The 63,946-nt window shown below is 51.4% G+C and overlaps 1 protein-coding gene across 3 annotated transcripts; it reads left to right on the top strand.

Annotated features, from left to right (window-relative positions):
- Positions 1–27,217: 27,217 nt before the first annotated feature.
- TMEM9 (transmembrane protein 9) lies at positions 27,218–46,823 on the top strand. 3 transcript variants are annotated; one of them, XM_081791905.1, is made up of 6 exons: positions 27,218–27,266; positions 27,764–27,865; positions 28,961–29,052; positions 34,531–34,639; positions 36,958–37,089; positions 45,783–46,823. In XM_081791905.1, the coding sequence occupies exons 2-6, from the start codon at positions 27,800–27,802 to the stop codon at positions 45,933–45,935; spliced, it is 552 nt and encodes a 183-aa protein (XP_081648031.1). In that variant the 5' UTR covers positions 27,218–27,266; positions 27,764–27,799; the 3' UTR covers positions 45,936–46,823. The 3 variants fall into 3 exon arrangements, with proteins under 3 accessions (XP_081648031.1, XP_060500045.1, XP_060500046.1); XM_060644062.3 differs by having other exon boundaries at positions 27,764–27,874; XM_060644063.3 differs by lacking the exon at positions 27,218–27,266 and adding an exon at positions 27,273–27,350 and having other exon boundaries at positions 27,764–27,874.
- The last annotated feature ends 17,123 nt before the right edge of the window (positions 46,824–63,946 follow it).

Below are 63,946 nucleotides of genomic sequence, written 5' to 3'. Positions count from 1 at the left end.
AGCCCCACCCGATGACGGGCAATGCAGGACGGGTTTGCAGGTGGCAAACTGATTGGGGAGAAGACGCCCTCCTGGCATCTCTCCAGAGAACTCTCATGGCATCCAGGCCATGTGCCCCTAACAACCACAGGCCTCACAGCAAGAGGCTTTATGCTGGTAGAAGAGGGGACACGGAGGGCAGGAGACCCCACCTGGGCACTCCTCTGGAATCCTGACCCAGCTCTCTGTCAGATTGCTACCCTGAGCAGAGCTCAACTCCCCTTTCTCAGGTAGAGAAACTGAGTCCAGAAGGCAGTGGGGAGCTGGGAAAGCAGCAGCAAAGCAGTCTGGAAGAGGAGCCAGCCACCTTGAGCTGGGACATGAGGCAGACTAGGGTAGGGGGAGCTGGGAGCCTCAAGTCCTGGAACTGCCCATGGAAGCCCCACAGGGCAACCTGACTCAGACTCTTGTATTAGAAGCAGGCTCCATCAGGGCTAGGCCCTAGTGGAACCTCCATGCTGTGCAAGGATTCTGCTTGTACCAAATCTAAGCTCCTCGTGGCGTTCAAGGCCTTTCCACCAACCAGCGCCCTTCCCAGCTGACCTCCTGGCTTATTCTCTCCAACTCAGACACGCTGGCCCTTGTCCTTCAATTCATTCTCCCCCACACCCCAACCCCATCTAGAATGATGACTTTCTTGCCCTCCTGTGACACCCATATTAAGTGACATGTCCGTGTGACCACATTAATTCACCTCAGCTTTTATGTCTCAGGCCTGTCCTGGGGATACGTTCTGTCTCCGAGTCCCTGGAATTTCCTAAATGCCAGAGTGTGTCTTTCCTTTCCCCACACCCACTGTGTCCCAGGACAGGGCTCTGCTCCCGGCAGCTTTATCACAGGGCAGTGTCTCCTGAACCTGTAGCCTCAGGGGTTAGGAGACGGTCAGAAGCTCTCTCTTCATGGTCCCCGTCCCACCCTGCAAAGAAACATTCCCTTTAAGCAGAAAAGAGTTCTGGCTAAACCTGAGTTTAGCACACCCTTGAAGGAGCCTTTAGGCAGGTCAAATTCCTTGACAGGGCAGGAAAGAGCCCTTCAGTAAAACTCCCACCTACCCTGAAGGCTTCATACCCAGGGAGGTTGTAAAGTGCTTTTTGTGCCTTGCAGTGGAGTTTGGTCTTTTTTTGGGAGTGGATGAGGAGCCATGAGGTTTTTAGGCAGAGAAATAATAGATTTGTCTTTTCGAAAGAGCTTTTGGGTATTGTTTCTTGGTTAGATTGGAGTGGGAAAAAATTCAAAGCCGGAACCTATCTACCCCCTCCCCCCTTAGACTGATATTTTTGAGAGTAGGGCTGTGTCTCCAACATCAGACCAGGGGCTTCCAAGGTCAGGGACAGGGAATTCCAATCCCTGCACCTAAGCCTGGATACATACCCAGGGAAAGCTCAGTCTTGTGAACTGGTTTGCAAAAGGTGGAAATCGAGGCCCAGATGAGGTATGACTTGTCCCTAGGAACCTCCACTCCCACTGGCCAGCTGAGATGAGTACCATGGGGATGAGACCCTATGACGCAACCCCCCGGCCTCAGGTTCCAAGGGTAGTATGGCTCCTTCCCTGACATCAGCTGGCCTTTCTCTGGCATCAACTTTCCGAGTTCCCAGCAGCCTGACCACATGCAGCTGGTGGTAAAGTTCAGGCTGAAACCCCATCCCTGACCAGTGGCTTGGCCCTGGGGTACCATGCCAAAACACCACTGGCAGGGGCCTGGCCGAGGGCTGGGCAGGGAGCGAGGCTGGGGCCTGCGGGGCACTTCAAGTCCTTGTGAGATCCAGCCATGGGGAAGGAAGGTACCTGTCAGTCTCCTGCTTAAGAAAGCCTGAGGTCAGGACCTCCCCTGGGGACTGGAAAGGAGACCAGTCCTGCCCTCAGGGGGCTTGCTCTCTGATGGGGAGACAGCCCTTGCCTTCTACACATGGTGGCAGAGGAACAGCCCCAATCCTCAGAGACTCTCGTCTGATTGGGGAGACGTAATCTCCACCGTCAGGGTCACCAATAAATGGTGTCTGTCATTGTGGTTGGCTCTGACAGTTCTCCATGACAGAGATGGAAACTAGCGCATTTGAAGCATCCACAATGGGCGACTGAGCTAGGCACTTGGAATCATTATGTCGTTTAATTGTCTCATTTCCTCTTACAGTTTCCACTGTGGCTTGCAGACAGGTGTTTGTGCACGCTGTTGCCTCTGCCTGGCTGGCTCTTGTCACTGGTTGGAACTCCTTCTCTGATGATCCAATGCAAAGTAGCTAGAATTTATTGATACAGAACTGATCCAATCCATGCCTTTGTTTGTTGGCTGTCTCCCCAGTTTGAAATAGAAACCCCATGAGAGAGATTCTGTTTTGTTTACTGAGTTGAGAACAGTGCTTGGCATTCATTTGTTGAATGAAGGGCTCCCAGCCAGAAAATCTACAAATTATTTACCTGACTCTAACTGGGGGGAGTGACAAGCAAGCCCCCACCACTATTTGATTTTAGGTGGGCCCGTTTGGAGACCCCAGTGTAACTGAGATGATTAAAAGACAGGAAGAAGATACCTCTCACAGCTCTGTGTAATGGAACTGGAAGATGGGGAAGGGAGAGGTCCCAACAAAAGGCAACAATGAGACTCAAAACAGGGATGGGACTCATTGGGAATTACACAGCCATTTAGGTGCAGGTTGTGAGAAGCATGGTTGATCATAGCCTCAAAGTTAGGGGCTGACAGATGAGGGTCAGGATGTAGGATTAACAGAGTGACAGGCCCTTGACTCAACCCTAACCACAGCATTACCAAACTCTTACAGTCATCCAAGCCATCCTCCTGAGCAATTCTGGACAGAGATGGAGAATCAGCTAATGTTTAAAGACACAAAGGAGCCACAGTGAAAACTAACTCCTCTTTATTGGCTTTGGTTCAGAAAGATCAGGGGCTCACCTGCCCAATCAGAATTTGAGATGCGAAGTGTTAAAACTCAAATAATTAAATATTCTCAAAGAGTAGAACAGCAACAGGAAATAACCATTGAGTAGAGGAGGACGTTAGCCCCTATAAAGTAAGATCGAGAATCCATAGCTTATGTGTCTCCATGCAGTGTGGCAAAGCCAACCCTGTGAGATCTTATTGTTTGAGATAAACATCAACTCTTTGACCTCCTCCAAATGTTTTCCCCACAATTGATCCCCACCCATTTAATTCCTCAAACACGGCTCCAAATGAAAGTTTTATTTCTTTTTCCAAAGATTAAATTCAATGTTCCAGGAGGTATGAGCTGCTGTCAGAGGCCAGTGAATGATGGAGTAACCAGGTGGACTTGAAGACCTTCACCAAGGGCCTTGACTTAGTGGCAGACCCCATCCTTGGCTCTTACACCTATGGACACCTTTAATTCCACAATTAAATTATCCCCATTTTACAGAGAGGGGACCTGAGACATTGAGAGGTGAAGTAAGTTTAGGTCACAGAGTGAGCCTTAACTGAGAGCTGGGAATAGAGCTGGGAATAGAGCCAGGCAGACAAACCTCTGTGTCCCTCAAAACTTGGGCTTCTCCATTTATAAAACAAGAGAGGTTCAGGTCTGCTTGACTGCAACCCTGTCCGATACCACTCTGGAAGTTCCTCCTCGAGAACCGGAAAAGACAAAAAGAAAGAAAGAGAGGGCAGGAGAGAGGGAGGGAGGAAGACAGAGAAGACAGAGAAAGAAAGCACTCCCATCCCCCTCAAAAAAGAAACATAGAAAAAGATAATTCCGCCACAGGAATTCTATTAGTTCCAGTCACAAGGAAAGGTGACAAACCCCTTTGGTTTGTTTAGCTCAGCGACACATTTTCGTGCTGTTCCTTCCAAAAGCCCAGCCTGCATCAAGAGACTGCGGGACCCCCACCTATGTTCCCACTTTCCTTTTCCTAAAGCTCTCATGCCTCCCACCCTCCCTGCAGTTAATTCTGGGAAATGCCCTGGACAGTTCCTGGGCTCCATTATAGACTATATCCCAGGGGGCCACCTGTCAGCCTAGGTTGTTAGATGTTTGCTCTTGGGAGATTGACAGGAGGCGGCTGGATCTCATTAATGCCCAGGACAGAAGAGGGATTTACTGCCTGGTGGCTGACTTGTGCCCCTGGAGGAACTCAATCAGGAACCACTTGACAGAGTGCCAGCATGATGGCTACATAGAACCAGGAACCTGAAGATCCCAGGTCCCTACTTGGTCTAGTCCTGTGTCCATGCTGGAGACGGTAACACCAGTGTTCATCTCTATTCTGGAGAAAGTTCTCCAGGACCCTCTTGCCCATTTCATCTCTTTGCCTGGTTCTGATCTGACCCACATGAAGGAGATAATGGTGCCCTGAACCTCTTGGTTCTCTCCAGGGTTACAATGTCTGATGGGCTTTCCTCTGTTCCCCCACAATGATTCCACTGACTATACAGTGAAGGATTTCACTGGCTTCTCCTGAAACTTGCCCCCAGGACCTCTCTGAAGGAGGCTCTGAAGCAGAAGATGTGATTTCAGACTTCCTGGATGCCACCCTCAGCTTTATTTACAAAAATCATGGGGATCGGGGTGCCTGGGTGGCTCAGTCGGTTAAGCGGCCGACTTCGGCTCAGGTCACGATCTCGCGGTCCGTGAGTTCGAGCCCCGCGTCGGGCTCTGTGCTGACAGCTCAGAGCCCGGAGCCTGTTTCAGATTCTGTGTCTCCCTCTCTCTCTGACCCTCCCCTGTTCATGCTCTGTCTCTCTCTGTCTCAAAAATAAATAAAACGTTAAAAAAAAAATCATGGGGATAAAAAATTACCTTTACATTGAGGGTAGCATGAGAATTTAAGGAAGAAAACTTTTCATTTCCTGGCCGACTTTCTGAGATCAGTTTGAAATGACCTTAGGCTTAAAGGATCAAGATCACAGCTCCCTAGAAATGAAAATCAAGGGAAATTTTGTATGGTGGAAGTCACTTGAGTTGCCAATGATATTATTTCCTGGTCTACACTGGTGGACACTTATGATCTTCTAGAAGAAGTGGTAGGGGGTCTATCCTGGATTTGCAATTATGCAGGTAACTGCAGATATAATTTGCAAAGATAGTCACATTTCTTAATCATGTGACTCTAGCCTCATCTTAAACTTATTGAGCATCTGTCTCCTTGTTTGTAGAAAGGGGATGATGATATTCTTAGTGGAGGGGGCATGGACTCTTGAATCAGACAAACCCAGGTTTAAATACCACTTTTGCTATCCGGAGGCTTTCAGCCTGGAGGGCTTGAGCAGAGGAAAAGTGGGAGGAAATATGTCACAGAGGCAAGGGGTCAGCAATCACACTGGGCCACTGGCCGTGATAATGACTTGCCTTTTACTCTAAGATGGCTGTTCTCAGCAGAGGGATCACAAGATTTGGCTTATGTGATGAAAGGACCACTCTGGCTGCAGGGTTGGAAATAGACTACAGGGAAACAAGAGTGGAAGAGGGAGAGCAGACAAGCAGCACCTGCAATAATCTAGTGATAGATGAAGATGCCTTGGGGCATCTTATAGCAGTGGGGCTATGGGCAGTGGTCAGATTCTAGATGCATCTGCAGGTAGAAATGGCAGGATCTGCTGACTTGTCATCGTTTATCATTATATATTTGAGCAAGTATTTTTAAGCCTTTGTTCCACTAGACTGAAAGCTCTATGGAGCACGAATCACGGGTGTATTTTATTCCTTGATGGATTTCCCATGCTGAGCCCAGTTCAGCAGTATTTGAGGGAGGAATGGAGGAAACCCGGGTATCTTCTTGATAACCTGTGCCTGTTGTGCCCCTGAGCAGGTGACCTCTTGCCCACACTCCCTTCTCTTGCCAGAAGTCCTCTGATGCCACAGCGAAAGGGCAGGGTGGGCTGGGACGGAGGCTGGAGTTGCACCAGCGGAGGATATGGTGCGGGCAGCGGGAAGGGACGGGGGGAGAAGGATGCACTCATCCAGAAGCCTGAAGAATCAGAAGGCCAAAGAGAGGGAGCTGCGATGGGAGAATGAGTCAGGGGGAAGGAGGAGAGAGACGGACCTTTCTAGTAGAGTTGCATGGCCACACACGTGCTCCCCTGAGATCAGTCCACCAGCGCATGGGGTCACGGGCATGGTGGGGATGGACTTCACAGCAGGAACCCCGCAGCTGTGGAACTGGGGGTTGTGCTCCTTCCTGGGCACCAAGGTCAAAGGTCTGCCCCTTCGGTAGCCCGGTGGCTCTGGGGCAGGGTAGAGGTGGTTGCAGGTGGATGGAGATTCCGAGGGGCAAAGGTGAGGGAGGAGGAAGGGGCATGCAGAGGCACAAAGAGAACCACGGAGGGAGCCAAGGCGGGAATCTGAAGGAATCCAGAGGTACAGCACTGCCCCTCTTCTGCCTGACATGCCATACCGTCTTTTAAATTAGCGATCCTTCCGCATGGTGCCAGGGTCATTACTTCTGATCGCTGTCCTCCGGGGCCGTTCACAGGAGCTCACGGGCTCACTCTCACCTCAGTGTTCACACGCAGCTCGCCCTGGTACCTGCAGCACACACATGCCACGTGACTTGCTTCTTCCACCGCCCTAACCACAGAAGAATCTATACGTCGGAGTGGCCGAAGTGCGCGCATGTGTGCGCGTGCACACCCACCCACAGACACACCCACATCCATACACACACAAGTACCAGGACAACAGGCGCCAGGCAACATAGTCTTACTATCTCTATGTCTGTCCCTGAGATACAAAGCCTTTCTGGCCTCCTCATTTTTCTCTAGGTCTGATCTAGAGAGGGAAAATTTTCATGGTACTGTAATTTTATCCTAAAGCCTCTGCCTCCAAGGACTTTATTCTAGTCCTTCCATTCAAAGGTCCCCTCTGCCGCCTCTGAGCCTTGTTTCTAGGTCACTTAATCTGCCCTGAACCTGTATCTCTGCCTTTCTGTCAAGCATTGTTCAAAGCTTGTTGAAGGCCGTTCTCTGCCAGAAACCTTCCCTGCCCTCCTTTCTCTCCTGCCCTCCCCTGCCATCTGCTGCCATTCCAGCATCACACAGATGCAAGGAAGTTTGCCAAGGACTGAGCCCGTGTGTCTTTTTTACACCCCCTTCTCTCCCTCCGCATATTTGCACACAATCTCTGTGAACTCCCCAAGGAGAGGATGATGTCTGCTTCTCCCTCTGGTTACCCTTGTACCACCCGATCCTGGGTTCTGCCCAGGAATTACTCAGCCTTGGGTGTTCTGCCAGGAGATGGGATCCTTAAAGCAGAGACCTGAGCAGGCTAAGCATATCACATGTTCGCAAGTGACTGCATGGGGCATGGGGGCGGGGGTGCAGGGTAGAGGGGGCAGGATGGTAAGAGGGTGGCTCCTTCAGGACTGTAGGTGCTGGGGTTAAGCTCCCCACCCAGCCAGGCCAATCTCAGCACTTGAAACAGATCTTTCCTATTGAACGACCTACAGGCGGTTGCCCTTGACTGGTTGGAGAAAATTTAGCACCTCTCAGCTCTAGTATTTAATGAGCTGCCCAGGCTGTTAATTGCTTTGTCAGCTTTCCTGCCAGAGGCGCTCTCTGGTGAGGAGAGAAGGTGAGAAGAACCTGGAACAACCTGGAATAGGGAGGGCAGGTGTCCCGTGGCAAGGAGCTGGGGACTCAAAGGGAATCTGGGCAAATCAAATCTAACGCCGCCCCCCCCCCCCCCCCAGGTATGAGAGCAGAGGCAAAGGGCCAAAATAGAAAGAGAATGAGATATTGGTTTGCAATCTATTTTTAATATCCCGTCAACATGCCTTGCTTGTAAGCAAGGCCTACTAAGCTGCCAGGCAGGCTCATTCCAGTTGCCCCCCAACAATACCTCAGAAGTTATCCCATCGAAGGCACAAAACCCTGAAACGAAGAGACGTAGCAGCTCCCGAGGCACAGGCCTGGCAGGGCCCAAGGGCTGGGACTGTGGCCATTCACAGCTAGCTCTAAAGCAAAGGGTGAAAGATCAGAACAGGTTTTCCAAAAAGTTGGGGGGAGATGAGCATTGAGATGAGAAAACCATCAGGTTGGAAACCGCCCTCTCTGCCTCCTCTCCCCAGTGCTCCTGTCTGACTCCCCCACCACATGGAGCTGCAGCGGAGTGAGTCTGGCTGGGCACCCACCGGCCTGGCGCCTGCACCACCCTGCACAGCCACAAACCCTCCACGGCCACAACGGGAGGAGTGGGGGCGGTGGGAAGGAAGGGTGGGCTGCAATTTGGATTCAAATTCTCATTGACTTTCTGACCTGATTTCCTTTAGCCTGTGTCCCGGTTTCCCTGGCTTTCCAACACCCATCTCTGTCTCTTCCCTCCATTTGGGGGGAAATTGGGAAGGCTGGAATGGTGATATCTGGCAAGTTCTTGTTCTTTGGGAGACAGTTGCTGTGCCCCAGGGGTATTATCAGAACCCTAGACTGCAAGCCTGGCCCATGTTGCCCCGGCTGGTCAGGAGGGGAGGGGTTGCGGTTAATTTTCAGCGGTGTGACTGTCTTAATCGCTGTTATAATTGGAGTTTTCTGAAGACAGTGCGAGCTCAGAAACTCCCCTTTCAAAAGAAAACCCCTCAAACTGCTCCAGAGGTAAATATTCACTCTCTCAAGGGTTCCTTCACTCATTCACCCCTCCCCCCACAAACACGGCACCTTCCTATTGGAAGTCCCCCTTCCAGACAGAGTCCAGGAAAATATTCCTCCTATCACTTCCCTCCCCAAACGAAGGTCTCTTAAGATATCTGCCTCTGTTCAAACAACTCTTGGAACATGTGATGCACATGTGTTTGGCCTTAATTAACGGAAACAGGTGCTGAAGGGGAAAGGCTGGTTCTATGACCACGGGAATGGACCTTTGCTCCCTCAAACCTCTCGGGAAGTTTATAGAGAACGTGATGGACACACGTATTCCCACAAGAGTTAAGGGAGAGCTCTGCCCAGTGACAGGTGAGATAAATTCATCCCTTTGATACATATTTAATTGATCAGCTACTGTATAAACATTTATCGAGCAGCAGGTCTTATGCCAAGTGCTGGGATCCCTGCCTTCACAGAGTTTTCGGTCTAACCCCCTTCTAGCAGAGGATTCAGGCAAGCAAGCGGTTACAACGAAGCACAATAAAGCTACAGTAGGGGACTGCTGGGGTTTAACAGGAGCACATGTGGCAGGCCCAGCCCAGACGAGGGAGACAGGAGCAATCTGAGGAGGCTTCCTAAGGAAGCAGACAGGATGGGCAAGGTAAGTGAAGAAGATGGAGGAAGAGTGTTCCGGGTAGAGAGAACAGCACGTGTAGTGGCATATAGAGGTGGAAAAGAGAGGGGTGCCCGGGAGGAAGCGAAATGATTCTGTCACATCTGGGATGATTCCTCGCAAGGCTCGTCCCCATCAAGGTCGTCCCAAAGGTCCCAGACAGGAAGCATGTCACCAGCCGTACTCAGCTCAATGAGGATGTGCTTTGGGTGTTCTCCTAAGTGCATCGGCCTTGGGCTGCTATGGCTCCAGCCGCAGAATACATGGGTGTTAGTCAATGAAAAGGCCTGTGGAGACTGCCCCCTTAGGAAGAAAGCTGTCTCTGCACAGGTGCTAGAGAAGGACTGAATACAGTGGTCAAAAAGCCTGGGGAACTCCTCACTCTTAAGACAGCATCCCAGTGCCCCATTCTAGGCTGCTTCGAAGACAGCAATCCTGACCCTCAGTCAGTGCTCTCCCTGGGCCTCTGTCCACTTATGACCTCTGGGGGGGGGGGGGGGTGGGAGAGGTAGGCATCCCTGCTTGTGTAGGTCCAGGGTGGGAAGTATGACATAGAACCTGCCCGCTGCTGCCTTTTATCAGGGATCAACAAACTACAGCCGATGGCCTGTTTTTGTAAATAAAGTTTTATGGAAACAGCCAGACTTACTACTCATTTACTTGTCCTCTCGAGGTACTTTGGCGTGACGACAGCACAATCGAGTAGCTGCAATGGAACTTGTGCGGCCTGAATAAAATATTCACTGCCTGGCCCTTTGCAGACCCCTGGCCTAGATGAATGGAATACTTTAAATCTGTGTGTGTACCTGCAACATTTCTGGAGGCCTGCCCCCAGAAATTCCATCTCAGCAAATGCCCTGGCCTCAGGGCAGTACAAAGAACATGAAGAATTTCCTCCCGTGGAGATTTTTGAGAAGAGCTCTCAGGTGGGCATGGAGGAGGGAATATCCTGCAGAGAAGCAGGAAGTACACTTCTTAACCTTCTAGCCCTTTCTGCGAGCTGAGGCTGGATGACAGAGGGATAGCTTTGAGGGTCTGACAAAAAATTAATGAAAACAGCAGCTGCGAGAGAAGGGGGGATGGCAGCCAGAAGGGCTGGGTCACAGGGAGGCCAGGGCAGCCAGAGGGGCAGGAAGAGGGCTCCACACTCAGCCCTTGTGACTAGTGAAATAGAGAGGCCTGTCAAGTGATGCTGTTTTCTGATGGCTGCCTCATCAGCATCCCTAATCCTGCAGGGGTTTGCACACTCCTCTCCTGGTCCCACAGCGACAGCTGAACTCAATCAGGAGCCCCAGACCAGCCTGTTGGACCGGACAGAAAGAGAAGCAAGTGAAGTCCAGAAGGGAAGAATTCTCCAGGGAGAGTTTGAGTCTCCTTGTCTGCAAGGGCCTTCAGAGGTCATCTCGCTCTCCCCCCTTCTCCAGAGCGGGCTGCACACAGCAGGCTGGAGGGGCAGTCTTGCAGGTGGGTGACATCTGAGTCTGACAACCACACTCCTAGAAGGTTCTTCCCAGGCCCATCCTTTCTAGGTGGTTAAGAGCATAGACCCTGGAGCCCAATAGCCTGGGTGTGAAAGCCAGCTCGGCCACTCCCTTGCTCTGTGACATTGGTCATATAATTTAATCTCTCAGCACCTCTGTTTCCACACTTGCAAAATGGGCATAAAATAATATCTGCTTCACGGGGTTGTTGGGAGTTCTAAGTGAGGTAATATTTGAATAATATGTAAAAGAGTGCCTGGCATAGGGTAAGTTCAAAATACACAGCAGCTCCTAGACTCAATCAAGTTATTAAATCTTTTCCCTCACTTATATTCACTTGCTCTTGTAGGCTCAAGCATTAAAATAAGTAGTTGGCAAAAGACAACAGATACTTCCTCTGATTCAGACCTCGAGGGGCCTAATAGTATGTTGGGTCCTGTTGATTCAGTGTTTGGCTCCAGGGCACAATCTAAAACTGGGATAGAACATTCCAGAACACGATAGCTGGCCTTCCTACCTCCCCAGCGCTGAGCACCTAGAACTCTGTTAGGAAGCCTGCTGAGAAGGCTAGTCCATCAGAATTCTGGCCCTGAGTAAACCCAAAAGGGTCCAGAGTCTTTAGTTAGAGATGTTATGGATGTCCAAGACTCAGAGCGGTGTGGGCCCCATGAGAGGCCACAGAAAAAGAAGCAAGCTCTGCGACATGAAGCTAACATCTTGAGCCCACTGCCCCCTTGCAAGGAAAACGCTGTCCCTGAGCTACCTACCCAGTGGCAGCTTCTATCACCCTGGAGACGAATCACAGCAGGTTTCTGCCACCCAGATGACAGTTGAAACCACCATAACTTCTCCCTCCCTCCCTCCTGATGCTTTGGGGCCAGTCCTCCCAAACACCAGACTCTTTAAAAGTACTCAGTAAGTGCCTGATGTGTGCCAGACACTGTGTTAGGCATTTTACTCAAGTTCAGACATTTGGGGAACTTGCTGGAAAGAGTGAGTCACCAATCATATGTGCCCATGGCGCCATGTTGGGAGCACTTACTCCACTGCCTCCTTCTTGGGACAGATTTCTGGGTCTTGGGGGTAACTGAAGAAGGCCCTTCCCGGTGTACTCCTGCCTGCCCCGCCCAAGGATGGTGAGCCATCCCTGTCCCAGGCGGAGCCAGCTGCAGTTGGCTGTGATTAATGGCCTCTATTAACAGCAAGCTGTAAACTGATCGAGTGCACGGTGTCTGTGAACATCTCACCCCTGCTGAATTCCACACCAGAGACTACTCTTTAACCCCTGGAACCTCCTGCCTCCCCCAGTTTGAGAGACATAGGATCAGAAAATGGCTCGGGGGGGGGGGGGCAGTTCAAAATGCTTTGGAATCAGGAAGCAACCCTAGGAAATGCTTTGGAATCAGGAAGCTAACCCTTTGGGGGAAAGGTCCAAACCCTAAAACCTGAAGGTAGGGGGAGGCAAGACTGATGTCCGGGTTAGGGGAGCCAGTTTCAACAAGCCACAAAGAAATTCCAGAGCTGACTCTGGCCAACACCTGGGTGACCTTGGGCAAGCCACTTCCCCTTGTCCGGACCTCAGTTTCTTTATCTGTAAAATGAGGGGGCCACCTGCTCTCATCAGCCAATTGAACAACACCGGCTGTGATCACAGGAACGTTTACAGAAGTCACAGGTCAGGCTTTCCCCTCATTCCTTCATTCCCTGAGAGAATTCCTGCACATAAGCAGTCCCTCCCACACCATTGCCCCCCACTCACCTCTGACCCTCATCTGACCTAGCCATTAGGTTGATTTCCTTCAAGTCAATTACAGACTTTTTAAAAGAAAACAAAAGATCAAATTGGCTTTCCTTGGTGAGCAAACACACATGCCAGTGACATTCATAGACTTCCATCCCATTTTAACTTTCAAACACTCTTTGGATTCTCTTTTTTGTTCTTAAAAGGGGGTAAGATATGCCAGGTTTAGTTTAACCCATTGAACAGGTACGAACACTGAGGTCCAGGGAGATGCTGTGGTTCAGAGTGAGTGGCAACTCAGGGATCAGAGTCAGGGCCCCTGGTCCCTCCCTGGGAAGCTCTGCCCCCAAAGGCCCCTGAGAACACGAGCTGAAAGCCTCTAAAACCACCAGTCCTTCCAGCTATGAGTGCAATTTGAGGTACAGGTACTTAATCTCTGCCGTCTGAAGTGATTATGTGTAAAAACTGCGGATTAGTGTCTCCCGTGCTGCTGTGTCTCCTGGGATCCGCTGGACCGAGCCTCCCCACCCGCCGCCACCCGCGTCCCCCGCCCCAGGAGGCTGGGGAGGACGCAGAGCGGTCACCTCGGGGCTGCTGGCGCCGTGAGCCCAGTAGCCAGCACACCCCCTGCTGTGGTCCAGGCTCACTTTCTCTGACCTTAGCCTCGTGCTTCTAGCTCGCCGCCTGGTCGCGGCACCCGAGTCTGGAGCCCCAGACGTCCCCCACGGGATTTGTGTCAAGTCCTCCCACCCGCACCTCCTCGAGAAAGGGAGGGGACGCCCCCACCACTTGATTTCTTCCTGAAACCTTCTCGGCTCAGGCCGTCTGGGAAAGGCCCGAGCGGAGCGAGTGAGCAGAGCGAGTGAGCGGCAGGCTGGAGGGCGGTTGCCCCAGGGATTTGTCACATTTCTTTCCCGGGGTTAATTACCTAGCGGAGGGAATCTGAGCTGTGCCTGTCTCGGGTACAACAAGCCTTGTCGCCGGTGGGGGGATCTCAATCTTTCTCAGGTGACAGCTGCTGGCCGAGATAGAAATGTCCTCATCCTGGGGGCGTCACCTCCTCCAGAGGGCTGCAAAGGCCCAGGACCGGCTAGACCAGGGTGGGGTGATCAGCGGTTGGACAGCTGGAGCGTGAGGTCACTTGTGGGTGGGGCTAGGGCGGCCACATTAGGGCCGGAAGGCCCGGGCCTGTAAGGTAACCCTCCTTGGCCAGCCCCAGGCTGTTTAGCTCCAATGCATTGCACTTGCCCTTTGCATCTACGGGGCAAATATTTAACCTTTCCATTTTTGCACTGGCTTAATGAGTCTTGGTGTCTAGTATAGGGCTTGACACATAGTACGCATCTGATACCTGTTTGTTGATGTACACGCCTATCAGCTTGTCTGTCTCCCCAGGGGGTGTCGTGGTCTCAGGCCTGCTGGCTTGTCACCACACAGTGAAGGCATGTGTCACATGTGCTACTAGTAAAAATGTAAGCCTCCAGAGGGATGCATTTTTCCCTTTCAATGATAAATTAGAATCGGTTGAAGATTGTTTTTATCATAATAGATCAAATGCTCTCTAGAGCTCTGTTGTGCTGTCCTGAGTAGGAGAGAAAAGGGTGAAGTATGCAAACACTATTGTTTGCCCCTTCTGCCAATAGTTTCTGATTTCATCTTGGGAGATGACCTGGGGCTGACAATCAACGTGTCCTGAATTTTCTTGCCAGGGGGCAACTGTAAGGCCCAGTTAGGTCCATGGCACCACTCCCTCTTCTGGACTTTGAAGACTGAGTAGCAAGCTAAGGGTGGGAGTGGAGGCATCATCTAGCGCCATTTCACCCCAGTGGCAAAGATATGAGAGGATGCACTAGTTTTTTCCCTCTTCATGCCTTATTTTTCAGCCATCTCTTAGATTATATAATATTATATGGATTTTCCTCTTCTTTCCAACAAACTCCCCTTTTCCTTAGGCAAGTCAGTCAGCTTCTGTTGCTTACAACCAAAGCACCCTAACAGCCGGAGTCGCAGCTACTGATTGGGAATACACATAACTCACCACCTGGCCCCTGTGGGAAGCCACTCACAATGAACTGGGTTTGATGTTGAAGAATCCTTAACTCACCCTCTGTTTTACAGATAAAGAATGGAGGTTCCAGGAAATCCATTCACACAGCCAGACTCGGGAGATCTCAGAGCCAAAAGGGAACCTAGAGTCATTTGTCAAACTTTTCATCGTTGTGAGGGATGAAGTTCCCTCTGAGGTAGCTTCAGGAAGTAGCTGACCTAAAGATACGTGAACACTCCCGGTAATAGCAAAACGGTCTCTCCGGGCAATATATTTCTTCTTTGGACGTCCTTGGTAAACATCCTTCCTGACACCAAACTGAAAGTTTTCTCTGTTAGTGTTGACCTTTTGGGGTCATGCACTATAAATTCTATTCCTCTTCCACATGACTTTCCCTCAGATGGCCAAAGACAGCTATCATACCGCTGGCCCAGAACAATGTCCCATTTCCTCCAGCTGTTCCTCGTGTGGTGGGGTTTCAAAGCCTCCAGCCTGCTGGCCACTGTGTGCTCTGAATGCATTGTGTCTGTGCTCCTCCTAGCATATATCTCTAAAACAGAACAGCCCAGAAGTGGGCTTCTGGTACAGAGCAGAGCAAACATAAAATGTTCTGTTCTGATCAAAAGGACTCCTTCGGTCTTAACTTCTGCTAATTCAGCCTGAGTCAAATGAGTTTGTCAGTCACTTCACACTGTATTAGTGTAAAGCACTAACATATCTTGTGTTACATTACGTATCTCTCTCATCCTGTATTTGTGTAAAGTGGGGAAACAGATCCAGCCTTCATTACAGTGTTACAAGATATTTTGGACCCTGACTCTATCCTCCAGAACATTGCCTTTTCTGGGACCGTCCTCCCCACCCCAGCTCTACACACACACACACACACACACAGCTTTGTGGTCTCTGCAATTTGCTCAGGATGTGGTCTCTCTTCATCCAAATTCTTTACCCAAATGTGTCCCTACTAAAATCCTCCCTCTAAGGGCGTGTTTACCAGGACACTAAAAACTCCCTTTTGAGTCAGAAAATCCCAGCAAGAATCTGAAAAGGTTTGAGATCATCTTTATCCACCCCACCACCAATGCACCTTCTTATATTCATACAAGATTTGACATAATAACACTGAGTGTTGGCAACAGTGTGGGTCACCTAAAATCCTCATACACTGATGGAGTGGACATTGGTACATCCAGTTTGGAAAACTGGTAGTATATACAAAAGCTGAACATATGAGTACTCTATTACTCAGCAGTTCTGCTCCTGGGAACATACCCAAGAGAGATGAGTGCATATATCCCCCCAAAGACATTTATAGTATAGCAGCTTTGTTCACAATAGCCCCAAACTGGAAATAATCCAAATGCCCGCCTTCAGTGGAACAGATACATAAGCTGTGGTACATTCGTGCAATGGAATACTGTTTGGCAATGCACGTGAATGACCTTCCACTACCTGCAGCAACGGGGGTCATTTTCACAGGCATAGTGATGAGAAAAGCAGCCAGGCAGAGATGAAAAGTAGATGCTGTGTGATTTAACTACATGAAGTTCAAGAACACCCAAAACCAGTTAATGTTGATGGAACTCAGAAAGCTGGATGCGTCGGAGGCAAGGAAATGCATACTAACTGGGCTGGTGCACAAAGAACTTTCTGAATAACTAAAAATGGTTTCTATGTATTGTATGTTGTATACCTAGATAAACATTCATTGAACTGTTCAATTAAAATTTGTGCATTTTATTGTATGCGAAGTATAGCTCTATATGGAAGTTTAAAAAAAGAGACTACATACCTATCAAAGCAAAAAACCACTCTAGAATCATCTTGCATATACACAGCACACTTTGTGGAATAATGATCTAGTTTAATACTCTTGCCTTATAGTTGGGGCAACTGAAATTCAAAGGGAGAGACGTGCCCCTTCAATCATGCAGAGATTTAACGGCAGAGCTGAGGACAGAACCAGGACTCCTGACTCCCAGGCCTGAGTCTTGCGTACGAAAAAAAAATTGACTGAGCTGTACACTTTATGTACTTTACTATAGATTTGTTACGTCGCCATTAAAAGAAAGTTATAGAAAAAAACAAAACCTTTGGCGGGACGAGGTTTTTCTTTTCTCCCTTTGGACTGCTAGTGGAAGGAGAGTCCCTAATAAGAGAGTAGAGTCAGAGACCTTATTACGACATAATAAACCTAAAATTTATTCTTCTTCTGACAATACAAATTGTACTTTTACAACTTGTGCTATCATCCCACAGTTGTCTAAACAACCAAATAACCTTCTACTATGCTGATCATTCACCACGAGCGTTAGACCCTGGGACCCAAACAGCAGGCCCATCCCTTCCTCCACCTCTAAGTTACAAACATAGCTTTGTAAAAGAGCCCTTTTGAGTATTCTTAGAATTTTTGGCAGACTTCATCCTAGACTTTACTTTTTCGTAAATATCACGCTGGGAGTAATGAATATATACATTTTCTCCCAAAAAGTGATGCCATGTGACCCATGCTCATTAAAGAAAAGTGAACAGGGAAATTTACTTTTGAAGTAAAATAAATTACTCATAGTCCTTCCCTTACCCCCCTATGAGAAACAAACAATAAAGAGAAATGTGTATATTTGTTATTTCTTTCCCATCCATCCATCCATCCATCCACTTAGGTAGAAGAGTAGACATCTGTCATTTTGCCTTCTTGGTATTCTCCTGGTCCTGATAGGAGTTAATCACAGGGCTTCCCCTTCCCACAGAGGTGGGCATCTGAACCAGGCTGGACAGAGTCACTCACCACTGTGGCCCAAATGATTGGTTGATGGATCAACTTGTGACCCAAGCAAATCCAACTAGAATCTTCCCTAAAATCTGCCACATTTGTGCTGTGAAGAGAGGGTCACTTTTGCTTTGATGTCTACAGTCATGAAGATGTAGGCCTAGGGTCATTAGCAGCATCTTTCCAACCGTGCGCAGTGATCCTGAGAATAAAGCCACTTCACAGAGGAAAGCAGAGTCAGAGACGAAGAGAGTGACAGAGCTGTAAGGATGTCATTTGATTTATTGAATCCAACTGTGCCTGAGCCGGTTCAACACATGACCTTCCCACTTACGTGAACTAATACATTCCTGTTGTAGTCAGTTGACTGATATGAAATCGTCATTTATAAGTCAAAACCAGTCAAATATTAGCAATATAACATAGTTTAGCTTGTAATTCAAGCAAATTCAAGTTAGATTTCCTTAAAGTTTATTTCATTTATTTTGAGAGAGAGAGTGCACACATGAGTGGGGGAGGAGCAGAGAGAGGCGATCCCAAGCAGGCTCCGTGCTGTCAGCACAGAGCCTGATGCAGGGCTCAATCCCATGAATTGCAAGATCAGGACCTGAGCCAAAATCCAGACTCGGACGCTTAACTGACAGAGCCACACAGGTGCCCCTTGAGTTAGATTTCTAACAGAGTTAGCATCTTGACTAATTCAGGTAATTAAAAAAAAATTAAACTTTCTATTTAGAGATAATTGTAGATTCACAGGTCGTTAAAGAAGTAATACACAAAGATCACCTATACTCATTACCCAGTTCCCCCCCTTGGTAACATCTTACCGAACAATAGTGCAATATCACAATCAGGATATTAACATTGATACAGTCAAGACACAGAACATTTCCATCACCACAGGGATCCCTCACGTTGCCTTTATGGAGTCATATTCACCTGCCTCCCAACAACACTCTCGCCTTAATACCCAGAAACCACTAATTCTCCATTTCTATACTTTTGCCATTTCAAGGATGTTATATAAATGGACTTATAAAGTATGTGACCTTTTGGGATTGGCTTTCTAAATTCAACATAATTCTCTGAGATTCATCCAGGTTGTTCCATGAATCAATAGCTCGTTCCTTTTTATTGCTGAGTAGTATTCCATGGTATGGATGCACCAACTAGGTTAACCATTCACCCATTGAAAAACATCTGGGCTGCTCCCAATTTAGGGCTATTTTTAATAAACCTTCTGTAAACATTTACATATAGGTTTTTGTGAACATAAGTCTTCATTTCTCTAGGTTACATGTCCGAGAGTATAATTGTCTAGAGTTGCACTGGAGATCCGTATTTAGTTTTCAAAGAAACCACCAGACTGTTTCCCAGAGACCTGTACCATTTTACCTATGCCAGTCTCACCAGCACCCAGTTTATTCACATCCTCACCAGCATTTGGTGTTGTCACGGTTTTTTTCCTGAACTTAGTCATTCTTACAGGTATATAGAGATACTGCATTGTGGTTTTAATTTGCATTTCCCAAATGGCTAGTGACGCCGAAAATTGTTTCATGTTTTTATTTGCCTTCTGTATGTCGCTTTCAGTTGAAAGGTCTATCCGTGTCTTTTGCCCACTTTCTAATACTGAGTTTTGAAAGTTCTTTATGTACTCTAAATCCTAATCCTTTGTCAGATAAGTGATTTCCAAATATCTTCTCTTCATCCTCTTAACAGAGTCTTTAGCAGAGCCAATGTTTTCTAATTTTTATGAAGTCAGACTTATCATTTTTTTCCTTTTATGGATTGTGCTTTCTGTCCAAGTGTAAAAATGCTTTTCTAGCCTTAGATTTTAATAATTCTCTCTTATGACTTTTTTCTAAAAATTTTATAGTTTTAGGTTTTACATTTAAGTCCATGATTCATTTTTTTTAAGTCGTCTCTATACCCAGCGTGGGGCTCAAACTCATGACCCCAAGATCAAGAGTCAGATGCTCTACTGACTGAACCAGCCAGGCACCCCAATTTGTGATCCATTTCGAGTAGTTTTTTAATAAGGTGTGAGACTTTAGTCCAGATTCATTGCTGTGCTGCTGGGTGTCCAACTGTTTCAGCATCACTTGTTGAACGTTATCTTTCTTCCACTGAATTGCTTTTGAACTTCTGTCAAAAATCAGTTGGGAATATTTGTGTGGGTCTATTCCTGGGTTCTCTGTTCTGTTCTATTGATCTATGTGTCTATCCCCTCCGCCAATACCACACAGTCTTGATTATTGTGTTTTTAAAAAGGTTGCTGGTCAGGGTGCCTGGGTGGCTTAGTCTGTTAAGCATCAGACTCTTGATCTCAGCTCAGGTTTTGATCTCAGGGTCGTGAGTTCAAGCCCCATGTTGGGCTCTGGAACCTACTTAAAAAAAAAAAAAAAACAAAGATTGCTGGCATGTAGTAGATGTTCAAGAAATGTTAGTCATCCACTCAACAAATATATATATATATATATATATATATATATATATATATATATTTCCTATTTAATTTTCGGCAATTTGTCTAAAGGCAAAATATTTAGCAACCTGAGGTTCTCTTAGTCCTAGAAATGACTACCATAAAATCTCTGCATTGAAAGAACTAAAAAGTATACATGCAGAATTTTATGTAGAGAAAAATGCATTCCAAATGATAGAATCGGATCTGTTAATACTCAGGAAAAGTACCCAGGAGTCACTAACGCAGCATTTCCCAAACAATGTTCCTTGTTACAACGGTCTTTAAAGAGTCTTCTCAAAAAAAGAGTTTCTGGCTAAAACTATGAGGAAACCTTATCCACGGTAGTATTTTTTAAAGAGATTCGTTTTGGGATGAGCACTGGGTGTTGTATGGAAACTAATTTGACAATAAATTTCATATAATAAAAAATTTAAAAAGCCATTAAAAAAATAAATAAATAAAAATAAAAAAATGAAAGAGATTCGTAACATGTATTATCACATCAAAGCTTCTAAAAAGTTCTGCAGTAAATACATCTACATAATTTAAACTAGGGCTTCTCAAACTAATTTATTCATAGAAACTACATTTCCCCGTGTTCAGTAACATCCCATGAAATTATTCCTGGGAGTGTAAATTCTGAAACATTTCGAAAAACACTACCATGGAGTATTCTCAGAAAGACCACAGAATGTCAGATCTGGTAGAAATGTTTTGGCCTTCTAAGCCAGCGGTTTTCAAAGCGTGGTCTGGGGACCGTGTGGGTCTCCAAAACCCTTTTAGCGCAATCATAAGGTCTGCTGATTTTCCTAGCGATGCTAAGATGTTATTCGCCTTTTCAATCTCATTTTCCTCCAGGCATACAGGGGGGTTTTCGGGAAGCAGATGACACATGATAACACGTAATTCACAAGGAACTGAATGCAGAAGCAGATGTGAGAATCCAGCTGTCTTCTATTAAACCAGACATTAGGGAGATTTAGCAGAAAAACAGGTAAAACGATACCACCTTCCTCGCTCCATTTTTTCTTTTGGAAAATACAGGTTGTTTTTCACCAAAAGATGTTTATGCACACAACGTGTTTGTTATGGCTATTTTAAAACAAATTTTTTAAAACTTCCTAGCTTTAATTTTAATACTGTAAGTATTGATGGATAGGATCACGTAAAGCTCTTTGGGATCCTCAGTCATTGTTAGGTGTAAAGGGGACATGAAAATAGGGAAAAACTGCTCCCCCTTCTCCGCTCACACTCACACATCAACACCGCTGACGTCAGATGTGTAGGTTTTTCCCACGTCAAGCAATTCTGTGACATCAGCTGGGTGTCCTACAGTTCCATCTCATTGACACTAATCAGAATGCGTGCAGACCTCACAGGTTGGGGATTCAGTCCCACAAGCCTGCTCCCTTTCCCCTACTTCAGATGCCCATTGTGAGTCACCTGCTTTTGCCTATGCGTCTGACTGGCCGGCTGTAAATCGAGGATCCCACGACCCTCTCCTCAGGTTCAATAATTTGCTCCCAGAACTCAGGAAAGCGCTTTCATTATGAGAGTACCAGTTTATTTTAAAAGGACACAACCCGGGAACAGCCAGATGGAAGAGACGCAGAGGGCAAGGTATAGGGAAACGGGTGCAGAGTTTCCAGGCCTTTCCAGGCACACCGCCCTCCCAGTACCTCTATGTGTTCGGGAATTCAGAAGCTCTCGGAATCTCATACTTTGAGATTTTTATGGAAGCTTCATCACGCAGGCACGATCGATTGTTAGCTCGTTTTCCAGCCCCTCTTCCCTCTGCAGAGGATTGGGGATGAGGCTGAAAGGTTCAAGCTTCTAATCCTGGCTTGTTCTTTCTAGGTGACCAGCCCCCACCCAGGAGCCCACCGAGAGTCACTTCATTAGAACAAAAGATGCTTCTATCAGCCAAGAATTCCCAAGGGTTTAAGAGTACGTGCCAGCTGTGGCTGTCATGCAGGAAAGAAAAGATTTTAGGAGTTTTGTGTCAGGAACCATGGCAGAGACAAATATATAGATTTCTTATTATTTCACAGGACGTGAGACCAAAAAGATTTAGAGCTGCTCTTCCGAACAAATCCTCTGAGGGAGACACTGAGGCCCCAGTGGGCTAGTTTCAAAATAAAACCCAGATCTTGTGATTTCTGAGCCCGGGGACTTACCCAGCTCCCATCCTGCCTCATGTACTTTTGTGAGCTGAGCTAACCGAATCCAAGATACTTGGTGTGGTTAAGACCATTGAAACCCCAAAGCGAACTGTTGTTCTATACTTCTGCAGTGCCCTCAAGCCTGCATCAAAGAGGATGTGCAGCAAAAGAAGCTGGGCCAAGAAAGATAGGAGAGGAGCCACTTAGTGTAAGATCACACACGTAATTGTGCCCAATTAATAATTGCTGGTAGAATGACTGGCATAAAGTGGGTCCAGAACTTAAATTTAAATGTGTGTGTGTGTGTGTGTGTGTGTGTGTGGACTACATATGTGTGTATATGTGTGTGTATGTGTGTGTGTGTATGTATGTGTATGTATATATCTACGTGTATTAGACTGGGCGCAGTTTATGTCATGTAATACACTTTAGATAGAATAATGCTTTCATTCGGAGTTCTTCTCAGTTAAATATAATTGTTCTTTGACTAAGTGCTGTCTTAGTTGGTTTTGGGGAGCGCAGCATGTGTGTGAAAAGGCAACTTTAGGGGCCCAGGCAAAAAAAAAGAGTACACATATTCAGGCGGATGTCAAGCCGGGGGAGTATGCTCTCGGCTCTGTGCCCCCTGATGCCTGAGAAATCCTGCTGTGGTCAGAGAGAGCAGACACCCTCAGGGCATCTGACGATGGTGTTCACTCTGTCTCAAGGACGTCCCTGGGCCCCTGACCTGCCATCTATGGGCGGAGCGATGACTTCCTATTAGAGGTGGATCAAGGGCTTCTCTGTACTCCAAACTACTGCCCCCTTAGAGCCTGTTACAAGCTTCCGAATTCTAGCCCTTGAACTTCATTCTCTCTTTGGCTTGGATGACACTTTATTCTCTGTTTAGGTTGGATGATGCTTCAGTGTAGCTATTCCCTGGTGGGGCTAAAGCGTGGGTGCTGTTGTACAGATTAGGAAGTTAATCATCTTATAGGAGCTTGAGGGTCCAAGGCACTGGACAGATAGATAAGCTTTGCTGGGAGTAGAGGAAGAGCGGGGGCACATAGCTGATGCCGGGGAGAGTAGGCACCGTTTGGAGGTGATGACAGCAGTCCAGTCCCTCTCCAGGAGAACCAAGAGTGGGGACAAGGAGTGAGGAGGAACCCAGACTTTCAGCTCTGGCACAGATGCCAAGACCTGGTCTTTTCAGGCCAACGGATATTAGGGTTGTTGGGGTAAAAGCAGGTCCCCGAGAGGGACCTGTGGTCTAAGTCCCAGAGCTCCAAATCTGGGAGTAGGGAGCAAGGTGCAGGATGAAGACCAGTAGTCCTACGAGGAAGCAGCAGGAAGCTCACGGCTTCGTTCAGCCTCCTCTGCTGGAGGCAGCACATTTCCGAAGTTGCCTGGTCCTAACCCTGCCCTTGAACCCTGAGCCAGGGGCCCGGACTCATTCGCTGGCTCACATCGACTCTCTGCTGTCATGAAGTTCTGGCCTTGGCTTACCCTCTGCCCTCCCTTCCCATTCACCTGCCCTGGGTTTGAGCCAAACCGAATCGTTTGCTCTTGCCCTACGTGCATGTTCCCAGGGCCATCTCTTTGCTCTTCCTACACCCCCTCTATGTGGATGTCCTTCCCCATAATCACCCTGTTCCTGAATTCTGTTCCAAATTTTGCCCACCCTCCTGGCTATATTAGGTTTCTATTGCTGCTGTAATGAATTTAGTGGCTTAAAACATCACAAATTTATTATCTTACAGTTCTGTAGGTCAGAAGTCTGACACAGGTGTCACCGAATTAAAATGAAGGTGTCAGCAGGGCTGTGTTCCTTCTGGGGACTCTAGGGGAGAATCTGATCCTCGCTTCTCCCAGCTTCAAGAAGTTATACCCTCATTCCTTGGCTCGTGGCCCCTTCCATCTTCAATCTCTCTCACCCTGCTTCCATTGTCACATCTCTTTCTCTGATCGCAGCCAGAAAAGGTTTCCTTTTTTTAAGGACTCACCTGATTAGATTTGGCCTGTCTCGATAATCCAGGCTACTCTCCCCATCCCAATGACCTTCATTTAACTACAGCTGCAAAATCCCTCTTGCCATGGAAGGTCACATAATCACAGGTTCCAGGGATTATGATGTGGGGAGCTACTCTTCTGCCTATCACACTGGCCCAGCTCAAGTAGCCCCCCACTACCTTCAAAGCCTCCTCTCTACCATTGTGGGCTCCTCTGGCCTTTGGTCTCGGTTTCTCACCGGCTTCTGTAGGTCTTCCCCACCATAGCTCTTACCACCCAAAATTGTGATTACTTGTTGATCTGTCATTTTCCTGCAATAAACTTCAAGGTCCACGAGAGCAGGGACAGGGTAGGTCTTGTTTACTGATATATCCCCAGCAACTAGCATGCTGCCTGGAACATAGTGCTCAAAAATATTTTCAGGGAGAAAACTCTTCTATGACACATCATTTGATTTTTTAAAAAAATTTTTATGTTAATTTTTGAGAGAGACAGAGACAGAGAGAGAGATACACACACATAGAGACAGAGCATGAGTGGGGGAGAGGAAGAGAGAGAGGGAGACCAGAATCTGAAACAGGCTCCAGGCTCTGAGCTGTCAGCACAGAGCCCGACGTGGGGCTCGAACTCACAAACCACGAAATCATGACCTGAGCCAAGTCAGACGCTTAACTAACTGAGCCACCCAGACGCCCCAGATCACTTTCTATTTTAAGTTACTTCCCGGCCATATGATTACTCCCGTACAAGACTACACACTTCTTGAAAGCAGGGTTCCCATGTGGCTTGTCTGTGGTACCTGCTGGGATGTCTTGACAGTGCTTAGTCAATGTTTGTGGGATTGAATTGAATAAATAGGTTCAGACTCATCTCAATGGCCTGGCACTTAAACTCAGGGCACACGGAGGATGTGTGGGAATGAGGGGCCCTGGGTCAGCTAGGGTGACCGGGGAAGAGTTCCTGGAAGAGAAGTGCTTGGGGTAGAGGTTTGAAAGAGACGCAGGATAAGGATTGGCAGGGCTGAGGGGGTGAGAACATCCTATGGAAGGACTGGTGTGAACAAAGTCAAATATAGGAGATAACTGGTGGGTTGTAACCAGAGATGAGATATGGTGGGTGAGGGCAGAAATGGTGGCCAGGGCTTGGATGCCAGGTGGAACCGCCTGAACTTGATGTGACAGGATCCTACCAGGGATTACTGAGCAATGAGCGATGTACTGAAAGCAGGGTTGGAGGACAGAGGAAGGGAGTGTATTTCAGGAAGCAGAGTGCTGGCTGCAGGGTTTGCAGACAGGGGGATGATAGCCCCTCCACAGAGACACCTAGATAGACTAGATGGAGACAGGAGATAGCAGAGACAAGGATAATTTTTTTTTAACGTTTATTTATTTTTGGGACAGAGAGAGACAGAGCATGAACGGGGGAGGGTCAGAGAGAGGCAGACACAGAATCTGAAACAAAGCTCCAGGCTCTGAGCTGTCAGCACAGAGCCCGACGCGGGGCTCAAACTCAGGGACCGCGAGATCATGACCAGAGCTGAAGTCGGCCCCTTAACCGACGGAGCCGCCCAGGCGCCCCGAGACAAGGATAATTTGACACCACAGTCTGGGGCCTGAGAAAAGCAGCAGGATGGAGGCCTGGCTTCCATCAGATGAACAAGATGGTGAATTCAGCATTGGGCACCTTTAGTGTTGGGTGTCAGAGGGGCATGCCTTGGAGGTGACTGGGACTCAGCCCAATTGCTTTTGTCCCTGTGAAGTTCCCCACCTCCATATAAGAGATGAATTGGGAGAAGGAGGGTATTTTTCCCGTGCCTGAACTGTCCCTTCTGCCCCCATGTGGCAGGCATGCTTTCTCTGCCCCAGCTTAGTCACCCAAGCAGCCATTCTGACCCCCAGAATGAGCTAACATCTCCATTTATAGATCCCTCCCCTGCTTTGTGCTAGCCTGCCCCTGGTGCTTTGCACATAAGGATCCATTATACTTTCACAATAACCCTGAAAAGTAGGTAATATTGGCCCCATTTTATGGATATGGAAACCAAAGCTCTCCTAAAGGATAAGCCAACCACCCAAACCCTCACATCTACGACAGGAGGAACCAGGATTCCTTCCCTAGTCCCTGAGCTATGATTTTGTGTCACACCATTGTGCCTCCTGCCTGCTGTCCAATGAGGTTTAATTGAGTACTACCCAGTTCAGTTTAGCAAACATTTCCTGAGCACCCACCAAGGGTAGGATAGTCTACCAGGTGGTGAGGATTTAAAAAGGCATAAGACATGAGTCCGGTAAAGAAACATAAACCCAACTACCTCCACACAAGGCGTCTAGTGTGCCTGTGAGGGGCTTAATTGTGCCCACACCCAGCCCATATGCTGATTCCAGCCACCAACATCAAGAGCGGGCCACATCAAGCCACTCCCTGAAATCCCCAAAATTTCAAAGCTGAAAGGGACCTTAGTATCCAACCAAATAATTTTACAGATAAAGACACTGAGGCTCGGAGAGGGGAGGTGGTTTTTCCCAGGGTAACATAGCTGCTTAGTGGCAAAGCCAGGGCCAGAGCCTCGGTGTCCTCACTCTGGGCCTGGTACCCCAGGCTCAGATGGCTTCTCTTTCCTTCACAGCTGGCAAGAAGTTCACTTCTGCCCCCCAGCAGCCCAGACTTCCCTCTCTCGTCCCCAACCCTCCACTCCCCACTCCCCATGCTGGCCTTGCACATCTTGCCCCAGTCTGCCAGGTCCAGAACCGGTACTCGGGGCAGTGAGACCAGGTAACCGGTGGCCGGGCACACGCCTCACAGGCCCAGTCCTCCACTTCATTGCCACCCCTGGTTTCCTCCTCCTCAGGGAGGAGGGTGGAGGGAAGAGTAGAGCTGGGGTCTGGCAAAGTCTTATGCAGCAAAGACATGGATCCCTAAATAACATTTCCAGATTGTGAGCGAGGACAAAGCCCTTTATTGGATTTTTAAGGTTATTGTTGTTACTAGCTTATTGTGTATAAAGTGCTTTCTCTTCAAAACAAGGTGAAACAAGCTTAGTCCCTCTCCGATCCTCCGCCTTTTATAATACAAGGAGGGGCCAAGCACTACAATGGTAGTTTTACAGGCCCCACAAAGGCAAGACCCTTCCACGTTTTGGCCTGGAAGACTGACTGACGCTCCCTTTTCTTGTTTGGTCGGGTTTGAGAAATGCCTTCCTCTCCCTTGCGCCGGAGCCTCTAAGCCCAGGCGAAGGTGGGTCTTGTTACCTTGGCGATAGCGAGGTTGGGCTGAGAGACTGCTCCGGCAGCCAATAGCGGCCGGGAGGGGGCGGGACCGGCCGGGTCTTCTGCAGCAGCGGCGGGGCTCGCAGGTTAGCGGACGGCGCGTTGGGGGAGGGGACAGGGGTCGTGGGGGCACCTGGGGATTCGGGGACGGCCCAAGACCCCTAGATTAGGTGGGCACTGGCCTTGGCGGTCGGATCAGGTCTTCCAGCCTCTGCACCCAAAGTTTTCGTCGGGCCTTGAGCGGGGAGGAGCTGCCGGGCGGGCGGAGGCAGAGATGGCGGAGGGCGGTGGAACGGAATGCGAGGGTCAGAGCACGGAGCGTGGCCTGCTCCTCGGGACTCGAGGCCCCCTGCGGCCGTGTCCCCGAGAGGCCTCTATTCTGGGCGCTCCGGGTGGGCAGTCGAGAGCCGGAGACTTGGGGGAGAGGGAAGGCAGCATTTAACTACAGGGTTTTAGGAGGCCCTGGAATGCTGAGCCCAGCCCCCAACCCCATTCCCAAGTCCCGGCTAGACGGACAAGGGGCCGAGAGTGCCGACAGTGGTGTGGTCACCTTTCCTTGCCCGACTTCATATCTCTTATGCAGGTGTCCGGTCTGGTTGGCACCCCCAGCCTGCCAAGCATGAAGCTCCTATGTTTGGTGGCCGTGGTCGGGTGCTTGCTGGTGCCCCCAGCTCAAGCCAACAAGGTGAGGGAGGTGAGACAGCAGCACCTCTTGCACGACCACCCTCCCTGCGGACAGGGCTTCCCCAGGGGTAGCTGCTGTTCCGCCCTGCCCCTCTCACTCGTTTATGGGCCATACTTTTGGGACTCGCAGGCGCAGAACTGCAGGCGTCGGGAAGGGTGGAGTGAGAGGAGTGGGGTGGTGCACAGAACATAGGTTCTGGACCAGATGGAAACCGAGGTAGGATTCCAGCAAGGGAGTTTGTGTTTGAAGGAATTATCTAAGTTCCCCATACCTTCCTTTGCTCCTGGGTTAAAATAACTATGGTTATAATATCCACTACTCTGCTGAAGGAGAATCAAGTAATACAGTGAGTAGAAATGCTCTTTAAGTGTGGAGTCCTACACAGTTGGAAGTTTCTGTTGCCAAGGGTGACCAGCCTAACCCACCCTAAGCATTGGGACTCTGGAGAAATTGCCACTTTTTTTCAGGAGCATATTGCCCGGAGCTGGGCAGCTCTGTGGTATGTGAAAATTTGAAGATCCCCAAGGCTTTAAGTAAGGTGGAGTCGGAGGGTTTGCTTGCAGTCTCCCTGGGGAATTCCTGATTGGAATGAAAATATTTGTGGTGTTGTTTCTTACCCATTTCAGAGAGGAAGAACTTTCTAAGGGGTTGCTTGGGTATTCCCACAGAAATGACCCTCTTTCTCTTGTTTACTTCTGCCCTCATCCTAACCTGGGAAGTTGGAGATGGGACGATGGAGGGGTGGGGAGAAAGGGTCTCACCATCAAGATTGCTGGACAGAGGTGCACACAGCAGATGTGGGGCCCAGAGTAGAGGACTGTCACTTTGCTTGCCACACACATCCCTACTCCAAAGCACCCTACTAGGGAATGACAGCCCTCGGCAGCTCTCTGGGGGTCTCGTTTGCCACCTGGACGGTTTACGTCTTGAGGATCCTGTGATATTAGCATCCTTCCTGCAGAAGCCATTCCTTGCTGAACTTGGGGATGGGAAAGGTCAGAGCATTCATATATAGAACAGGGAAATGAAAGTTGAAAGTCTTTGCTAGAACCTGAACCCATGGGCCCTGTCTACCTGATATGCTTTTTCTTCCAGAGCTCTGAAGATATCCGTTGCAAATGCATCTGTCCACCATATAGAAACATCAGTGGGCACATTTACAACCAGAATGTGTCACAGAAGGACTGGTAAGGCACTGTACAGGCTGGCTCATGGCTGCTTCAACCAGTTGAAGTTACAAGTGTTTCCTGGGATTCTTGGACCCCTGGAGGATAAGCTTGCTCTCTCATTCCTATGGACAGTGTACAAAGCACTGTTTTGTCCATGGTCACACAGCCAATTGGGAACCGGGCCTAGGTGCCTTGAATTTTAGCTGAGGGGTTCCTGGTCAGAGAACTGGATGTTGTTATTTTGCTTTGGTTTGGGTGTTTATTCATATATGCAAAATGGTGGCAGAGAAATTGGGAGAGGTTGTTAGTATGCCCGCATACTGTGGGATCTTTTGTGTACTTTCGCAAAGCTCTGTGTTATTCTGTACCAGTGTCATTAACACCTTGTGAGGTAGGCGAGATAGGTAGCGTTCCCTTTTTATAACTGCAGAGTCTAAAATCCAAAGGGGAATTTTAAATTATACTCCAGGAGTCCTGAATTCATTTCTAGATGCTTCACGTTAAAAAAGAAATGAAGAAGCACAAATTCAGAGAAAGGAGACCAGCTTGATTAAAGGAAGTTTCAACACATTGTCCTAGAAGGAGTGATTTAAGGGAGGCTCAACGAGGGGAGGGTTTGGCGACATCTGGTGACTGACAAAGACCAGGAGCAGGGCTGGCATGCTATGGGAGGTGGGGCACATGGGAATGGGAATCGGTTATGTTCCATGTGGTTTTTGGTGTAGAATTGGAGCCAGTAGAAACAACTTTAAGGAAAGCTTCAGGGAAACAGATTTAAGTGTGAGCTGAGGAAACATTTCTAATCCAGACTGTTTTAGGAGCTGGGAAGCCCCATCCTTGGAGGGATCTGAGCACAGATGGGGTGATTCTTTGCTAAGGGCACTGTTAGAAGGGATTCACATCATGGGGAGGGGATGTCCAGGTCAGTGCGCCTGCTTGGTTGTACGGCAATATCATCAGGTGGGCTTTGAGAAAATGCAGATTGCCAGCACCTTCTGCCCCCCAAGATTTTGGATTTTGTTGTTTTTTTTCTCCCCAGCTTTATTGAGATACGTTAGACGTAGAACTTTGTGTAAGTTTAAGGTGTATAGCCTGGTGGTTTGATATACATACTGTGAAATGATTGCCACAATAAGGTAAATTAACACCTCCGTCTCCTCACATAATTACCTTTTGTGTCTGTGGTCAGGACATTTAAGATCTACTCTCTCCACAGTTTTCAAGTGTATAATACAGTATCGTTAACGATAGTCACCATGCCCTACATTAGATCTCCTCCCCGCTAAGATTTCGATTCCGTAAGTATTGGGAGCAGGAAGGCAGGGGTAACATTTTCTTAAAGTTCCGTAGGTGATCGTGAGGCAGTTTGTTCGGAGAAGCATTTGGGAATTTTGAATTTACCCAGTTCTGAGATAGTCTGAGTGATTTTCCGAGAGGCTGTCTAGTTAGGTGCACAGGCTGGGGATCTGACTTGCCTTGCCCTCACTCTGGGTCTGCCATTTGCTCATTCTGTGACAAGTTACTTCCTCTCCAATGTACTTCAGATTCCTCATCTGTAAGATGGGCGGCAGTATTTTGAGTATTAAGTGTGTGTGTGTGTGTGTGTGTGGGCGTGTGTGTGTGGTATATGTGCTTGTACGTACCTGTGTAAGTAAAACACTTAGACAATGCCTGGCACATAGGTAGTGCTATATAAATGTTAGCTAATATTAATATATATTATCATGCGTTATTAGAGGCCACATAGATAATCGTCAGACTTACACCAAGCCCCAGAAAACTTGAGCTCCTCCCACAACATAGGTAGACTGTTTCCCTCTGGTTTTGCCTGTCCTGATGGAGTGACAAAGCCCTGAGACATGAAGTCCTGGGAGGAGCCCCTGTGACCTCCTTGTATGTTGGGGTTATAGCTCAAATAACATCAGGAAATGATCTGATAGACTGTCAGAGCCCCACAGCAGGTAATAAGACTACATCCCACAGGCAACAGCAGATTTTATTAGCAATGTCTCTGCCCTGGGGTTATACTATGGTCTGAAAACCCAAGTGTGGATGCCCACAGAGAAACGAGTCTTGTCTGGACCTCTCAGGCTGTAGTTTATCTTCTCCTTAGAAATCAGAATTAAGGGACTGCCTAATGAACAATCTTAATGGAGAACTTCGAGACAGTTCCATTAGGGTAGTAGGTGGAAACCGAGGCTGGACAGATTCTAGGACCCAGTGACACTGGTGACACTCCCTTAGTAATGCGATGGGGCTTGACATGTGGTCTTAGGGTCTCCGTGCTAGGACCAGAGGAGTCCAGTTGTGTCTTCAAGTCTCTGCCACCTTGTCACTGTGCTGTCACATTGGTCCACAGCCGGGGCAATACTTGCACCCTCCTTTGTGGTGCAGAGTGAAGCCAGAACTGCCTGAGCCGCAGTCCTCACATTTAATGGCATTTATGTTCCTGCGGTGCTGGTATCCTGCCATCTAGTGCTGGTAGTTCATAACCACATGCCTGTAGAAGGGCAGAAACCCTAACAATGTTGCTCTGTTGGTGGGCCTGCCGAGGAGATAATGTATTAGAGGCCATCCCAGAGTAGGAAGGAACCAAACAGGTTGGCTAGTTCAGTGTCTTTCAGACTTATACAAACTGAACCTTTCTATCGACAGAATCTGTTTTGGAAACACAACGTACAAAACAAAATCAGAACCGGTGCCGAGAGGGACCCGTCCCTCAGCCCCTCCCTCAGCCCACCTCCTTGCACAGTGGTTCTTGCGTGGTTCTAAGAGAGCACAGCTTGAAAGACACCGATGGAGTTCAGCCTCCACTTATAAATGAGGAAACCGAGACCCAGAAAGGGTAAATAAATTACCTGCCATCACAGAATGCAGAGAAGAGCAGAGAATTAAACCCAGCTTATCTTTGTAGACCTCTCCCCTTAATGTCCTCTGGCCAGTCCTTGGAGTCATTTGATAGCACTGATCCCCAAAAAGGTAAAGGAAAGCCTTAGAGAGCAGGATCATGTTTAGGGTTTCACTGACTCTCAGGAGGGCCAGAGCCAACAGAAAGATTACAGCTTTTCGTTTACTGTTGCCCTAACCCTTCTAGAAACAGCCTGTTCCTGTAATAGCATTCCAATTTGAAGAACCTGGGTTGGCCCCTCCCAGCTCCCCCTGACACTCCACCTTGGCCTTGGGGGTAGTCCACATATCCTCCTGCAACACTGGCGTGACCTTCTAAACCACGACCCCGTGTGGCTCGGAAAGGAGGCATCTGGTCCTCAGGAGGCTTGCAGGGACTTCCTGGAAAAGAGAAGGTCCCAGCAGTGATGACCAAGTGTTGTGCGTGAACCTGGCCTTGCCCATCAGCCCCCAGAACTGGCAGTGTGCGGGGTCTGGAAATGATGCATTTAGTTACGGTAGAAGAGGACCCCTTCGTGCAGCTAGGAGTGATGTGGTGAAGTTGCTACCCAGTGATGAAACTGGAATCGTTGGAGGTTAAGATGAAATCACATATGCTGTGGGCCAGATTTTTAAGGGGATCAGAGGATTTTAGAGGACATCTCATTTTTATGTCAACACTTGATCTTCACGTCACACGTCTTTGATGCCTCTGCCAAAAACCCAGCCTGAGTCTAAAAGGACCCTGGATAGCTCAGCACAGGCCTGGTTGTTTTCAGAGAGCTATGCGTGACTCTTGCAGGCTTCCTGTTAGACCAGGAAGGGCCTTAAAGGTCATCTGGTACAACCCCTGCATCTCAGAGAGGAGAAAATAGGCCCAGGGCCCCAGACACTCAGCGGCACAGCCAGGACAGCTCAGACCTGGCGATCCATGGCAGTGTGATGCCTGGTTCGCCTCCGTGAACCTCTGAGGGTGTGTTTGACCTTTCCTGGTGGTAGTGATAAAGGCGCATCCTCTAGGTCATTGGCTTACTGTGGTCTGTGAACCATACTTGTTGAAAACCTGCCGATCTGAAGGGCTGGGGCTGATCGAGAGACCCAGATAAAGAGCTGAGCACAGGCCCCACTGAAGCTGAGGGTCAGATATAAAGATGAGCCAAGGATCAGGGTTTGGGTCCTGACCTCATCGTGGTGGAGATGCCACTTTGCCTTCCTGAACCCGCCACCTTTTCAAATGGGCCTGTGATCTTTGGCTCACCTTCTGCGAGAGCCCTGTTAGGGAAAGGTGGGCTAAGTGGGCATACTGTTAGAACATGGGATTCATTTGGCAGTCACTTGTTCACTGAGCACAGCTCTGCCAAGGTGCTGGGGATGGCCTCTGTCCTCAAGGAACTCAACATCTCCTGGGGGCGACTGTACAAATAAAGGTGAGATCACAGTACAGTGTGGTCAGTGCTGTGATAGAGATGAGCAGAGGGAGAGGTCAGGTCTTTGAGCTGGATCTTCAAGGATGTGTAGGATTCAGAGCATGGAAAGGGAAGGTGGCAAAGCCATGTATTCCTGGCAGAGGGCGGGAGATGTATCAAGGAAGGGAGCATGGCTCATTCAGAGAAGAGTCCAGAAGATCAGCATAGCTGGACGAGGATGGGGAGCAGGTTGAGGGGAGGCAGGGGATGGAACTGGACAGGTAGGCGGCCCTGGAATCAGGTGGATCAGTAGGAAGCCGAGGGGCAACAGCTCAGTTCGTCCTCACCCTAGAGGCTGGGTGGAGACATTGAACCAGCTTTAGGCTTTAAGCTGGGGGTGACATGACCAGAGTTTCATTTTGGTAACACCACTCGGCTGCCAGGTGCAGGTAGTATTGGCACAGGGCCAACAAGAACAGGAGAGCAGTGGAGAGGCTGGGTCATTTGCCCGAAGCAAGAATGATGAGAACTTCATCTGAGACACAGCAGCGGGAGACAATAGAGAAGGTGGGTCTTAGAAATGTCTAAGGGGATAAAATCACTGGCTTTTGGTGGATTCATAGGTGAGAGGAAAAGGCAGTGTCAAGGTGATTGCCAGGTTTTGACTTGGTCAGTGGAGTGGACAGTAGGGGTGCTTTCTGCCGTTTGGAACACAGACCCCGGGACTGGGGGGTTGGGGCAGAGGGGCGGAGGGGTGGACGTAGAGTTTGCGGACCCTGTGGGGTGCTCCTATGGTGAATCCAGTGGGCAGCTGGACGTAGGAGGGCCCCGGGGCGGTCCTGACTAAGAGATTCTAGTCTAAGATACCAGTCTAGGCCTCACCAGCTCGGAGTTGAAAATCTTTGGAATGGATAAGCCCCAGCAGGGGAACCATAGCAGGAGACACGAGGGCAGCTAAGGGTAGAAGTTTGGGGAACGTTAGCGTTTTTTGTGCCAGCCCTGTAGGCACTTTGGAGAGCTGGTTCGGATGGCCAGTGGCCAGGTGCTGTGAGGCTCTGAGTTGGGGAAGGGGGCTGGCGCCAGCCTGACCCTTTATAAACTCCATACTCCCTGGGAACACCCTCACCTTTGCCCAGCCCCTCCCCTCCCAGGCTGCCCGCTTCCCGTGGCCCTGCTCCCACCGCCCTGTCTGTCTCCGTTGCAGCAACTGCCTGCACGTGGTGGAGCCCATGCCGGTGCCCGGCCACGACGTGGAGGCCTACTGTCTGCTGTGCGAGTGCAAGTATGAGGAACGCAGCACCACCACCATCAAGGTAGCCCGGCTCTCGGGCCCCCCCCCCGCCCCAATCCCCGGCTGCCCGGCACTCACTGTCTCTGGCTGTATTCTGAGCATCCCAAGTGGCTGTGGGACCGGCTTCTGGGTTGGCCTGGTCACAGATGCAGGGGCCCGCTCCCCACACCTTCTTGGAGCCAGCTTTCTCCTCTGACCTCTGTCCAGTGGCTCCCATTACACGGGGGCGCTGGGAACCTGGGAGAGGTGTTCAGTGTCACTCTTTTCTTTCCAGTCTTTCCCTTCCTCTCTCCCATTCCTTCAGGGAGCCTCCTTCAGGTGCCTTTTATGTTCTGGGCACCGTGTAGGATGCTGCTAATAGAGCAATAAGCCCGCCCTCCTGGAACATCCAGTCTACCGAACTCCTCAGAGTCCTGAAAAGCTCCCAAGAGCTGTGGACAAGGGCGAGGTGTCTGCGTGGGGCAGCTGGGCAGGAGGGGCGTCAGCCCTGACCCTCGTTCTCCTAGGCTGTTGGGTGAATTCAGGAGAGAAGTGGTAGACACGACCACTCCCGTAGCGAGCGAGTGAGGACGGGGGCCTTGTTCTTTCCTCTGCCTGAGGCGGACGCAACAGGACCACGGCTCACGCTAGCAGGGTCTCGTCCACCCACAGCCCCCCCGGGACTCCTAGTCTGTGTTCCAACACCTGAGCCAGACCCCGTCTACCGATTTCTAACTTAAGCCCTTCCTGGCCAGGTTCTGTGGAGAACCCGGTTCTGTGGAGAGTCTAGAAATAGTCTCAAGAAAGGATTTTGGGAATTTAACGACACTGCCTCGTCCAGGTTTCTCCTTTTGAGGCTCAGGAGGGGAGGCGATGCTCACTGCTGTCCTCCCAGACCAGGGAGCTGGCAGCACCTTCCCTGCCCTGCAGTCCTCTGTGTTCTCGCCTTTCTCATGGAAAGCAGCTGCCTATCCCCCACGTCCATCACTCCTTTTATCCTCCCGCCTGACCCAGCCACTCCTGGAGCATCTTTCTCCTGCTCTGAACGTGCTCTGGGGCCCCACCCTCTGGGGACCAGGTGGCTGAGACTGAATTCTGAGCCAAGTGTCCCCTGTCCCTGTTTGGCAGAAAGGGACTTCCCGATATGGGGACCTCATCAGACATACTTCCTAATCCCTCAAATTTCCCTCCAGTCCTCCTCCCAAGGAGCCTCCCCCTCCCCCCAGCTTTAGCCTATTAGAGACTCAGTCTCCACTCCCCTTCCCCTTCCTGGGGTACAGGCAAGAGGTCTGATCGTTTGCCCTGTTTAAAGAGGCATGAACGCTGATGCCCCAGTCAGGGAGGAAGTTGGTCCAGTTGAACGTGACCTTTGAGCTGAGCTTTGACTTGAAAGTCCCAAGGTTTCTTTCTTCCTTTTATCCCTCCTCGCAGTCCATTTAGGGTCAAGGCCGGGTTCAGAGGCCAGTGATGGCCAGGCATTGTGGAAGTAGGAAAGCATTTGAGACAATCAGTAAATCTGAGTTCAAGTTACATCTCTCCCACTTGCTAGCCTTGGCACCTAGGCTGAGCGGTTTAGCCTCACGGTTCTCAGGTGATGGCAGCCGCCCAGGGGGCATTTGGACACAAGCAAAGGTGCTTCTGTAGTCCCAGTAACTGAGGTGTATTAGTAATGCCATTACAGGGACTGAAGCTGCTAAGTGTCTTGGAGAATCCTGTCTTAAATGCCCAGAGTATCACACTGGAAACCTTGAATTGGCCTCACTGAATCTATCTTCTGTAAAACAGAAATTACAGAAATTACTCCCGGGGTGACCGCCAGGAGGGGGAGACGTAGCCTCCAGCCTCCAGTGCACACCTTGCCGGTCTGTCCCCCTCCACCTGTTGGCGTGCCCTCTCAGGACCGCAGCTTCGCACCTGTCCATCCCGTTGGCGGGGGGAGTGAGCCCTCGTGCCCAGGTGCTCGGCCTCTGCCTTCAGGCCTCTTCACCAGCCGGTTCTTCCTTGCTCTTAGTGTCCGATTGCTTTCCACCCTTTCTTAGAGATATCCCGGTAGCCCTGTTTCCCCGATCCCCACCCCTGGGAGCATCTTGGGGTGTCAGAATCCAGATGTCTTCCTTCATTATCTGTTGTTTTTATGTCCGCCATTCTTGGGGGGTCCCCTCAGTTTTAGGGCAGAGCTGGTACGCATGTGGGATAGGGCACATTCCCTTCCCTCTTGCCCTCCAAGCCCCCAGTGTCCTCGCCCTTCCCCAGTGCGGAAGTTGAGGCAGCTGCGCCATCAAATATGCACAGCACGGGAATGGACACGATTTGCCTTCCTGACCCAAGATGCTCACAGGACAAGCTGGCTCTTTCCCTCAGGTTACCATTGTCATCTACCTGTCAGTGGTGGGGGCCCTCTTGCTCTACATGGCCTTCCTGATGCTGGTGGATCCTCTCATTCGAAAGCCGGATGCATACACCGAACAGCTGCACAATGAGGAGGAGAACGAGGTAACCGGGGTTCTGGGCGCCAGGGCCCCGCCAGTACCTCTGCCCACATGTGGGGTCCTGGGCCCCCGGCATGCGAGTCCCCGGGGCAGAATCAGAATAGCATTACAGAGGCCTTGTTGAGGATCCGTGTCCCCCACCCCCCATACTCCAGTTTGCTCTTGTGTTCAGTGTCCCACACGTCGCCCTGATTCTAGAGTTTTCCTCGGCAGGGGACTGCCCTTTGCACTTCCAGATGAAGCGCGAGGTGGCCCTACACTTCTCCCGATGTCTGGCATCAGGCAGCCTCAGGGCATCGGCGGGGGGAGCCGTATGTTCCTGGTACCCTGCCTTTCTAGGCCGAGGGGGAGTGGGCCAGCCAGGGCCGGTCACACGTGAACACAACACGTGACACCGGTTGCTCAGACCCTGGTGTCAAGCTTTGGCAGACTTGGAGGTGGCAGGTTTGTCCTTTAGTCATTCTGTAGTCCTCTGCGGAGCACCTGCTCGATGCAAAACACAACCTGGGCGCCTCGAGAGGAAAGTAGGATTTTGAGAGCCAGTGAGGAGTAAAGTAGGTAGCGGTGCTGAGGTGGGAAATCACTGTGTGTGCTTGAGGAATTTGGAGCGTTCCGAGGGTAAGGTAGGCAGGAGGAATAGTGGCAAATAGAGCTGGCCAGTAGGTTTAGGCCAGGTTATTGTTGGCCTCAAATATCAGGCTCAGGAGTTTCAACGTCATTAGATAAAGGAGATGGGGGACCACTGGCACCAGGCAGCCTGCAGACCCCTCAGGTCAGGCCCGGCATGGCCAGCAGCCACTCTTGCCCTCCTGTATCTGTCCCCATGCTGAGGGGTAGGGGCGCCCTGCAGAGGAAGCCCTGTGCGGGGCAGAGGACAGCTGCAGGAAAAAAAAAAAAAGTGGGAAGTGGTGCGTGTGTAGGCGGCCTGGGCAGGGGTGTGATGAGCCAGCACGCCGCCCAAGGGAGGCTCCTCGCCCCGCGCGCCCGGAGCTCCCCCTCTATGGGATCACACAGCCACCACGACAGCCTCAGAGCAGTGGCATCCGAAGGCAGGGCAGGTCTCACTGCCACTCTCTACCCTGAGGGACGCGCTCTGAGAAGTTGTGGAAGCACAGACCGGTCCGTTAGCTCTGTCCTTGGTGGCTCCGGCTGCTGGAAGATACTGTTTATCCCCAGAGTGAGGGAAGGAGTGAGTGAACCAGCGCATGCACAAAGGGGCTTCTAGGGGCGAAGCATCTCAGCCATGTCCTGGGAGGGTAAGTTGAAGCAACCGGGAGATGTTTAGCTTAAAGAAAAAACCAAACAAGCCAAACTCAAGGAGATAGGTGACAGCGGCCTTCGGATAGCACGTCTTCAGAAGAGGGCTTTGCTTCGCCCAGGTAAAGCCAGGGGTACGAGGACCCATAGTTGGGAGTCACGAGAGGGAGATTTCACGAGATCTAAGAAGGAATCTTCTTGCAGATGACACCGCTGATAATGTGTCGGGTGGGCTCCCTTGTAAGCGAGTGCGTTTGGAGTCACGAGAAATCACCAGGCATCGGCTAAACTGCCACCAGGCAGTCAGAATTTAGAACATTTCAGGCACTGGATCGGAGGTGGGCAAGGGCGGGTCCCCCACCAAGAGGGTCCAGGGCTCAGACCTCAGTGTGCAGCCATTGTGGGTCTGAGCCAGCACGAGCAGGAAGACGAGGCCAGGAAAGGAGGGAGGCCTGGCCATCCCATGGGCCCTGTTGCTTCTCTTGGGTGTGTGCCTGGACCATCCCCAGTGTGCCCCCAGCCTCCTGCCGACATGCGTTTGGCCAAAGGGGGAACAGAGAGGCTGAGCCTCGCCCCTCGGAGCTGGGGCCTGGGAGCTGGTGGCACTGGCGGCTGGGTGGTCTGTGTTCAAGAGGAAACCTTGTGTGCCTACCCGGTTATTAATGTGCAGTAATAGCAGCTCTGATGGGGAGGAGCGTTGCTAATAAACACTCGGCGATTAGGGGTAATGTGGTAATTGCAGTCCTGGCTGGGGGAGTAATTGAGAGATGCAGCCCCGTGATTACCCAGTCCGCACCGCGATTTCTCTGGAATGTGTGGCTCTCGGGCATGGCCTTGTTGTGTCTCCTGCCATCCTGGATGTGGTGCCAGAGGGGAGGGCAGCCTGCCATCCCTGGGTCTGGGCGCAGGCCCCTCTCCCCCAGGAGACCTGGGATGCTCCCCACTTGGAGTCTTAAGTCACAGCTGCCTCTGTTTGTATGAGGGGGCTGTAGGGAGAGTGGAGGGGTTAGATTTGGTCATCCAGGGCAGATCCTGAATCCACTGGAGCAGATCCTGAATCCAAGGGAAGACGTCCCCTGGGTGCAGATTTTGGCTGAGTAGGAAGGAGGATTGGCCTACGAGGGGGTGCTGTCCAGCCATGTATCGTGGGTGCCTGCAAGGGCAGTGGGGTGCCTTAGGCAGCCCTCAAGCGGAAGCCGGCGAGCCCAGACTCCACACCGTGGAGGGGATTTCTGCCTTGGTAGAGAGAGGTGGGATGACACCCTCACCTCCTACCCCAAGGTTCTAGAAGGTAATAAAAGGTGTTCAGTCTCTGATACCGTGACCCAGCCAGCTCTGCACAGATGTGGAGGGTGGGGCAGGGTGCAGCTCCTGGGTTACCCGGAGGGTGGTTAAAGGAACACCTTTAGGCAGCCGTGAGTGGGGTCTGTCCCCCCGTTGTAGCACTCTTAGCATGGATTGTCCCCTAGTCCCAGTACTCGGCCTGGCTCCCCATCCCCTCACCTTGTGATTCTGTATGGTGTCCCCAACTTAGGTGTTCCTAGGTCATCCCTCCTGGGGGTTCAGCAGCACCATTTTTCTCCCATGGACATGGCCGTCTCTTCTTTCCTCTGGACTCAAGAATCCTGCAGGTGGCGCTGTGTAGATTTGTAGACATCATGTCTGCCCTCAGGGGTTTATGTCCCAAGACCCAGCCCCAACCAAAGGAATGAGCAGGGACCATGAAGGCAGTTGGTGAGATCAGGTTTTAGGAGATGGGCAGTCAGAAAGCTGGGTGCTCTGGGAAGCCCTTTATTAGACTGGGGGCTGGGCACTTACCCTTTTTTTCCTGTTAGTCTGGGAAGGAAGGCTTCCTGGCGGGGGACTCTTCAGAGCCAGCTCAGAGGATGGATGGGACACTGATAGCTCAGCTGCTGTAGGGACACTGGGGTCAGTAGTGCCCAAAGGTTTCATCTCTCCAGAGACCCAGTGCCCCTAGTCTCGGTGTTGAGGGATACTATGCTGACCCACCTCTCTCAGTGCACTTGGGGAAAGGGGGGTGGGGCGGGCTTGGGGGCAAGGAGAGCAGGCCCCAAGGCCACCTGGCTGAGCAGCAGCAGAGCCAGGGCTGAGGCTGTGTCTCTGGGTTCATTGATGGTCTGGAGAATGTTTCCCTTAAGGAAGCGAGAAGGACGGGGTCTCCCCTGGGGTAAAGGATTTAGCTTTCACCCTGTAAGGAAGAAAGTTGGCATAGGACCTCTCAGTTCTTTGAAAGTTCTCCTGGGCCCGTACAACTCAGTGACCTTGAGGAGGAAACTGTCCAGGCTCTGGTGCCCCCACCCCACCTCCCACCTTGAGTCTGGGACCCAGTCAGAGATGGGTCTAGGAATTGGATCGCTTCCCAGGTTTGGGGGCCCTTGTCCCCATTCCCCCAACTCCTGTGGCCAGGAGCTCTCCTGCCCTGGGGCGAGAGGTCTGGAAGGGGAAGGGAAGCCTCCCCCACAGCCACAGCCCCAGCGCCTGAGGAGGGAGATGAAAGCCTGGCGTGTTCCCTTTGAAAGTGCTGGCAGGCCTCGGTGGGCCCTGATTGCTTAGCGCTGCCTCCCCTGGGATTCCGGCAGCATTAGGCTTAATCCCCAGGCTCAGACACCCTTTGAAAGGAGGAAGCAAGCATGTTTGCTGGGACAGAAACAGCAAACAGAGCTGTTTTAGATGTACAGGTTTGGCCCTCTTTGAAGAGAGAAATAAGGGTTTCCATGAGGCTCTGGGTGTCTCTGCTTCTTGCAGCATGGGCCCCTGAGCTCTGCGGGGTCCTCAGAGATCTCACCCCACTGGGGCTGGGTGCAGCTCCAGGGCCCCCGTATGAGAGGGGTGTGTGGGGAAGCAAAGAATGGTGGTGACGACGAGGGCAGCAGCTGGGGGCACGAAGGAACCGGGGTGGCGAGAAGGCTCAGGGCCAGTGGGATGGCCTCCCTCTCTGTCCACGGATAGGCGGGCCGCATGTGTGCTCAGGGCTCTCCCTCCAGGGAAGCTGACAGACTTGGAGATACACGCTGACGGGGACAGTCCTCCCACCTCCTCTGGGGATAGACAGAAAAGTATGTGATTCTAGAGCATCTGTTAGAGGACTCCCAGCACTGTCGTTGGGAGCAGGGCTTTGGAGCCACAGCTCGGGGTTGGAGTCGGACTCTGCCACTTAGTAGCCACGACACCGGAACTCTTAGTGTGGTTTTCTCAGTCTGGATTGGGTGCGATGTAATCAGGATCATGTGTGTTCCAGTTTGACAAATGTTTGTGCATCCTTAAGAATGAGGGGCCGCTGCCTGGACCGGTGTGGATGCAGGGCTGGGGGACGCAGGGGAGGTGAGGCCGGGAGTGTGCGCCTCAGCCAGCTCGGGGGCCTTGAATGCCGTGCCCACGAGTGTTTCATCTGTGAGGAGCCGAGTCAGCAGGCAGGGTTTTTGGGTGGGGGAATGTCATCGTGCCATGTCCTAGGAAGGTGACTGGGAGCATGTGGGAGTCAGGGAGAGCTTTGCAGCAGAGAAGCAGTGGGATTAGGTGACAGCAGGAAGGATTTGGGCTAAACTGGGAAAACGGAGGGAGGCTGTGTGGTCACTTTTCTGAAGGGCTTTGCGCCAGGGCCATTCTTAGCTGTGTGACTGGGTAAGTGACAAGAGTGCCGGTCCTGCCCCCACTCCCAGGGCTGGGGACAAGGGTGGAGGGGCCGCAGCTCCAGGTGGGGGTTCTTTTTTCTTCCATCTTCTTGTCATCAGAGAGGCTTCGGCCCAGCCCAGTGTTGACTCAGAACCAGTGCTCCTGTGTGGGCTGGAGGGGCTTCATCTAGGCCACTTTGATGGTGGTCGTCAGCTCTGGCCTGTGTGCACCAGTATCTGGGGCCTGCCAGGCCTGGATGGGAGGGTGGCTTGAAGTGCCTGATTCTGGGTGCCTTTACAGGTGCTTTGTTCTTCCTCCAATGTAGTGGAAAGATAGCAGCTTGCTTCTTTGGGTTTCCACATTGGCTCCCTCTTAGGAGAAACCAGCCAAAGAAGGACCCAGCAGAGTGCTGGGATAAGAGAATCGCAGACATGGTTCAAACCCCAACTCAGCCACCAAAATGGCTGTGTGACCTTGGGTAGCAAAATGATTCATCTCCCATAGCCTCAGTTTCCTCATCTGCAGATGGGAGTGATGTTTCCCATGTGCCAGTCTTGTAAGCCTGGGGAGAATCCACGTAAAGTACTTAGCAGAACACACGGCACTTAGTGATGCTTGTCATCGTCGTGCTAGTCTGGTCCCACCGGGCATCTCCTGGTGTCCTATCAGTATCCGGTGCCTTCCTCCTCTCCTAGCTGCCCTCTGGCCTCCCTTAGTTCCCGGATACTCAGCCCCAGAGGAAAGGAGCTAGATCGGAGGAAAGGGGCTAGAAATGGTGCTGTTCTCCTCCTCCAGCTGCCATTCTGCCTGCAGAACGGGCAAGGGTAAGGCCCCGCTCTGGGCCGTCTCTAGAACAGATGTGGAGTCTTTAATACCTTTTAATCAGACTATTAGCAATGGAAACACGGAGGCTCTCAGCAGCAGCTTTCCCCCACTTAGGAGCTGTTTGTTAAGACTTTACATGAAGGGAAAACAAATGATACTGTGGTAATGCGGTGAATTTCAGCATGTTCCCTTAATGCTCTGCTCTTGGCTTCCTCTGGCTTCCTCTCCTCAAGACGTCCTCCCGAGATGCAGAGCAGTCGAGGAGAAGCAGGGCTGGAGCTGCCCCATCCCTCCAAACCTGCCTGGGTATCCCAGCCCACACCTTGGAGCTCGCGCCTGGGCACTCCTTGTGGGACCCAGAAGGGACATGATTAGAGGTGGGGGCCTGAGGGGGGAGGGGAGAGAAGCCCTTGCGGCCCCTGAAGCCAGAACAGCCAGGCCCTGGTGGGCCAACAGCTTCCTCAGTGGGGCTTCAGTGCCCACGTCACCTACACTGCCACACGGAGCCCTGTCCTTGGCCCCCCGTAGCCCTCAGCTAGCACAGCTGAACGGGGAAGGAACAGCATTGAAAGGTGGTACAGGGCCATGGGGGTTTTTCAAAGGCAGCTCCCTCCGGCAGCAGGCTGCCGGCTTTCTCCTCCTCTCTCCCACCTAGTAGAGCTAGGGTCTGCCATGAATAATTGGAGCGTTTGCTATCTGCCAGGCGCTGCTAAAGGCCTTACTTTCTTTGCCTCATCAAGAAGCCGCTCTTGCAGTCCTCACCTTATGGATGGGAAAATGGGTTCAGAGAATGAGCTGACTGGCCCAGGGTCATATTCCAATAGGTGTCAGAGCCAAGACTCACAGCCAGGTTGGTTTGATTCCGGAGTATTCTTAACCGCTGAGCTGCGCAGTCCAGGAAGAAGGAAACTAAACATTTCCTGAGCTCCTACTCCGTGGCGGCCAGTACACTAAGAAGTCTGGACATACTGTTTTCCTTAACCTTGCCTTACCTGTCTCCTCATCCTAAACCATGTTTTTCAAAGTATGGATCACAACTGTTAGGCCACGAAATCAACGTACTGAGTCATGACCCGCATCTTAAAAAATGAAACGGAGCAGAGCAGAGAGTATCCGAATGCCTCATACTAAGTGTCTTGTAAAACTTTTAAATGGAATTCCTGCTGACAGTACAGTCAGAAAAGTCTGAAAAGACTGGCTTCGTTAAATTGAAGCTTGGAGAGGTAGTCACTTGTCCAGGGGCACAGAGCTGCTAGGTGGCTGAGGCCACCCGTCTGTCCCAGCTCCCACTTGGAGGCCTGTGAGATGGGCCCTAGGGGTCTGAGGCGGGGAGAAGGTGGCCCCTCGGAGCCCCGGCCTAGAACCCAGGAGTCCTGACTCTAGGCTCAATGCGCCCCCCGCCTCATGCTGATAGCACCTGGGTCCTTGATGTCACCGTGATCCTCAGCTAACCAGGCTGAGGAGGCCTTCCTCAGGGTTCTGGACTGGGGCTCCCAGAGGGCAGTGTTCCTCATGAGACAGTGACTCGGAGCTCTGCGGCGATGGCGAATTACCTCCCAGCCTCACCCCTGGCCAGCCACCTCTCTGCAACTGCCAGCTCTCTGTGCCTCCCCTACCCTTGCCTAACCACCCCTCCCTTCTCCCCAGCCTGGCAGCTGTGAAGCGACAGAAGCCGTGCCAGCTCGGGGCATTAGAAGCAAAGTTGCATTTACTGGGCGGCTCTGGGCTTAGAGAGGTGTGCTAATCCCTTAAGAGATGTGTGGCAGCAGATGAGAGGCAGGGAGAGCGAGGGAGGAAATCCCCACAGGGGTGTGGGCCTGGCCCTCGGCTCTAATTCCCCCCAAAGATCAGGTTGGGGTCCTGCAGGAAATGCATGGGCTCCGGAGCTTCAGAGGCAGAGGTGGTAATTAGGGGAGCCACTGCCTTTGACAACAGAGCAGTTCCGAGAGCAGAGGGGAAGGGGATCAGTAGGGCACCCAGGGGAGCTGAGCCGTCCTGACCTGACCTGTCAAAGGGGAGTGGGCCAGAGCAGGCTCTGGAATGGGAGTGCTGGGGTCCGACTCCAAATCCCCATCCCTGCCGGACTCCCTGAGTGAGGGGCAACCCCTCTTTCCCAGGGGGAGTAAGCTGGGTGTCCGGCGCCTGGCAGAGCAGCTCCCGTGCAGATGCCTCGGTGGGCCCGTCCTCCCCACTGGAGCACACATGCTGCCATGTCAGGGCAGCGAGGCCCTAAGCCCTGGGCCTTCCCGCTGTCCCTGGGCCGTGGCTGGCAGGGCGGAGGAGTCCTGCAGCCTTGTACCCGCCGTGGGGCCCACCGATACGTATCCACAAACAGCAGACGGCATCAGGGCCTCTGCTGACCAAATGAGGTGAACAGTCCAGGAAGAAGTATTCCTCTTGAAGGTTAGAAATAGGCCGGTGTGGGGGCGCTTGGTGGCTCCGTTGGTTGAGCAGCCAACTCATGATTTCTGCTCAGGTCATGCTCCCAGGATTGTGGGATCGAGCCCCTCATCGGGCTCCACGCTACACAGGGAGCCTGCTTGAGATGCTGTCTCCCTCTGCCCCTCTCCCCGCCCTCTCTCTCTCTCTCTGAAAAATAAACAAGTAAATAAAATAAAGTAAAAGAAATAGGCCAGTGGGATGCAGCCGAGGACTCAAGCTATAGCTGTGTGGTGACTGGGGCCTCAGATCATTTTCCTCCCAGAGTGCCCCCTTTCCCAGGCCCTACCTTACACATTCTACAAACACCAAGCCTGCAGCTGGGCTGTGGTGCTGTGCTAGGCCCCATGGACCACCAGGCAAGGCCCTCAAGCCACCCCCAGCCATTGGGGAGGTCCAGCCTCCCAGTCTGCGGGAAGCTCAACCTTTGGGATTGCTCTAAGGGCATTTTTTTCTGTGTCTGGCTTTCGAAACCACCCCCCCCCCCCCCAACCCCTGCCACCAGCTCACAGTGCCAAATCTCTCCCTTTTCTTCCACTGCAGGATGCTCGCTCTGTGGCAGCCGCCACTGCCTCCCTTGGAGGCCCTCGAGCAAACACAGTCCTAGAGCGTGTGGAAGGCGCCCAGCAGCGGTGGAAGCTGCAGGTGCAGGAGCAGCGGAAGACCGTCTTCGATCGGCACAAGATGCTCAGCTAGATGGGCCGACGAGGTTGCGTCAAGGACCAGAGGCCACGGCCGCCAGCTTCTGGGGCTGGATGGAGCCAGATGCCCCCTCCCCCCACTCGGTGCCACCCTCCCCAGGTTTTCTCTTTAGAAGCCCGTGGCCATCTTCCCTCTCCTCTCTCTTTTTAGGAAAGTCCTAGTCAGCTGATTGAATCTGGGAAGAGTGATGGGGTCCCTGATCTCTGGTTTGCCTGCTCATATCTTGGGCTTAAGGGGAGGGGGTGGTGGCCAGAGTAGAGCAGAGACACCTCAGGTGGCCTCAGGATTGGAACGGTCTGTACCTCCTTACTTCACCCTGGCCACCCTTCCAGCTCCAGATCTCGGAATGTTCTTACCCTTCGCAGGATGGAGCTGGGCCATCGAGGACTCAGTGTGTGGGAGGAAGGCAGTCAGCATGTTCTCCTTTCTGCTGTGGTTCTTATGGCCACCTTCCTCCCAGCTCCAATACCTCAGTCCTGCTCAGCCTGGTTCCAGCCCTCAGCATGGTTCTGATGGGGCAGCTGATGCCACTGAGCCGCACTGTGTCTTCAGGGCACACCCACCCGCTTGCCCCCACCCCCACTCTCCCGCACTCTTTCCCCAAGGCACGGTGGTGCTGATGCACCTTGCTCACTCTGCCACCTGGGCCCTCGCCCCCACCTCAGGAGGCCGGGCTGTCCCCCCATCTCCCCATGTCTGCACTGAGCCAGTTGGTGGGACCACGTGACCATGGGCTGAGCAGCGGCTCTAAATGCTATAGCTCCTGTCCCTGGATTTCCACTCGTCTCTGAATTTCATTGTACCAGTGCATGGAGAGAAACGTTTGTCCTTCTGTTGTCTGTACCTCAAGGAAGCCATCATTAAATTGTCTTCTTTCTCTCACTTCCTGGATTTCAAGAGATCTAGAGAGCTAAGAGTATTTCACAAGTGATGTGATAAACGCTGTGTCCCAGAGAAGGGACAGAGAACATTGTCCTTTAATAGGTCCAGGGAGAGAAGCAGAGCCTGGAAAGTCCTGGTCGGTGTGGCAGGGTACACGGGGTCCGGGCAGAGCCCCAGGGCTCTTGATGGATTGGAGACAGGCTCCTCACGAGCTCTATCCACTGGCCGTCGGGAATTACCTCGAAATTATGTGTTTCCTCTTTGGGGGAGATTCCCCCTTCAACTCTGAACAGTCCTGATGTCAGTCAGTATCTTACAGACCAGTAAAAAGTGCTCACTTCGAAACTCGTGTGTTTTCCCTAGTGAAAACCCACGGCTCTTCAGAGAGGTGTGGGGCAGCAAGGAAAGCAGAGCTGCCTGGGGGAAACAAATCTGAGCACCATCCAGGGGCCATCCCGCAGAGCCTGGCCCGGTGCCCTCCGTCCCATCCCAGAACATGCAGTGCGGGGTGTGTCCTAGACCCAGACAGAAACGGTGCACCTAGAGGGACCAGCTGGATCTGATTAAAGTTTCTGCCCTTGGGTTGGGCCAGCAAACTTGTATTGGGGAGCTTTGTGTGGAGCCCCCTGCTGGGTCCTTGGTGAAGTGCAAGCTAAGAGAACAACGTGAGGCGCGGATTTCAGTTTGCAAAGATTTGCCCAAGTTCAGAGTCCAATACTAGTATAAAGGGGATGGGGGGAGGGGAGCGGTGACACACCAATTGGGCTTCTAGGAAGAGTGGAGACTTTGGAGTTGGCCTTGAAGCAAGCAAGGGATGCAGCGGAGAAGGGGCTGGAGTGATTGCGGGATCCTGAGCAAATGTGCTCAGTCAGCATGAAAGTTTGTGATGGTGTTGACAGGAGACACGCATGCCATGGGGAGGAAGGAGCATGGGTCCCAGTTCTGCCCTCTTCCTTTTCCTGGCACATACTTGGCACCTGCTGGGGCCACCGCTACTTTGGAAGGCCGGGGGATGGGAGCATTGTAACTCTTCCACAATGAGGTTGCTCTTATTTCAAGAGGCAGGCAAAACTGGGTCTTTTCAAAGGTGGGCAGGTGCGTGTGTTAACTTATCTAGAATAACTAATCCAGAAATTGGTGTCTAACGCTGCTGGGTCCCCACCAAACCACACCACCTGGGAGAAACCTCGAGTACCATGTTTCTCGGAGTCTTGGTTAAATCCTACAGATGATCCAGCTAGCTGTTGGTAGTTTTAAGGATTTAAAATGAAGCAAGCCACTATCACTAACTATAAATAAGCCAAGTGTGTAAAAACAAATTAGTATAAAAAATTAGGATGACTCTTCACTTTACATAAGGATTCAGCCAGTAGCCAAACATCTAGATATGCTTCACCTTACACACACACAAAATTGATTCTTAGGCAACTCTTCCAGAGTGTATCTCCTCTTTCTATGAACGATGAAAGAACAGGGAGCCCAGCAGAGGGAGAGTTTACTGCTCTGCAAGTCATCTGGAACAGGATTATGATCCCTACAGTTAATTACAGAAAAGATCGGAAGTGACACTCTATCCCATCTCATGTAGTACGCCATGAATTTTAGTGTCGTGCTCGGGAATCCTGTGTCTCCTATCAAACCCACGAGATCCACTGTTCAGCAATGCTCAGGCCCACCGGGAAGACACTGGGTTTGGCCCTGGGGACTAGGGTCTTAGAATTGGTCCCCACGGTGTGAGGCTGGAACAGTTCCTGGTGGTCTCTCTGCATTTCTCACTCAGACCCACTCTGCCTTGTCTCCTTGCATCTACCGTACTCCACCAGCAAAATTCCAAGTGTGGATCTACAACCCAGTCTGTCTTCTCTGTTCCTCCCTGGGCAGTTCAGCTCTGCCTATGAGAGACTGAGTGGGGCCCCTGAGGGCTGATGGTTACCACCCCCCCCCCCACCTCCTCTCTGCCTTTGTGGGGGCCATTAATCCCTTGGCATTAGTCCTTTCTTGTGGCTCACTCTTTGTGGAGGTCACTAGGCAACTTTCCTAGTGGAGAAAAGTTTTTTTTTTTATTTCCCTTTCTCCCTACCCTAGAAAATCTTACCTTGCTACTTCAAGAAAATCAAGGCCAGTAGGTATGATCTCTCAACTTCCTTACTCCCATCTGAAACTTTTTCTTCATACTTACCTTACTCCCTTTGCTGTGGTCTTGGGGATAGCATGTCCCTCCTGTTCAAAGCCAACCCACCCATCCCCTTCTCCCAAGGACCTCTACCTCACCCTATTTCCTGGTCCTTCTCAGCCTATTAACATGTCCAGTCCTCCTGCCCTCCAAAGAAATTTCCACGGGCCCCATGTCACCTCTGACCACCATGGAGTCTACTACCTGACCCCATGCCCTCCACCTTCCCTTTCAGTCCTTCACCCCGAGCCCTCTGTAGGCAAGGTCATTGATGACCGTAATTGTCAGACCCAGAGGATAGCCTTGGTTCTTACCTTTCTGCCCGCCCGCCCCCCCCCCCCCCCCACTACATTTGATGCCCTGATCCTTCTTCCTTCATGAAATTCTTCACTTGGCTTCTGGGACCTTGCATCTTCGGTCCTCCTTGCCCCTTCTCACCATCCCTTCACTTCTTCCTAAAGATTGACATTTCTCAGGCTTCCATTTCCAGCCTACATGGCTCAATCTAAAGTTTAATGTCCAAGTACTCTTCCTGAAAGTCTATTCTCCTTTGTGATTTTCTGATATTAACTCTAGAATCTCTCTCTCTAGCCCAGACCCGACCCTTGAGCTTCAGGCTTGTCTACCCAGCTCTCAGATGGACTCTCCCACAGGGTGCCTCAAGCTTGTCAAAATACACACGTCCAAGATTAAGCTCTTTAACTGACCTTTATATTCGTTATCGTTCAAGCTAGAAACCTGGAGGTCACTCAATTCTTGATATTTCCTTTGTCTGCAGTTCCTGTGCCCAATCACTCAAAAGTCCCACCAACTTGACCACCAAGCAGAGCTGACTCTTGTATAAGTTTGAACTGCATGGGTTCACCTATGTGTGGATTTTTTTACAGCGCAGTATTGTAAATGTGTTTTCTCTGTCTTATGATTTTCTTAATAGCAGTTTCTTTTCTCTAGCTTGATTGTAAGAATACAGTATATACTACATATAACATGCTAAATATGTGTTAATCGACTGTTCATGTTATCAGTAAGGCTTCAAATCAACAGTAGGCTATTGGTAGTTAAATTTTGGGGGAGTCAAAAGTTATATGTGGATTTTCAACTGTGCAGGGTGTGAGCCCCATAACCCACACCCCCCCCCCCCCCGCCACCTATTGTTCAAGGGTCAGCTGTTCAGGAATCTGTCCCCTTCCTCCACCCCTACCACCGCTCCCCATTTCATGCCTTCATTTCTCTTGGGATCTTGTTGCTTCCCTCCCTCAGAACCATAAAGGCTCCCCATTTCCTAAGTCTTGAGTTCTTTAGTAAGGCCTATTAGGCCTTGAGGCCATGTTTTGCCTGTACCACAACATTTAGCCCCAGAACAAATTGGCAGAGTTACTGGGTGGGGCCCTCGCTAGGGAGGAATTGATGGGCCCTCCACCCAGGCCCTCCCCTAGGTGGGCACAGGCGTAGTTACCAGGGACTTGGCTCTTCCCAAGCTGCCTCTGGGGCAGGAGGCACTGTCAGAAGCTGATCGGGCTTCTCACCAGCTCCCACTGTCCACCCACTTGCCCTGGGGGGCTGAGGAGGAAGCAGGGGTTTAAGACATGACTGCAGGTGTGGAGGAGAAGGCCGAGTCTTTCCCTCCTAGCTCCTCCTGAGCCTCTGCTTTCCAAGTGCAGGCAACTTCCACAGGCTCCAGGCAGCCAGCAGGGTGGGTGGCTGGGTGGAGCTCGAGCCTAGAAGCTGGGATGAATAGAGCCAGCGTCTTCAGACAGCCCTTCCACCCCTCTGAGCCAATCCCCTCATCTGTAGTGATACCTTGCCCTGGGGTCTAGCCCGTGGTTAAGTGCTTATCTGGTGATGGCTGTCATTATGAGGGGCTGGACCGAAATCTCCCCATAAGATCAGCCCTCCATTTAGTAAAGCAAGTGGGGCACTTAAAAGCGTGAACCCTGAGCCAGTAGCCTGGTACAAATGCGAACTCTGCCCCTTACTGGCTTGGCAACTTTGAGTAGATCTTGAAGCCATGCCTGTTTCCTCACTGTGGAAGGGGAGTAATTACCTACCTCATTGGGTTGCTGTAAGGAATAAATTATTAACGTGTATAAAACACCTAGAACAATCCTAGCACCTAAATAAGCACTTAGTGCTGGTTATTCTTACTTCACTGTTATTACTGTTACAGCATAAACTCCTACCCATCAGGTTAAGGTTGCATAGATTGAACAGAGAATTCCTACTTGGTGCGATCAGGGCCCTAGGGCCCCAGGAAACCCTGACCCCTCAGCTAAATCCCTCTCTTGTTGAAGTTCTTCTCAGAGCCCCCTGGGGGTGATTAGTTGGTGGCCCTTAGCCCTTAGCTACTCCCTTAGCCCCCGATCTCCCTGCTCCCCAGCCATGGACTTGAGCTCAGAGCCAAGGCTGGAGGCAGGCAGGCCCTGACAGCACTGGGCTTCTCTGATTACTGCATCAGGGTGGACACAGAGGGTGAGGCTCCAGGCTGGGAGTCGGGAGCCCTGGTCCCATCCTGGCTCTGTCACTCGCTGCCTGACCTCAAACAGCAGGCCTCCTGACTGAGCCTGAAGTTCTCGAGGTAGAGAGTGAGGACGTTACACCAGCCCATTGTTTCCCGAAGTGTGGTTCACCTGAGCGTGGTGATTTTAGGGGGGGGTACCCCGAAGAATACTTTTTATTCTAGTAGTTCTATGATTATTTTAATGAGTATTAGAAAAAAAAAACCCACCATCAGCACATAAACTTCATGATTTCAAGGGAAATGAGTGCTAAGGACAAGTAAAAAGCGGGGAAGTGAGTACATACCAAGGAAATTGTAGCAAAACCGTTCAAACGGTGCTCGGAAATGACAGAAATTTTGCAAGAAGCTGGGTGCTACTGCCGCTGGTTGGGGACCCCGGAGGTGGTTGATATCTAAGGTACCTTCAGAACTGACATCTGTAAACTACTTAATCTCTCTGGATGCCAGTGTCCCACTGGCCGAACGGGGGTAAACGAGTACCGAGAGAGGGTCTTCTCTAGCTTCTGCTGGTGTGATGGAGCCGGGGGAGCCCAGAGCAGGCACCAAGTGGACCCACGCCCGGAAACCCCGGACCTGGCCCAGACCAAAGGACACTGTAGCGAAGAGGCCAGGTGTGTAGGCCCCAGAGCCAGTCTGCCTGCGTCCTAATCCCAGCGCTGACTCTTCCGAGCTGTGTGGATCTGGGCAAATTAATCCGTCTTCCTTTCCTCGGCAGAGAAGCGGGAATAGTAACTTATCTCATAGGGTGTCGGAAGGGGTCGATGGGCGTGTGTGAGTGTAACAGAGCCCGGCAGGTAGTAAGTGCTCAGTGGTGCAGTTTGTAACCATGTGAGGGAAAGGAGTGTCTCCCCCTCCTGCTGAGAGGGGTACCTTGGGCCCCCCGCAGGCTCTTTCTGAAAGGAAACAGTATTCAACGCAAAGGGGAGGGTGACAAGGCAGAGGCCAGCACGCAGGTCTCCTTGCTTCCACCTTGTCTAGGTCAGTAAGCTTTGCCAGAGCAGAGGTCTTGCTTTGCAGAAGGCTAAACTAGCTGGTTGCGTGTCTTGAACAAACCCTGCCCTCTCTGGGGGGGGCAGTTTCTGTGGCCCGGGTGGCCTCCAAGGGCCCCGCTCTGGCATCAGGCAGTTTTGTGGAATAGGCCTCTGCTGCCCCGTAGTCCCCAGCGGGCACACAGCAGCCCCCAGCCCAGCTTTGCGAGTACGTGTCCTGCCCCGCCCTGGAACTGTGTCCTAGAGAGCCACCACAGCCCTCTTAATCCCCCATCCTTCCCCAGGAGGGCCCAGGGACCACATCAGCTCCCAGCACCCAGACTGGTACCATAAAGTCACTCCAGAGACAGGGCTGTCTTCCCCTAGCCATAAGGACTGGCCCCATGAGAAGAGACCCCTTGTGTCGTCCCAGGTTTTGCACCAGCCACAGTCAAGAGGCATTTCCTAAGCTCGAGAGTCCCTCCTGCCGCACACACTTCCATCTTGGAGGCTCTCTGAGCTTCCCTGCCAGCTGGGCTGGTGTGCTGGCCCTCCACTGGCCCTCAGGTGGGCAGCACCCTGGGGGGACAGCATCCCGGCTCACCCTTGGCTCCAGCCGGAGCCGCATTTGTCTTGCTTGGACTTGGGGCAGCCAATCACAGGAGGCCGAGAGTGGCCCTCTCTCCTCCTTGGGAGTGGATCCCAGATCAGAGGAGCCCCCCCGCCCCCCACCGCCCTCCTCCCTCCCCTTCTGGGTGTGTCGCCGCCGTTTGAAGCTTAATCAGGAAAGTGTACCTGGCTCCTGGTGCTGTGGCAGGGAAGCCGGGCCAGAGGCTGCCGAAGGCGCTGCAGGACAGACGGGCAGCACCGAGGTCCCTCTGTCCCCCTGAAGGCCCACGAGACACAGATCGCTGTGAGCGGCAGCCGCGGTGCTGGAGGAGCGATCCCCGCCCGAGGAGGTAACTGTGCAGAGGTGGGGGCTGAGGGATGCGTCTGAGTTTTGTCCTGAAATAGTGACGGCCCCACCCGGCTCGGAGGAGTGAGGTTGGGAACAGTTTACTCAGGGCTTAGTCACCCCCGATGGCTCTCCTACCCAAAGGAAAGGAAAGCGGAGCCGAGCCACCTGCTGGCTGGGGTTATGGCACCCATCTCTGAGGGGAGCAGGCGAGATTAGCTGTGCTGCCAAAGGCTTTGCCACCAACTGGGAATTTTCCCGTGGACTTGATCTTGGGACAGTCCACTGCCACTGCGTTTGGCCCAATGCCTGATGCCTGCCAGTGTCCGGAGACTAAAGCAGGGCTTTTCTGGGTGGGAATCAGCCGGGCTTAGCCCTCCTGGAAAGCAGCTACAATGTGAAGGGGTGTGCAGGGGAGAGCTTGGTCCTGTGTTTGAATGTGGGAACAGGCTTGAGGTGGTTCCAGGTGTGACCTCCGGAGCAGGCTGTCTGGGTCAAATCCCAGCTCTGTCACTTGGTAGCTGTGAGACCACAGGCCATTTGCTTATCTGCCCCTCAGTCCCATCACCTGGGAAGTGGGCCAGTAATATCTACCCCGTAGGACTGCTGTGAGGGTCAAACGGTGGAAATGCATAGACCAGCGCCTAGCACCGAGGAAGTTCTACAGAAATCTCCATGTGGGGTTTGTAATCCTGCTATCTCCCAGAAACACGATCTCACTGAAGCTCACCGAAGCTCTCTGAGCCTCAGTTTCTCCATCTGCAGCACAGGGAAGAGAAGTTACCATGAGGGGATTAAATATGTTGCCAGCACATGGTAGGTGCCCGCTAAGTTGCAGCCCCCGTCCCCGTGAAGTGAGCCGAGATTCCGTCCCTGTTAAAACCGTATTTCCTCCCGTTCGGCGCCTATGCTTTTTTATTCTGCTGCCAGAGGAAGCAGGTTGGATGGAAAAGTTTTGTCTTCTCGGGCCCGGAATGTCGGCATCGCTGTGTCACCGCAGACATGAGAAACTAGACGTGGCTTATGAGCACCTGTATCACCGCAGCGTTCTGTGGACCGGGTGGGTCACCCTCATGTGTGACCGCGTGTGCTTGGCCGCTGAATCGCCCCTGTACCCTTAGAGCACCTGAGGGACCCACCAGGGGCACCTCCTGGGCATCAGGAGCAGCGCCAGCCCTGCGGGATGCTGAGGTGCACCAGCCATGGCCCCGCCTTTCTCCGTGAGAGAGCAAGACGCAAACATGTGGCCAGGTCATCGGCCGGGCGAGAGGACAGCCCTAGAGAGAGCGTCCCCAAACCGATGATGTCTGATGAGGGACAACAATGCAAAGGCTCTAGGATTCAGGGGAGAGAGAGAAAGAATAGAACAGGAGGGGGCAGGGTGGTCTCCATGGCCATGGACAGACTCCATCTGGCTCCAGAGGACTTGAATTTGGACGGGTGGAAAGGCAGGGGCTGACACTCCAGGAGGGGAGTGACCGAGGCGTCGTGGGGAGAAGGCTGAGGCCGGTGTGGAGAAATGGGTCACAGTGGAGGCGAGGGCTGACTCGGCCAAGTGCCGAGAGGGAAGGTCGGAGAAGGAGGAGGTCGGCATGCCGCTGAGGGCCTTTGGTGCCAGGCAAGGGGGGATACGCTTTAAAGAGCTGTAAGTCGCCTATGGAGGAGGGGGCAACATAATCAAAATAATGTTTTAGAGGATGAGTCTGGCTCTGTGCCTCTAGAGGGTCTGTGTGGGGAGGGATGGGAGCCCGACACCAGCTGCCGTCCCCAGCGGCAGCAGCTGCAGAGATGTGGACTGAGCGCTTGCACAAAAGATGCTCGCGCCCGTGACCTCCTGCAACCGCACGGTAACCCTAGGGAGGGAGTGTCACAGCCGTCCCCCACCCACAGAAGAGAAAATCCAACAGGGTGGCTCACGCCACTGTAGCTGGGAAGTGTCAAAGCCAGGATCCCAAGCCACGGTTGGCCAGCCCCAGAGTCCCTGGTTGGATGCCAAGTCTTGACAAGATGCAGAGAGCACGAATTCTGTCTGAAACGTGGCTAAGTGCGTGAATGAGAGAGACAGATCGGAGAAGCCTGGGGATTGGACGTGGAGGGAGGCGTGAGGACCTCAGCCACCAGGAGAGGGGGCTGGGGTGAGGAGGTGAGAAGACAGGGCCACTGTCTGATCTGGCCACACGGGCCCTGGCTTCCTCCTTGTGGAGTGGGACACTTCCTCACAGGGACACTCTGACGGCAGTGAGGTCCAACGCCTGAAGCATCGCCAACGCAAACAACATTACCTCTCTTCCCCTCCGTCATCGCAGACCAAGGAGATGCCATGTTCCCGGGGCCCTGAAGCAGGAAGTCACTTCCCACCTACAAACTCTCTGATTCCGTGATTGGGAGGGGCCTCAGGAAACCTCAGACTTTTGCTCTGCGGCCCTCAGGGATTTTTTAGCCAGGAAAATACCCATCATCCCCAAGGGTGACTTTCTTTGTGGCGAAGGGGGTGAGAATCTCTTTTTCCTCTGTTCCCCTAGTCAGCAATGATACGGGCTCCAAAGCCCAGTTCTCTGCCTGAGGTTGGTGCTAGGCCCACAACAGGAGGCCCAGAGAGAAGACAGCCACACTAACGGCTGAGGGGGCGACTCGGGAGAGCCCTGGGGGGCGTCCTCGGTGGCACCCCCTCAGCCCACATACCCAGCCTGCAGCCGACTGTTCCCCATCAAGGGAAGCTGGGCTTGGCTCCCAGTCTCCCGGTCAGAGCTCTTCTGCGCAATTGCCTGGTTTGTGCTCACCATGCCTCCACAGGGTGATTTCCCCGGTTCTTGTCTCTGAAATTAGCATGGCTTCAGAAACACCCTTGAGCACTTACTCTGTGCTGGCCACGATCGGAACGGGAATCAGGGTAACTTGCATTTGGAAGCAGTCAGTATTCTTTTAACCAGGAATCTGGTTATATACTGGGCTCCCAACAGAATTTTGGCGAGCGCCCCTTCCCTTGGCCTTTCATTCCCCAGCTGCCCTCCTGCGACCCTAACACCACCCTCCCCCCGCCCCCCCCCGACCCTCCCCCCCACCATGAGGTTGTTGGACTCCTCAGCTGTTTCCCTGAAGGCTAGGGAAGGAGCGGCTGCATCTCTTGGTAAGATTTGCCCACTGAATCACATTAGCACTTACTGGTAGCTTTGGATCCAGATGAGTCTTAGATGTCCTGGCTTCTAGGCTGTGGCTTCTTTCCTCCCTGTTTTGGGTGTAACTGACAGCAGGGGGCAGGGGGAGGTGAGAGTGTGGGTAGAAAGAGAAATGACTAGAACAGTCTTTCTCTCTCTTGAATTTTAGTTTTTCCTCATTCTCTTAGACTGTTAAAAAAGACTCCTCCTTGGACAGAATGATGATGCCTAGCCAGTCCCAAGGCGAATGCCAGTTTCTCTCAAATGCCAAGTTTAACATTTAATCAGCTGTGTGCCCTTAGGAAAGTTACTCGACCTCTCTGTGCTTCAGTTTCCTATCTGCAAAATAAGGATAATAACAGTTCCTGCCTTGTAGTGAGGATTCAGTCACTGGCCATATGTATGTATGTGTGCGTGTGTGTGCAAGCAAGCACACGTATCTGTGTCATTTACAACAGTGGCTGACCTGGAGGAAATCTCATGGATAAGTTAGCTGTTGTTCTCTGGTCCAGCCGTGCTCAGAATTCTAAGCTCTCAATGGCTCCTGAGGAGCAGTCACTGTTTCTGAAGGTCACTCTAGTGGGTCCCTTGGTGATGAATGCAAGAATGGGTTTTTCCCAAAGTTCATTGCAGGCTTGAAAGCATATTTGAGAAATCTTTCTGACCCCTTAGCTCTCACCCTTCCAGCATATATAGAGAGGTGGTACCTGATTGGTGGCCGTGTCTTTTATTTTTTTTTTTAATGTTTATTTATTTGGGGGGGGGGCGGTGAGGGGTGGAGAAACAGAGAGAGAGAGAGAGGGAGAGAGAGAGAAAATCCCAAGCAGGCTCCTCACTTTCAGCGCACAGCCCGGCTTTAGACTCTCTCCCTCAACGCTGGCATCATGACCTGAGCCGAAATCAAGAGTCGGACGCTTAACTGACTGAGCCACCCAGGCGCCCCGGCGGCCACTTCTTTTAAAATGGCAATCGCAAACCTAATGATTACAATCCTTTTACACTTGTCTGGAACTTTACAGTTTACAAAGTGATTTTACAAACTTACCCATTTGATCACCAAATAGACCAGGTAGACATTACTGTCCACACATCCCAGTTCCGGGAAGTCAGGAGCAAACCTGAGATGGTCTCATGGTGCGTTTTCCTTAACCTCATGCCGTGAGTCTTTATCTTCTCCTCGCAACTCCTTTTGCTTTTCCCTTTCTGGTGATATTTCTCCTTATGAGTACGACAGTAAGCAGGGCTTACTCAGGAGCCCAGATGCCTGGATGTGAATCTCAACTCTGTCCTGTACCAGCTGTGTTACTTTGGGCAAGTGGCTTAACCTCTCTGAGCCTTGTCGTCCTCACCTGTAACCCAGGCTACTGTCAGTGCTGCCCTCCCAGGGCTGTATGAGAGCACACTTAGAGACGGGTCCGGCACATAGGAAAGTGCTAGGTGTGCAATGGGCACTGTTGCTCACACGCAGTCCTTTTCGCCTGCCGCACTGGGGACAGCCGTTGTGGCTGTCCTGTGCTGAGCCCCAGCCCAGAGCAGGCTTCCTGGAAGGAGCTCAGAAGACGTTTGGTGGGTGAATTGACAGGCAGTAGGACACGCGCTAACTACATCCAGCTTCTGCAGAGAGTTATGTGAATTCGGTTACCCTGTTCCTCCAAAGACTTGAGAAAAAAATCAAGCCCTGGGTGCAGACTTTTCCTTCTGGGCTTCTATCAGGACAGATGCGACTGTTCGGGAAGCTGTTTGAGGTGGGCATCAGCGCTGTGTCCAGTCACGATGTTGGAGAACGGCACACACTGTTTTGGGCCTTTTGCAGACGTATCCAGGGACCTTAGAGCTTCTAGAAGCTCTTCCCAAGGTCGCCCTGCCTTACTGACGATACCAGCTTCCGGTAATGCCATTCCTATTGGGTGCCACGTGACTAAGGCACATTACCTTTATCTCTACAGTAACCCCCGAGATAGATATTATTGCCCCCTTGTTACAGATGCGGAAGCTGAGGCTTCTAGAAATCACTATCTGGCCTAAGGCTGCTCAACCGGTGAGTGTAGAGCCAGGATTCAGTCCAGGGTGAAAGTCTGTGCTCTCCCATGTGTCTGGCCACCTCTCTCACGAACTCCTGGACAGGTGGGGTGCTCTGGGGTTTTCCTCCCAGCAGGAGGCTGGGAGCCTGATACTCCTAGGAAGTCGAAGCAGGTGCCTCCAACAGCATCTTCCTGTGACCCCCAAGCAAATACCGGGTTGCAGTCTAGGGAAGTAGGAAGGACCGAGCCCCTCACTTGACTCTGGCCCCCAGGAGATCCTGTAATGATCATCCTCCTCCAACAAAGTTGGGGACCCCTGCCTAGCCAAGAAGGTCCTCATGCATCAACCTGACCAGACCCCGGTAAGTTGCACGCAAGCTGTGCGCCACTGAGGCGCTCTCTTAGCCTCTCTGAGCCTCAGTTTCCTCTTCTGTAAATGGAAACAATAATACCTACCTCTTCTCTGGCATGAGGGTCACCCAAGACAGGGAGAGCAGGCCAGCAGGCAAAGTATCAGACATCAGAAGGCACCTACCCCACATTAGGCTTCCCTTCTCCACTCCTTTCCTCTTCTTTGAGATTCTCAGCAGAGTGATGCCACGTTGGAGCACGGGGCTCCGTCAGCCCATGCCAAAGCTCTGCAGTGCTGTTCTATTTGCTGAAAGTGGTTCAGACAGTTTGCTCAGGGGCAAACAGAGCTTTCCAAAACGGGAGGCAGGAAGGATGGCGTGGCGGGCAGTGTGAGGCTAGGCAGCTCTGGGGCTGAGGCCACCGTGGCCCTGCCTTGTCCAGTGCAGGCCGAGGGGCCAGAGGGGCTGAAATCAGCCTGCACGCACTCTGTATCTGCTTAGAGCATAAGGCACCAGAGTGTCTAACCCTCTGAAGGCACCATGTGGGCATGTGGTCACCGGCCTGGCTGTCCCCCTCCTCTTTGGTCAGACCCAGTGTGACAGCAGTGAGATACTGAAATGATTATGTATGTTACACATGTATTTGGAGGGTGTTGCATATGCATATGGTGGGAGTGGTGAGGTTATCTTTCTAGAATGAGTTACAGGCCAAGGGCACCTGGGTGGCTCAGTCGGTTAAGTGTCCGACTTCGGCTCAGGTCATGAACTCACAGTTCGAGCCCCACATCAGGTTCTGTGCTGACAGCTCAGAGCCTGGAGCCTGCTTCGGATTCTGTGTCTCCCTCTCTCTCTGCGCCTCCCCCACTCTCTTCTCTCTCTCTCTCCCTCAAAAATAAATAAATTAAAAAAAAAAAAAGTTACAGTCTATAAGACAGACTCCCAAGGGATATTATGAAATTTCTTATCCAAAAAGAAAAAAGTACATATTTATTCTGGAGATTTTATCGTTGAATTCCCTGAAATGAGGGAAAAAGTTCTCTGAGGTCATTTGGGAATTTCTGCGTTAACCCAAAATGGCTTTCTTTGCTGTAGGGCTTTCTCTGGGATGTCAGTGCATCTTGAGAATCTCCAAGAAAGGGAATGAAGGGGGCTGCATTTCTGAAAGTATTTGACCACGGAGCCCTTTGGGGAAAAGTTTTGGTGACTACCTTGCAGGCGGCCAGGAGATGTGCAAGATGACAGCACAAGGCCAAACAGTTCTGTCACTTAAAATGTGTTGTTTTTTTTTTTTAATTTACTAATCTCTGTGCTCAACGTGGGGCTCGAACTCACGACCCTGAGATTGAGAGTCACATGTTCCACCGACTGAGTCAGCCAGGTCCTCCCTCTGTCATTTTAAGTGCTTGGTTTCCTTATAAATTCTCCCAGGTTTTGGCCGCAGAGGGTGGCAGGCTCTGGAAGAAGTCTTGGCTCAGGGGCTCAAAGGCACCATGGTGGGTTTATCAACTGTAGGAATCTCTGAGAGTGGTAGGAGAAGCTGAGGACCGTGAACTCCCTGTCCCCAAAGCTGCCGCTCCAGCCATGGGTTCTACGTTCAGCCAATTTCTGACCTCCGACTCCCACCTCCGGCTCCAGTCCCAGTGAAGACAGTGAGAGAAGCTGTTCTCTAACTGGTCTTTTTGGAAGTTCGCATCTCCCTTTGTTTGATAAATGATGGCTCGGCCCTCCCCGGGGATTCCCAGTGTTGATCAACAAACATTTATTGAGCATATGCTATTGTCTTAAAAATGAAGTATAAGGGGCGCCTGGGTGGCTCAGTTGGTTGAGCGTCTGACTTCAGCTCAGGTCATGATCTCACAGTTTGTGAGTTCAAGCCCTGCATCGGGATCTCTGCTGTCAGCGTGGAGCCTGCTTCGGGTCCTCTGTCCTCCTCTCTCTCTCTCTCTCTCTGTCTGCCCCTCCCCCACCCGTACTCTCTCTCAAAAATAAACATTTTTTTTTTTTAATGAAGTATAAGACAGGAGTTCCTTCACTTATAGTTCACAACCTGATCAGGAGGTGGCATTGGGATGTGCTCCAGGGAGAGAGCCCGCTGGCTGTCCGTGGGCCACCAAGAGTCCAGCATGAGGGAAAGCGGGAGAATGAGACTGAGTAGCCACTAGACTCAGTGGCTTGGGAGGGGGGTGGGACAGGAGTCGGCAGGTGATGCTCATGAAGCCATCAGCAAGATGCTGTAACAATATGTCATCCCTGGGGCTTGTGACATTAGAGCCTCTGGAAGCATGTGACAACAAGGAGGTGCTACCAGAGGGGCAAACGCTGCACACTGCACAATTGAAACAGCAAGACTTTGGGAGGGAAGCCCAGGACACCCCCACTGGCAACTTCCTCTACTGCAAGTTGGATTTGAGGGTTTGGAGTCCCGCTGGCCCTTAATAAAGCAGCCGTGCAGGGTACGATGTGAACGTATCGTGGTCCTGAAGGGGGAAGCTCAGTGTGCTCGCATCATGAGGTAAGCTTCATGGAAAAATATCAGGTACCTCTTGCCCTGCACATCTGCCCCGCTGTGCCAGGGTGAAAATAAACCAGAGTGGGGCAGAACCGTGAGGAGTGGGGGTGCCAGGGGCGAGGAGTGCCCTCAGTCCCAGACAGGAGCCAGCACCCCTTTGCAAAGTGGACAGCGTTGCCCACGGGTGCTGTTTTGTGGCTGCTTAAAGCAATCTATGGGTTGGTTGAACTTAACCCATCCAGTAGTCACCACTACAGCTAACACGGGGGGAGGGGGAGTGCCTCTACGTGACTTCAGAACCACCCTTCTATCTAGCGAGTTGTCTAATACTGACACAATGTGCAAGTTTCTGTTCAAAACAAATAACAAAATATGTCTAATTATATATACTTAAAAATTTTTTTTAATGTTTTTATTTATTTTTGAGACAGAGAGAGACAGAGCATGAGCAGGGGAGGGGCAGGGAAAGAGGAAGACACAGAATCCGAAGCGGGCTCCAGGCTCTGAGCTGTAAGCACAGAGCCCGATGCGGGGCTCGATATACATATTGTACATAACAGAAGTTTAAGTGATGCTAATTGATCCACAAACTCAGGAAGAGAATTTAGTATATCTTAACAGAAAACTGAGTGAGTCTTCATGGGGGTGGGGGGGACTTCCCTCCTCCTTAAATTTCCCAAAGACCTGGAAACACAGTTCCCAACGGAGACTTAGAGCAGGCAGTTAGTTAAAACGCTCAGGAGGTCCTGACCTGGAATTTCATCAATCAACCACTGCCATTGCTTCTCCTCGCCACACGGGGGCACTGTTAACACACGGTTCTGCCCCATCGAGTGAACTCCGCGGAAGGGTTAGTTCCCTCCCCGCTGCTGACCGCATCAGACCTTTGAGTGAGGACCATCCCACTATCCAGGTTGTCTAAGCTCAGGCAAGGGTCTTTATCAGGTTTCTTGGAGTACAGCTCCTGATGCTTGACTCAGCCTGATTACATCCCAATTCTTGCCTTCCCAACAGAGCTTCATGGCTACCCTTCGAGAATATCCTCAAGGGGGAGTTACCTTCCCAAGGTGACCTGAGGAACCTCTGTCACCAGAGCAGAAGTTCAGTCACAGCAGGATTATTCAAATCTGCAGTGGGACATCTCCTCCAACAGGAATCATAATTTAATAAGATACTCGGGATTGCCTGGATGGCTCAGTCGGTTCAGCGTCCGACTCTTGATCTCAGCTCAGGTCTTGGTCTCAGGGTCATGAGTTCAAGCCCCACGCTGGGCTCTGCACGGGGCGTGAAACCTACTTAAAAAAAAAAAAAAAAAGACACTTGTGTTAGGTTAGAGCAAGCCCCTCTGAGATCTTTTGGTTCAAATGTGAAGCCACTGGGGGAAATCGTGGTGGAAGGAGTGAGGGAAGAAGCATGAAGAAGGGTATGGTCATTTAGCACTTGTCAGTTTATGAAATTACTCACTGTGGAAACTCGGGCAGTACCTTAACGTTTATGAGCCTCCATCCCCCCCCCCTCCCCCCCCCCGTAATACTGGTCGATTCTAGCACCGACCTCATGAGAATGGTGTAGGAGTTAAAGGGGATGACTCATGGAAAGCGCCTAGCATGGTGCCTTGCACATCATAAATAATAAATACCTGCTAGAACTATCATTACCATTAAGTCACTGCCGTGTTCACGTGTTCGCCGCCCTATCCCAGCGCCTAGAGCGGCCCCTAGCGTACACGAGGCCCTGGGTAAAGCCGCGCTGCCCGCTTGACAGTCTTGCCTCTCAGTGATACTTCTGTGTCCCCGTTTGCGGGGGGAGGGGGGGGCGGAGTCCGATGGCGGAAGGGGTGGAGCACAGCGCACGTGCAGGCAGGCGTGTTCTCGCCCAGGCTCCCTCCCAGGCTCTCCGCTCTTTCCTCTCGGTAAAGACAGAACTGGCTCCAGAACCTCAAGCTGGGAAGTTTCTTGTTTGAGTTACTTCTCTGCAGAGTGTTACGAAGAACGTAAACAGTGTGTGAGGAAAGTAAGTTATCGGATATCGAGTCAACACAAATAGATACGAAGTTCTATTTACGGAAATTGTCCTTCGAGGTACAGAAACTGACCTCTATCAAAATGAAACTTGAATGAATTAAATCAAATACGAAGAGACGGGGGTCACGTGGGAGAGTCTAGTCTGGATCCCATGGTTTTACCAAAAAAGGGCACCGCTAGCAAATGATTGTCAGCTCCGTTATGTACCCAACACTGGGCAAGAAGCTGTTGTATACGCTTTCATTATGTAAGAATGAAAGGCCAAGCCCTTGCCCTCTGCTGGCTTACAGTCTGCTTGAAGACTCAGAAGGCACAGCGCCGAAAGTCCGCGCTGGGGGCTGCTAAGCTCCGGTCGTCAGCAGGGGCAGGAGCTCCCTCAAAATTACGGCGGGGATGGGGAAAATCAAGAAAGGTGTGAGAGGGGTCCCAAGATCAGTCACTAGAAGCCAA

The sequence above is a fragment of the Panthera onca genome, chromosome F1 (genome assembly GCF_046562875.1).
Source record: "Panthera onca isolate mPanOnc1 chromosome F1, mPanOnc1 haplotype 2, whole genome shotgun sequence".
Classification (NCBI taxonomy): domain Eukaryota; kingdom Metazoa; phylum Chordata; class Mammalia; order Carnivora; family Felidae; genus Panthera; species Panthera onca.
Note: the sequence above shows the minus strand (reverse complement) of the source record. Positions and strands in the feature narration are given on the sequence as shown.

What these genes read in the sequence shown, in the direction of transcription:
- TMEM9 (XM_060644062.3), top strand. Translation starts at nt 27,800, where the DNA reads ATGAAGCTCCTATGTTTGGTGGCCGTGGTCGGGTGCTTGCTGGTGCCC. An exon ending in AAGCCAACAAGGTGAGGGAG is followed by an intron (nt 27,875 to 28,960) that starts GTGAGACAGCAG and finishes TTTTTCTTCCAG; the next exon opens with AGCTCTGAAGATATCCGTTG. An exon ending in GCAGCACCACCACCATCAAG is followed by an intron (nt 34,640 to 36,957) that starts GTAGCCCGGCTC and finishes TCTTTCCCTCAG; the next exon opens with GTTACCATTGTCATCTACCT.